General features: G+C 38.1%; 1 protein-coding gene across 5 annotated transcripts; it reads left to right on the forward strand.

The window, feature by feature from the left end:
• The first annotated feature begins 30390 nt into the window (after positions 1-30390).
• On the forward strand, positions 30391-57596 carry LOC121313245 (grainyhead-like protein 2 homolog). 5 transcript variants are annotated; one of them, XM_041245579.1, is made up of 16 exons: positions 30392-30802; positions 33422-33611; positions 34129-34196; positions 35336-35708; positions 36380-36435; positions 36884-37040; positions 37233-37344; positions 41149-41243; positions 50337-50495; positions 51050-51134; positions 51772-51911; positions 52075-52112; positions 52601-52692; positions 54756-54862; positions 55186-55250; positions 55834-57596. In XM_041245579.1, exons 1-16 carry the CDS (start codon positions 30783-30785, stop codon positions 55946-55948), a joined length of 1872 nt encoding a protein of 623 aa, XP_041101513.1. In that variant the 5' UTR covers positions 30392-30782; the 3' UTR covers positions 55949-57596. The 5 variants fall into 5 exon arrangements, with proteins under 5 accessions (XP_041101516.1, XP_041101513.1, XP_041101515.1 ...); XM_041245581.1 differs by having other exon boundaries at positions 54777-54862; XM_041245580.1 differs by having other exon boundaries at positions 35339-35708.
• Positions 57597-60948: the final 3352 nt, after the last annotated feature.

Genomic DNA, 60948 nt, shown 5'->3' on the forward strand with positions numbered 1-60948 from the left:
ATACAAAATGAAATGTACTGGTTGCATAAGTATTCAACCCCTTAAGTCAGTACTTGGTAGAAGCACCTTTTGCAGGAATTACTGCTATGAGTCTTTTTGGAAAGGTCTCTACTAGCTTTGTACAGAAGGATGTTGACATTTTTGCCCATTCTTCATGGGAAAATTGCTCCAGTTCTGATAAGTTTGTTGGGGATTGTCGATGGACTGCAATCTCAAGTCTCTCCATAAATCTTCGATTGGATTCAAGTAAGGACTTTGACTGGGACACTCAAGAACATTAATTCTCTTCTTGTTCAACCACTCCAGTGTGGCTCTCACTTTGTGCATTGGGTCACTGTCCTGCTGAAATGTGAATTTTCTCCCCAGTTTCAGAGTCTTGGCTGACTCAAACAGGTTTTCCTCCAGGATTCGTCTGTACTTTGCACCATCCATTCTCCCCTCTATCCTGACATGCTTCCCAGTCCCTGCTGAAGTGAAGCATCCCCATAACATGATGCTGCCACCACCATGCTTGACAGTTGGGATGGTGGATGATATATGCATTTTGTAACTTTATAAATGATAACTGTTATTTTTATATAACGCCTTTCATAGTGGACCACCATCACAAACCGCTTTACAAAATATGAGACTAAGTTAAATGAACTATGCATTATAGTTATATTATATTATGGTTATAATTCTGTTTCTTTAACCACTGGACCACACAGCCTCCTCAAGTTTGTGTAGATTCTGCATGTAAGATCTAATTTGAAAGCGTTGTGGGGTACGCTCAGGTGCCAACAAAATGTGAAAACTGCAGGGAGGTGAATACTTCTGCAAACCACTGTGTGTGTGTGTGTGTGTGGTGTGTGTGTGTGTGTGTGTGTGTGTGTGTATACAGTACTGCAGGGAGGTGAATACTTCTGCAAACCACTGTGTGTGTGTGTGTGTGTGTGTGTGTGTGTGTGTGTGTGTATACAGTACTGTGCAAAAGTTTTAGGCAATCTATTAAGATGTCTATTTTTGAAAGCATTCTTACTTTACAACATTTTTTCACACCTGTCTAAAAATTTTGCACAGTACTGTGTGTGTGTGTGTGTGTGTGTGTGTGTGTGTATATATATATATATATTATATATATATATATATATGAACATAATTTAGATCTTTTATTTAGCATCTTGTAATCAAAGAAAAAATAAAATGATATCGCAAAAGTCTACTGGAAACCATAATAGTACAGTATTTCGTGCTAGAGTTTGAAATGTCACATTTTTCAATTTTTGTCCATTTTGTATATGGAAAGCTACAAAGCGGTATGTAATTTGATATGTTAACGTAACATTATTCAGCAGGTTTTATTCGGCATACATATTTTGTGCGATAGCATCAATTAAACAAAATACATAGTAAATATTTCTTATATAGAACATTAGTACATAAAATTTGAATATATAGAATGGAACTGTTATCAATTATTTATGTTTTAAACAGCGCTTGTATATTGTACACGATATCTAAATCAATTAGAAGAAGGAGATAATCACATCACTAACTGGCTTACTAACTAATAAACTACATATCTTGTATCTACACACTGCAAAGTATTACTTTTTTCAAATTACATGTAATAACAATGTATGTGTATATATATATATATATATATATATATATATATATATATATATATATATATATTTTTTTTTATGCATCCACACGAGTACCTTAATCCATAAATTCATGCAGGTACTCATAAAAGTGAATTAATTCCAGAACCCACCTCATTTATTAATAACATGCCAGTACACTCCCATGCTGATATGGGTTCTAAACTGCATACATCCTATGATAACTATAAGTAGCTAAATAAGGATCTTTCACTATTTCTGCTTGTATAAGAGAAACATGAACGTTCAGTGTTGTGTGTGTTTGGTTTCAGAGTCAGTTCTGTCTATATAACAATAAGAGGATTTGTTTACACTAATCCTGGTGTGAACAGGTTTTTGGCGGTTTGTTTTGTGTTGATATGTTTTTGTTATGTGTTACACATGCAGCTTGTTAGTTCCACTGTAGCCTGCTATGTAGGTTTGTTTTCAGTAGAAATGCAATGATGATGGCAGACTAGTGTTCAGTGAACAAATAAGCACTTCTTCCGTTTGTGTTTTGTGTTTTGTGCTTTTTGGATACTGTACACTCCAGAAACTGTTATTGTGGTTTCACAGGATTATATTGTAAAGCTACATATAGTTAACAATGGTAAAGTCATGGTAAACTCTGGCACAAATAGAATAAAGCATTGTAAACCGATAAAATACAGCAAATTGCCATGAGGGTAATCACAGCGAGTGTTTCCAGGGACAGACACAGACAGAGAGTAGTCTGAATGTTGAGCTAGTCACAAGGGCAGAGTCTACTGTGTAATAAAAATGCTATATTTCAAAGATCCCAAACTGATGCCATGCCCATATGTATACTATAGTTTATTTTAAGTGGGCAAGGCTTACAATGGCTCTCAAAAGTATTCACCCCCCCTTGGACTTTTCCACACATTATTGTGTTACAACATGGAATCAAAATGGATTTAATTAGGAGTTTTTGCCACTGATCAACACAAAAAAGTCCATAATGTCAAAGCAAAAAATAAAATCTATAGATTGTTCTAAATTAATTACAAACATAAAACAGAAAATAATTGATTGCATAAGTATTCACCCCCTTTGCTATGACACACCTAAATAAACTCTGGTGTAACCAATTGTCTTTAGAAGTCACATAATTAGTTGAATGGAGTCCACCTGTGTGCAATTAAGGTGTTTCACATGATTTCAGGTTAAATACACCTGTCTCTGGGAGGTCCCACAGTTGGTTATTACATTTCCTAACAAAATCTACATAATGAAGACGAATGAATCGGGTAGGATATAAGAACATTTCCAAGGCATTGAAAATCCCAAGGAGCACAGTAAAGTCCATTATTAGGAAATTAATCTGTCTAGAACAGGCCGTCCTCAAAATCTGAGTATCCAGGCAAGAAGGGCACTAATCAGGGAGGCCATCAAGAGGCCTATGGCAATTCTAAAGAAGCCTTCCACGACTGAGCTTGGAGATACTGTGCATACGACAACAATAGCCCAGGTGCTTCACAAAACTGGCCTTTATGGGAGAGTGGCAAAAAGAAAGCCATTTTGAAAATAACTCACATCAAATCTCAGCTAGAGTTTGCCAGAAGGCATATGGGAGACTCTGAGTTCAAGTGGAAGAAGATTCTATGGTCTGATAAGATCAAAATAGAGCTTTTTGGCCTCAATGCTAAGCGCTATGTTTGGCGCAAGCCTAACACCGCACATCATCGTCAGAACACCATCCCTACCGTGAAGCATGGTGATGGCAGGATGATGCTATGGGGATGCTTCTTTGAGTCAGGGCCTGTAAAGCTTGTGAAGATAGAGGGCAAAGTGGATGCAGCAAAGTACAGAGAAATCCTGGAGGAAAACCTGCTGAAGTCTGCAAGAGACCTGGGACTTGGGAGAAGATTCAGCTTCCAGCAGGACAATGACCCCAAACATACAGCCAAAGCCACACCGGAGTGGCTTAAAAACAAAAAGGTCAATATCCTGGAGTGGACCAGTCAAAACCCAGACCTCAATCCAATTCAGAATATGTGGAAAGAGTTGAAAATTGCCCCATCCAACTTGACGGAGCTTGAGCAATTTTGCAAAGAATGGACAAAAATTGCAGTGTTCAAATGTGCAAAGCCGGTAGAGACTTATCCAAATAGACTCATGGCTATAAAGGTACCTCTACCAAATATTGACTCAAGGGGGTGAATACTTATGCAATCAATTATTTTCTGTTTTGTATTTGTAATTAATTTAGAACAATTTGTAGATTTTATTTTTCACTTTGACGTTATAGACTTTTTTTGTGTTGATCAGTTGCAAAAACTCTTAATTAAATCCATTTCGATTCCATGTTGTAACACAATAGAATATGGAAAAGTCCAAGGGGGTGAATACTTTTGAGAGCCACTATATATGCAGCAGTACATTGACACAGTGTACTGCAGGTTGCCAGCATTGTAGTGTACGTCTAAAACAAATTCCCAGAGAGAAAACATTGTGTTGTGTGTGCTCTATAGAGTTAATGCACTAAATAAAGCTGTCTGGCGGACAACACAGGTGTTCCTCCGCTCTGAAGTTTGCCCAGCATCATCCAGTGAATACACACAGCTGACATCTTTAACAGAGTGGCTGGCTGCCGCCATTCAGGACGTTTGTTATGCCAACGGGCCACACCTGGTTTTGTTAGTCTCCTGATGAATCAGACATTGAAAGGGAGAAAGACAAACAAAAGACATTTACTTTAGGAGCTTGGCTTAGATTGAACAGAGGATGTTTGCAAGGCATTCAATCCTATTCAGGATACAGAGATTTCACTACTATACTACAAGCCACAAACCTTGGCCTTAGTTTTGGGGCATCCATTTTCTTATTCTGCAGTTCCCAAACCCTGAAAGGTTTGCCATCTTCATTATACAGTATATACAGATAGCACTGGGCAGGAGGGCTGACTCCAATTGTGCATGGAAAGTTTACAACAATCAAAAACCAGCCTAAAGAATATCTTAAATTCAAGATTTCAGAGTTACCATTTCATTAATATTTCTTGAGCCAAATTCAGTATTAACAGATTGCATGTGACTGGACCTGTCATTGGGTCACGAATGAGAAATCAACCAATCACTGTTAAGAAATATCTGTATAGTGTACCTTATGTTGTGTGTAGATATCATACTGCACATAGAACATAATATAATTGAAGAAAAAAATGTATTTAAGACTTTAGTCTGTTTTTTTTTCCAGTAAACTTCAAAAAACCTGCTTACCTTAGATAAGTTTACTAAAATAAACCTGACTAAAGTCTCTAAGAAATTGAAAACACATTAAACAAAATTAAACAACAAAGCTGCATTTTGACAGTATCTGCTTTCACAAAAAATCTAGATTGTTCTAGTTAATATCTGTGCTAGCGGTTCACGTGAACAGCACCTGTTGACCCCCCGTGTAGACTTTCTGATCCAGCAAGTCTCAGCAGTCTTCTGCAGAGTGCAAGCAATTCAGTCCCGCAAGTTAACAGTCTGGCATGTTCAAGCACACAGCTGAAAGTGCTGGACTGTGATACAGCCACAGACAGAGCTGGTCTGCCTGCACCCGCCGCTACAATATCTTTACCAGTAGCTTCCAGTTACATTAAGTATAAGCGTTTCTCACTGTGCCCCTGCCATGTTTAAAATCCTTCCGTATATCGGAGTGGTTCTTTATGCAGCTGCTCAAGTAATGTGATTTTGTGACATGTCTGTGCTGAGGTGTTCTCACCTGAGCTGAGGAGCTTCAGTTCCGATTGCCAGCCTAACACTAGATCAGCCAAAGCATCTTGAAGCATGCATCTTCACAGTCTTCCTTGTTTATAAGGTACTTTGCTAATGAGTCGAGGGTTAAGGTCCTCTGTCCCAGCAAGCTGGGAAAGCCCATAGGCAAAAGTATTTTCAAAGACTTTTTTAAACATGCCATATAACATGAATTATATTTCTAATGTATTTCTATATAAGTAACAGGATCAAGTGCCACTAAAAATGATGTACCAAGTGTATAGGCTAATGCTATGTTTACAATATAGTTTCAATGTATGTACACACTGGTTTCATTTATGTATAGCGCTTTACAAGATACAAGACTAGGGTGTGTGAACTATGCATCAGTTATATATATATATATATATATATATATATATAATATATAGATAATATATATATAATAACTATATACTGCCATTTTTTAATATCACAAACAAGGTACAAGGAAGTCTGTTGTAGCTAACATTATGGTCCTTTGTTCCGAAGTTGACATTGTGGTACAGGGAATATCACAGGAATCCGAAAATTAAATAAAAAATTGTGATTACAAAAAATAGCACCAAGAATAGATATTGCTTACTAAGTGCTGGCAAACTATCAAAATAATAAAGTTTTTTTTTTCACTTTGTTTCTGTATCACAAGTTAATGGCTTTCATATGAGAATTTGTTAGAGTACAAGGTCAAGACAGCAAATTATTGATTTATTAAAATAAATTCAAATTACTTTAGCTACATCTTAATAGAGCAATATAATCTACATTTAATTGTCATATTTGCTTTTTGTTTAGTTTAATTAACCCCAACACTGGCTGGCACAAGGCATATTCCAATGAACACTAACAGTTCTCTAAATTGCAAATGTCTTACAGAATGATTATTGTTCCTTTCTTAAGGAAACTCAACCTATTCAAGGCGTTTTTAACCAGGAAAGAATTCCTTTACAACTCTTACAGTCACATTTATTTATAAAATTTGACTAGAAATAATGGACGACTTTTCGTGTAAGTATGTATTGTAATATATATTATATATATATATTATATATATATATATAATATATATATCCCGTGCACACACACACACATATAATATATATATATTATATCATATATAATATATATATATATAATATCTATATATATACCGTATATATATACTGATATACGTGGCACATACACGAAATACGACATAAAATTACGTAAAGTTCAGATCTAGGATATAGGCTATGTGAATGGTGAACATTTTGAAAGGGGGTGTAGACTTTCTATAGGCACTGTATATGAGCAGTGTGTCAATTTCCTGAGGTCTTCAAAAAGAAAATAAATTACCTCCAGTAAGTAATCTACTGAAATAAAAAGTGTTAGAAATTTTTTTTTAAAAATCCATAAAAAAAGGTATGCAAAAGAGCCTCCTACTGCTTCTTCAGCTTCTGATTGTTCCTCATGAAGATGTTTTAAGTAACTGTATGAGGTTTCGAATCAATATGATTAGATAGGGTGGATCCCTAATGTGTAGTTAAAAAAAAAAAAAAAGTTCACAAATGTTTTGAATCATCCGTGCAGCTAAATATCATATTCAATCTTAAGACTTTTCAGATTAAATAAATAAAAAGGCACAAGTTTACTTTAAAAAGTACTGTTATATATTTTTAATTGTAAAACATGATTATTGTTCCTTTCTTATGAGATTATAGAGATTATAGAGTGTATATATGAGATTATAGAGTGCTAAAATATTCAACTGAATAAACTCTTGGAATAAATACTGGAATAAATACTGTTTTTATTTTAGAGATTCCCACTCTTTTGAGCAGGATGCACAAGGTTATCCAGAAAGTCACTGTTACAGCTGTACTAAGTCAGAGATCACCAAAGCCAAGCTTTCTTTCAGCCCAAGTTCACAGTCTTCAGATTCAGGACAAGAAACAGCAGGCCAGATATTATATTCATGTTCTGAAATATATTATATTGGCAATATTTTTTGCAACAATAGATAATATAATATTTTAAATACATTTTAAATAAAACTAAACTTAGATCTCACATTTGCATAATTTTAACAGATATTGCTTTAATCACAATTACAATATAACTTGTACCTGGAACTAGAATCAAAATGACTGTGTATTAAAATAATACTTTTATTAAAAATAAAAAATAATAAGTTTTTATATATATATATATATATATATATATATATATATATATATATATATATATATATATATATATATATATATATATTTATTTTTTTTTTTTTTTATAAAAATATATACATTTTTTTTGTTATTTTCTCCCAATTTGAAATGCCCAATTATTCTTTAGGCTCAGCAGACCTCTACCACCCTTGCACTGACTCGGGAGCGGCAAAGACAAACACATGCTGTCCTCTGAAGAGTGTGCCGTCAGCCGACACTGCAGATTCACCATGCAGCCACCCAGGAGATACAGCGTCAGAGGACAACGCAGCTCCTGGGCAGCTAACAGGCAAGCCAGCAGGCACCCGGCCAAACTACAGGGGTTGCTGGTACGCTGTGAGCCAACCTAGACCCCCCCCCGGCGACACTCAGCCAATTGAGCGCCGCCTCCTGGGAACTCCCATCCACGGTCGGCTGTAGAATAGCCCAGACTCAAACCGGCAACGTCCAGGCTATAGGGCGCATCCTGCACTCACGCAGAGCGCCTTTACTGGATGCGCCACTCGGGAGCCCAAAAATTGTAACGATATGATTATCACGAATATTCGTAATCATGATATATCGTACTATCAAAAAATTTCATCCCTAGCGTGCAACATGTTTTGGTCTTTTCTTGAACAGGTTTTAGCTGTTCAAGTTGTGAATTTAATTAATTAAAACTACCTTTTCACAGCTCATGTATGTCGTTAATGACTTATGTGTATCTTGTTTACTTTTAGTGCATTTACACTTACAACTTGGACCTGAGTTGTCTTCAGGTCAATCAGAATACAAGATTCTTATCATTTGAGCCACTCTGTTTACACCTGAGCACAAAACCCTTGGTCTCGTATATGTGGGCATAGCCCCTGAACTGTCCTGCGTGGCCAATGACCTTATATTGACCACCCCTTGCATGAAGACATTTCCTCTACCCAAAACACAGAGATGGAAGTGTTTAAATCAACAGCAAGTCTGTCATTTGTGTCACATGTGTGTCTCTACTTCAAGGTGGTCGTTCCATGCTAATTAAGATTTAAATTTGCCAATCCGAAATGGAGCAAAGCATCAAAAACTTGGATATCGGTAATGTCTACTTGCCAAATTCCTGTGATATGTAAATAACACCTGTTTCTTTAAATTTCCACTTCCAAAGTCTCTTCTTCAGGGGTATGTGGACATTTAAGAAACAGTTGCCAAACAGTTGTATACATTTACACATCAGTCTGACAACTTATCTTATATATAAATGTAAATAGTACTTTAATACATCTGCAACTTTTAATTGTGTACGTTCTCCTCCCAGAACTCAAGTGTATTCACCATATACCAACGCATCATAGTTCTATCAATGATACAATTTCAAAGCAAAAGCCTTTTATTTCCTTCTAGGGGAAAAAAGAAAGTGCTTTTGGACCTGATGCTCATGCTTATTCACATCACAGCACTTACTATGATACACGCTGAAAAATAAAGCCTCTACATTTAAACTGATTAAACTTCCATAAGTTTGCGGCTTTATTTTTCAAATTGTTTTATTGTTAGAGACGTGATACAGTAAATGTAATTAAACAAGTGCTATAGTCAGGTCTAAAACATTTTATGGTATTTTTTAATCCTTTTTGGAATCCTCTGTATTTTTGGTTCAGTTGTCAGAGTAACAATCCCAACTTCCTATTGTTGTTGTCTGTGCCTGTTTGATGCTAACAATGGGGTATTTGCCCATGAATGTACGTCTCCGTCTCAGGGACCTCTGCATTTACAGTAGAGCAATAAACAGACCACAGCTTTTAGGATGGCTGCGTTTACACCTTAAAAAAAAAGACCTAAACCGCTGTAAAGACGGTTTAAAAAGTGGCTAGTGTAAATGGGGTTTTACGATAATAAAATGATTGTTGCTAACTGAAGCACACTACTGATATTTAATTACAAAATTCTGTACAGAAGGACAGAACCTGTTGTCTTTTGAGTGGCCCATTTGAATAGATAACACATGTAAATATTTCCAGCAGGTAGCAAGAAAATTAGCTGTATGTAAAACTCGAGGAATTAGGTGAGCAAGAACTGGTATAGTATCAGCAACATCACGTTACAGCAAGCTCAAATTTCATGTGTGGTGTGTTTGCTTTTTTATTTAGTTAGGGATAATCCTACTGTGGCTAGTTTGGCAACCTACAGTATGTACCTGTAAACTGTTAGTTAGTTTATTAATTGCAAACTGACTCAGTACTGTAAATATAACACAGCTTTATTTAACTAGGAATGGGACCTACTACACAGTGCTGCCAATGTCATAGTAACGTCTGCCTGACTGCACTTTACCTAGCACTGATGTGGCAATCCACTGACCCAACCCATGACCCCCTCAGCCGTTAGCGCTCTTAAAGCTATCAAGTTACAATCTCAACCTTAACCCAAAGTGCAAATTAACGAATTTAGGGACTATCTGTCAGTATACTACATCCCTCCAACTTAGTTCAAACTAACTTGTTGCTTTTACTTTAGCACTATTTTTTAAACACCCATATTACTACAGGTCCAGTCTCTGAGGAATCCTGCGTACCCTTAATGATTGGTGCAGCTCTGGTGCAAGAGCTATGGCTGGTTCTGACTCTTCGTCTAGTGGTAGAACCTCTGCTTGAGCTTCGGGGTGTACTGGTGCAACAATCTAGTCATCCTCCCATTGGACCTGGTCCTCCTCAGGCCTTTCCAACGGTGAAACATCCTGTACATGACACTTTAAGTGGTCGTGGCGATAGCAGATCACTCTTCCATCTACGAGCTTCACTATGTAAGAGACTGGTCCCACTTTCTTCAGTATGGTTCCTTGTGTCCACTTATCTTCAGCTCTAAAGACACTTGCATAGTGTGTCCTACACACAATAAGCGAACTTTGGCGTTTTGAACATGCAGAAACTTGTGTTGAGCTTACGCAGCTCTCCCTCTCCCTCCCACTTCAGGTCAAAGCAAATCTAGGCATGAGCATAGTCTACGACTCATTAGTAATTCTGCTGGTGACAATCCCATTGTTGTTTGGGGTCAATTGTCCCCTCCATCTTCTTTAATCCCTCCTTCATCATCGGAACTGCTCTCTCCACCAGTTCATTCGATGCAGGGTGGTAAGGCGATGTTCTGACATGCTTAATACCATTTTTCTTGCAAAACTGTTGGAACTCTTCCCTAGTGAATGCTGTACTGTTGTCTGTCATTAGCACCAAATGCAGTCCATGCGTTGCAAACGTGTGCCTTAACTGGTTGATGGTTGCTGGTTGAAGACATGATATGGAATGGGAATCAATGAAGATCAGGAACATCTTCCCCATGGACGGACCTGCATAATCCACATGCAGTCCTGCCCACAGTCAGTCTGGCCACTCTCACGGATGTAGTGGTGCAGGTCGAGGTGCATGATGTATGCTCTGACAAGTGGCACTCTCTTTTACCTTGTTCTCCAGAGCTAGGACACCAAACATACTTCTGGCTAGGCTCTTCATGCAGAAGATACATGGATGTGCTTCATGAAGCTCTTCAGTGACTTTCTCCCTGCCTAACTATGGTATGATGATTCTGCTTCCCCAACGCAGACAGTCATCCTGGATATTTTTTTTACTTAATTTTAAGTTTTCCTTCAAAATCAGGGCTTCAGCTGTTCCAAAATCCACTGCTTCAGGCCAACCACATCTCACATACGTCAGGACCTGCTACAATATAAGGTCCCTTCTGGTCTCTGACTGTATTTATCCTACATTGACAGGAAATGTGGTGGTTTTCCAACAACATTACCATCTCTCCAGATATTGACACATCTGTTGGCGTGTCTTTCAATGGCAACCTGCTCAGTTCATCAGCATTGCTGTGCATTTCTCATACTCATAAGCCACAAGCAGCAATACCCACCTTTGAATACTCCCGGAAGCCATTGGTGGAATCAACTTGTTTTCACTGAACAGGCTCATCAAGGGCTTGTGATCTGAACAGATTGTGAAATGATGTCCAAACAGCTACTGATGGAACGTTTTCACACAAAGACAATGGCCAGGGCTTCTTTACCCAGCTGAGAATAGTTCTTTTCAGCAGTAGCTAACCTGTGGGATGCAAAACTTATGGGTATTTTACCTCCATCAGGCTTGGTGTGAGATAATACTGCTCTAACTCCACAGGGTGATGCATCACATGCCAAGATCAGTGGTTTCTTGGAGTCAAAATGCACCAGCAACTGTAATGCTAGGAGTAGCTTCTTTGCTAACTTGAATGTTTTCTCTTGCTCTGGTGTCCAATGCCAGGACACCTACTTCTGCAGCAAATAATGTAATGGTACCAGTAGAGTAGACAGGTCTGGTAAGAAACTATGGTAGTAGTTAACCATTTCTAGGAAAGACTTGGTGAACCTTGTCTTCTGAAGGGTATATGCCATGTGCATCAATCTTGTGTCCCAAGTATTGCAGTGCTGGAGCTAGGAAGGTGCACTTCCATTTTTCAAAAATGACCAATTCCATTTGTTCCCACTTTTTATCAATGTATTAATAATTAAATATGTTATTTGAACATAAATATAATGTTGGTAGTTAAAATAAGTTTTTTTTCAATCACACTCTTGTTGCTGTGAATTAAAATAAGCAGGAAAACCTAAGAATTATATTACAACAGTTCAGAAAACAAAATTTCCAACACAGTAGTTCAGTCTACAAATAAAGGTGTTTTGAAAAGACCTGTTTAGCTTGTTACTGGCAGGTCCAATAACAATAAAAAATATGAAACAGTTTAGTATCAGTCCAGCAATGTCATGTGAGAGTAATCCTATGTACAGTACACCATAAATTAAGTTTATCGTGTTACTGGCATTATAATAATAACCAGGATAAAATATAAAACACTGATAAAGGCGTGTTGACTGACTCGTTGCTCTAAAACAGGTTCACTGCTATGTACTTACGCAATTGGAATTTAAATAGCGCCCTGTGGAAGGGTTGTGGGTAATTCACTGACCAGGAGACAGACAGGTGTACTTGAAAACACCACACAGGTGCCCAGTTTTATTTTGAAGGGTGCCTTAATTCTTTTTAGCCCGCAGATGGTGCTGTGGGTCCGTGGTCTGATTTACCAACGATGGTAAACAGAACCACGGGCATACCAAGCGAGGGTACACAATACCGGCGCCCTTGCAGGTGCTTCGAAACAATAATTCAAAACAGAAGGCACAAAGAAACAGGGAAAATAAAACAGTAACAAAAATATAAAGAAAAGGTGCTGCACTCTGCAGCAATATCCCAGTCATCGCTGCCCGTGCAAGCCGGATCACCGTCCTACGCTGCCGGCTAACTAGCCTGCTCTGATATACTACTCAGGGGTCTGCCCAAGGGTTCCCCGCCCTCACTGTCTCGCTCTGAACCTCTGTTCCGTTCTCTCCGACTGGTTCTCCGTCGTGGACCAGCGCTTCCCCACTCTCGGCGCATTTAAAAGGGCAGTCCCGAGGAAACAGCAGAGCATTTTTTTATAGGGCTAGCAATCTCCCAAGACTTGCCTCTCAGCCATTCAAAGAGGGGGAAAGTCCACACACCCACTTTCCCACCTCCCCATGTCACTGCCATGACTCACAGGCAGTTGTTGGACGACTGCCGCCCTCTTCCTGCAGTACTGTGAACACGCCAGCAGAGTCAGCACAGATCTCCCCCTGCTACATGCCCCTTTTAATGTAAACACATAATTAATCCTCTCAATTGTTTCTTTCCTAATTCTGCAGTGTTATTTGCAAGATTTAAAGAGGCGTGTTTCCAGACTGAATGACTTTATGAAACCAACGGTGTGTAGTGTAGTGACTACATCCTTTACGCAGTAAAGTGATCAATTTCCTTTAAGGATTGTATAGCTAGAAAAATAGTGCTGAACTCATTTCTTCGTCGTCAGAAAATATAATTCAATTAAGAAATGTCCATGGTTTAAAATTGCTAATTATAGCTTCATTAAAGGCAGGTAGCGTGGAAAGAAATAAACCAAACAATAATGAAATATGCAATTATTTTAGCTTACTTAGTGAAAGCTCCGTCTTGAATGCAGTACCTTAGGTCTTAGTTTTTCAGCATAGAAAAATGCAGTGCTTTGCCATTGTTGTCATCTTATTTGCTTTATTATTCTCTAAATGTTTACGACTGGCATTATGATATTTAATGGTATTGACTCTTACATGATCACACTGTTTACAGCAAAACTTTAAGAATACTATCGCACCATCCTCATATAGATAATCAGATTTCTTTTAGCTCTGTATTACTGAAACAGTGCTTTTTTTATTTCGTTGGTGCAGGCACCACATTGAGTTTAGGCAGAGACATGGAATGAAGTCACATGATGAATAAACTCGCAAATAAATAAAATAATGGGCATGATATGTCTTCTTCAATTCTTACTATTTTTGATTAATGAGCTGATTACATTTTTATCAGTTTCAAAACCCTTGAGATGATTTCTGAAATTGTTTTTTAAAGGGGAAATAAAACAAAAACCGTCAAAGTGTGTTTACAGTATTTATATTTCTAAATAATGCTTAAGTTAATGCTTTGTTAGAATTGTCTCAAAATAATAGGTTTACCCGAGAGGCTGGAGTCTTGATTGAGGTTGATATTTATGATAATAGCTTGTGAAAGTTAGTAAACTGAGTGCGAAGGTTGTTGCCAGTTACTGTGAAAAATGTGCATATTTTAGCCTTAGAGAGAACGCTGCAGACTACCAACTTTACACAGCACCCTTTCTGGGAGGGAGGGAGACTTAAGTTTCTGCTAACCTGGCTTGTGTTTTTCAGACACAATAAAAGCAGATGATCGAACTTGCATCAAAAACACAAACCAAGTTAGTAGAAGCAATTGGGGTAACCTTGACCCCCACTGCTTTGACAGTTGTGCCTATTTGCTTGCTGCTGGCCAAGGTTGCCCCAATTGTTTCTTCTAACTTAGCTTGTGTTTTTGATACAAGTTAGAAGAAACAATTGGCAGCACCTTGATGTGTTCCCATTTACAGTCAGTCAAATAGTCCTGAAGTCACTACAACAACACTAGCAGACAGTATACAAAGATGGCAGTGGCAGGAATATAAATCACCCTGCTATGAATTTGTAAAATAAAACAACTAAAATAATGTCAACTGCTGGAAAGTTTATGGGAGGGAGAGGATGCAATTTAAATGTTGTCCTTATTTGATAGATGCGTCTATCTGAGAATTCCTTAAAATGTGCGGCTCTGTGATGCTGTTGTCTCAAACTCAGGTGGATTGGATAAGCTGTCATTGGAGTATTTGCTTTATAAGAGAGTAGGGAAACCCACACTGGCAGAAACAATCAGCTTTTATTTCAAAGACCACTTTCCGCAATAAAACCTTTCCCTCTGAAGCACGCCTTTGTGCTGACCACTGCAAACAGTATGATTGTGTGGTTAGATAGCATTGTTTGCCAGCTATAAATCTGACAAATCAAACAAAGTTAATCGGCGCCTGTGGTTTAAAATGAATAGGACCCCTCACCTGTTTTGTGAACATACAAGTTGCATTGTTATTTGTACATACCAATTGCATGGAATTATTTATCAGACTTTAAAAAACATATATAACTGGAGACAGCTATAGTTAAACCATTATTGGATCTTAGTGTTTAGTGTGACTTATCTGGTAATGCTTACGTATAAACTTTTTAAGCTGTTTTGGGGGCCATAGGTATTTCTTAAATTACTTTAGCATAAAAAAATAAAATAATCAAATGTACAGTTAATACAAAAAATGATATGCTTCTCAAATTACAAGCTTTAAAAGGGGATGCAACATGTACACACAGTATACACAGTTTTTTTTACTGTAATTAAAATGCAATTACTGTATGTCTAAACTAGGACATGGTTCCTTATTAATTTAAAGTAATTTGTGAATCCTTAAAAAAAAAAAAATATGAAAGAGTGTATTTCAGTTTTAAGTATTTTATTTACCAGTATGTTAAAGTAACAGAAATGAAGCAAACATGAATGATTGAAGTCGATCTGGTTATTTTCAGTGGGCAGACTTTATCTTGTTCTCATAGAAATGCATATTTTTAGTCTCACTTGCTTTATGAAGTGTAAACCTTTAGGTTGAGTTTCAGGGGGTGCTGGTGAGTCACAGCTATCCTTCCCCTATCTCTAATCTCCCTGTCAATCACTCTCCCTCTTCTATATAAGTCCCCTGTTTCCTCTTCCGCCCTCTCTAGCATTTGTTTGTTTTTTCGTACAAGCCAGCTACTAGTCGATTCATAGTCTGTGCGTCTACTTTAAAAAAAAAATAGAACTCTCCTAGCCAAAGCTATTAAAAAAAAGGGTGAAGGAGAAATACCACCTACTTGGTATCCCACTAGCAGCTACTTTGCTTGAATCAAACATGGCTATTCTGCCCAGTACCTCTCCTCCACTGGATTTTGGAGACAACCTGAGTTATTCATCATTTCCAGATGTCTCTTCTGCTCCAGTTCCAGCAGCAGCTGCCGCCATTCCTCAACCCCACTGTGGTAAGAGATCTGTTCCTTCTAATCCATCACCAAACTGCCTCTTCTTCATAGACTGGCCAACCAACAAGTTACTTAAATCATTGTTCGATCTTGGAATATCCATACCAGCACGTACCGACAGAAAAGCAATGTTCCTCCTCCTGTGCGAGTTCCAGTTAGTTAATCCACTTTCCTACCCAGGCAGCGTTAACAGCCCGTCCCTCCTCTTCCAAGGCGCAGCCCCACACAGCACAGCTCAGCCCTGCAGTCCCACTCCGCTGCGCAGTCCGCTGCATCCGCAGCAGCTCTAGCCACTGCAGCTGCACCAGCTTTTCAGCTTCATGCCCAGCTCTTTCAATCTCAGCGCCAGGCTCCAGTTACTTTCTCGATGCAATCCAGCTCAACGCTCTCTCTCCCCTAACCTTCTCATGGATCAGCCTGCAGACCAGCCTGCAGCAGCAGATGAGCACAAGCCTGCAGTAGAAGACAAATATGCAGCAAGCATATCCATGCTCCACAGAGATTTTTTCAGACATCAAAGGCCTTCGGCAGTCCATTTCATCTCTCTCCTCTCTTTTCCAAACCATCGAGGTACGCTCGGACATGGACCCACACTAGCCCTTCCCACCTTGGCCTCAGCCTCCATTTCAGCTTCAGCCCCACCTCAGGCCCCATTCTCCCAGCAACCTCAGGCTCTGTAGTACAACTTGGCCACAGCTGCCTCCACTTCCTTGTCTCACCAGCCTTCTACTTCCTTCAGACGCCACTCCATCTCCTCACATCTTCACCACCTAATCATCCAGGGTAAGGATGTCAACCTTGCATCAATCATCATTGCAGCCTCCGAGTACTTTGACCATCGGATAGTAGATTGAGGCAACCTCTCCGTCACTCTTAAGTCCCGCGATCCACGGCTTCTAAAAAGTCTCACTAAATTCGTCATCACTTTTTCAGCTTATCGGGACATCCTCTGCACAGCCTACCCTCACAGTCGCCGGGAGCTGGATCAATATCTACTGTATATTTCTGAGCTGTCTGTTAGATACGGGGGTACCATATTTTATGATTTCCATAAAGCTTTCTCCGCCAATGCAGCGGCAATCCTGGAAGCAGACAACATCATTATCAACTGGGCCACTCCGGATATGGATTTATTCATTTGGATTTTCAGTGGGCTGCGAGCCCACGGCTGCAGAATCTGTGCTTCGACAGCCCATTATTCATCTCTGTGCCCCAAAGCAGTTTCCCACAGCTCTCGCACCCCTTCTTCTTCACCCTCCACCCGTCACATCTCTTTCGTCAATCCTATTCACGGCTCAGCACCCCCATCAGCATCTCGCTCCCAGGATAAATACGGCCACTCTTTTAAATTCTCAGGGGCCAGGCAGATCTGCAATAATTTCAATACTGGAACCTGCCTGGCCAAAGGCTGCCGCTATCTCCACGTATGCAGCTTTTGCGGTGACGCCCATTCCAAATCCATCTGTTCCATGTGCCACAAATGTCTAGCCGCCCTCCGTTCAGTTTCCACACCCATAAACATCATCGCCTTAGCCGAAGCTCTAAAACCCCACCATGACCAACAGTTCATCAAACACCTAATCGACGGGCTCAAATACAGATTCTCCATCGATCTCACCTGCCTTCATCATCATTTATTTGCATAAACCTTCACTCAGCTACTGCTGAGCCCCAGGTCGTATCCTCCCTTATTCAAGTAGAAGTTGATAAGGGTTTCTTGGTGGGACTATCCCTCCACAAAAAGACTCCAGAAAGGATATAAAAATGTGGTCCAAATGTGGTATTTCGGGGGCATCTACAGAAAGCAATGGTTCAGCAGTGAATGGCCCACCTCTACCTAATCGTCACAGCCGCTCACCTCTGAGGCCAGAAAATCTATTCTATTCTTTAGCGATAACAAAGCAACATTCCATATTATCAATAAAAGCAGAATCTCAGTCCCCCTAGTCATGCAAATTCTGTGCCGCCTCGTCTGGCTATCAGTTTCAAATAATTTCATCATTCAAGCTCACTATATTCCTGGATCTCTTAATAACTCTGCCGATGCTCTTTCTCGCCTGCAGGTAGCCCGATTCCACCAATTGACACCCTCCGCCGCTCCCTTCCCTCTCCAAGTCCCAGAGTTCCATCAACTAATCCTGGGCTGAATTCCTCCTTGTCCATTCTGCTCGGCTCAGCCCGGCAGTACATGTCAGTCGCTCTCGCTCCATCCACAAACTATTCTACAGCCTGGTTAGCCTTCTCTCAGTTTTGCACCCAAAACCAAATCTCTCCCACTTCATTCAACCAGAATTGGTTCCTAGCTTTTATCATCTATCTCAGGGACATCCTTAACCCCTCTTCTTCAACCAAGTCCTATATCTCTGGTATCCAACACTTCTACCGGATTATCTCTATTCCAGCTCCTACCCCCCTCTCAATCTCAGCCATCTGTCTTAAATTGCGTGGGATCGAGAGAAGTATCCCTCCTTCCTTTCCAACCAGACTGCCCATCACCTTGGATATCCTCCTTAATCTGATCTCCAGCCTTCACCACAGCTGTTTTGATCTCGTCGATGATCTTGTTATGTAGTCCATGTGCCTGACCGCCTTCTTCGGCTTCCTGAAATGTGGAGAATTTTTTTTTTTCAAAGTTAGCTGTAATCCTTTGGATGAGATGTAAAACCGAGGTCCTATTGTAAGTGACACTGCAGCAGTAGTTCTGATGCATAGTTCAGCCCCTAGTCTCTGTAAGTCGCTTTGGATAAAAGCGTCTGCTAAATGATTATTATTATTATTATTATTATTATTATTATTATTATTATTATTATTATTATTATAATAACTCAACTGGCTTTTGTTCTCAAGCAGTGCTTTATTTTCTTCTCTGGGGATGAAATCTCCTGCAAAGAGGATACACAGCTGTGGAAGTGGTTCTGCATATGTCATACTACACATTTTTTGGAGAACCGCAAACCTGCTCAGTTTGCAAAACACCTATTATTAAGTTCTGGAAATAGGATATATGTCACACTGAGTAGTATTACAATACTCATATTGTTATACCAAAAACAGACCATAATACATCATCTTAGCAGCGGTAAGCCACTGGCATTGAAATTGCCGGAATACTGTACATGCAACTAACCTTTGTTGGATTATCACTTGCTTTCTTAAATATTTTCTAAAGTTTGGGCACAAAAATGTGGTCAAATAAACATTTGTAATGATTTTTAGCCTACTAATTTAGCAACATTCACTAGGGTTATTCCTGCATGTGATGATTGTATTTCACGTTTTAGTGTGGCCCACTGACATTAAGCGTCTGCCACTGGAAATTCTTCATTTAACTTACATGAATATATGAAACTAAACCTAAACAATTCACCAACCACACCAAATGGTTTAAATAATTTGATCTATGTATCTATCTATCTATCTATCTATCTAAAAGATTATATATACATACATACCAAAAACCTGTACAACCAGCTCTGCCCAGCTTAAAAGCAGCATTTCTATAACTGCTAAATAGAGCTTTATGTCCAGAATGCTTATAAATACGCTGGTTAACAAAGATTAACAATGACAAATCTAAAGCAATCAGTGCATTTGAAGTTCATTATTTGTTCTATTCTATACCAATTAAGTAATAATAATAATAATAATAATAATAATAATAATAATAATAATAATGCATATCAACATAGAAACTTTTAAATTATTCACATGAACTATCACGACCAGAAACTAGAAAGCATTTGCGGTGCATCATAAGATGAATATAAGAAAGTTTACAAATGAGAGGAGGCCATTCAGCCCATCTTGCTCATTTGGTTGTTAGTAGCTTATTGATCCCAGAATCTCATCAAGCAGCTTCTTGAAGGATCCCAGGATGTCGGCTTCAACAAGGTTTACTGCACTAGGTATGTCAAAAATATATTGATAATTTAGGTAGACAATACTAAAATAAAGTCTACAATTTCATTTATTTCAGCTCTGGATTGAGTAGATTACATTTGATCAAATTGCTATGTAACTGACACAAGTATATCCCAGCATATCCCAGTTTTTCAATATAACATAGTAAAAAATACACCTTATCACGCCACAGTCCAAGTGATTCTATTGTTTTGCATTTGAAAAAATAAAACAATAGCCTGCTGTTCCTGTTACAAAAGACAACATCTGTTTTTTTTTGTTTTTTAAATAACATATTTCTGTGTGCCACTGAATCTGTGTAAAATACCAATTCAGTTGCATGAATTCTTACTATAATATTCACTGAATAAGAAACACCTCATTGTTGTCAGTTACCATAGTGCTGTGCTTTTTCATATCAAGGAAATGTTATCATCGTGAGAGAATGGCTCCAGTGACTGAAGGTATTATGCTTTCCTTGTTAACCTCATAAAAAGGAAGGACAATTCCTTCAAGCGCTTTGTTAAGGTGCATTTCTCTTGCCAGAGTGGTTCTCAGTCACCTCTGAGAAAGCTTGTATCAGCACCTACACCTTTTGTGAATTACAAAACAAATCACAAAATGATTCCACTACCCCTGGATTCCTGTCTTGAAACATCAGGTAGACTGATTCTTTTCTTATGCAAATTGCCTCCCTCCTGTGCATTTATTCTGTAATATATTTCAAAACTGCAGATTTTGATTGTGTACCTGTAGCTAGTTGGCAGGAGCGTCTGTATTCAGGGATACTGTAATATGACGTTTCAGGAGGATATTTTAGGGTCTAAAAGACTCTCTGGCCCATTCTATAAAACAGCCTTCCATTCAGATTGCCAAGATCATGCATCCTTCTAAAACAATATTTGGCTTTATAACTGTTGACGGGGTTGTGGGTGTTTTTATCCAAATCCTGCACTTAGTCACTATTGTATTTAGAGTTAATGCCTTTTCAATTCTGAATTCTGTACATTACTAGATCCACTAATAGATAACCACATTTTTGTGTGAGCGTAAGAGCTGCTATACCTTTGAAGAGTGGGTTAAGCGATTGTATGCAGCTAACTCTATAGCATTTAACCTCCATAGAAACAATTATGAGCCTGAGGGTTTCCTGAAGAAAATCTCACACAAGATAATGATGCAGTAGAAATTGTGCATTATTCTATACAGCTTCTTTTTTGTTATTGCAAGGGCAGGACTAGCCAAAGATAGCCTGAGATGCTTCTATGTAAGTTATGTTAATCCGTCACGATAACAATGGCTTTTTTTTCTATTTTCCAAGGGTAAACCAATACCCTTTATACAGATACTTAAGCCATTTTATACCATTAAAAGTTTTCAGAGGCCTGAGGCATTAGTGGCAACGAAGATGGCTCAGTGCTTCCAATGAAAGGATATTTGAAAATACTTGTATTGAATGGATTATCTGAATGCATATAACCTAAACTCTGCCTGTCCATCTGTATTAAACAATATACCTCCTCCATCCATAATTACCAATTGCAAAAATAGTGAGAGGCATTGGGATGCCAATGGAGCAAAATTACTTATTTGTTTATTTATATTCGCACAACTGGTCAACTAGAGAGTGATTTTCTGTGTTGTGTTAGTCTGTCCTCTCGAACCTAAGTTTCAACGAGAGAACAGGAGACAGCACCAGCACCTAGCTGGGAGACTAATTCAGACGCTCCTACACACAGCAGGCAAACCATTTGCAGTCCTAATTGTACTTTTAACCAAGCAGTTACGGTCCAAGTTAAATCTTCAATCAAGCACCAATGATGAAGCATTGCAAACCACAAGTGATCTTTCAAACAGACAGTACCACTTCTTGCAAGATCAATATTAAATTGTAAATAAAAAACGACATTCTGGGACTCCTGAGTGTTGCATCCAGTAAAGGCGTTCTGTGTGAGTGCAGGATGTGCCCTATAGCCTGGACGTCGCTGGTTCAAGTCTGGGCTATTCCACAGCCGACCATGGACGGGAGTTCCCAGGAGGTGGCGCTCAATTTGCTGAGCGTTGCCGGTGGGGTCTAGGTCCGCTAGGGTGTCCTCGGCTCACCGCGCACCAGTGACCCCTGCGGGCTTGCCTGTTAGCTGCCCAGGAGCTGCGTTGTCCTCCTACGCTGTAGCTCCTGGGCGGCTGCATGGTGAATCCGCAGCGTGTAAAGAAGCGGTCGGCTGACGGCACACTCTTCAGAGGACAGCGTGTGTTTGTCTTTACCGCTCCCGAGTCAGCGCAGGGGTGGTAACGGTGAGCTGAGCCTAAAGAATAATTGGCCATTTCAAATTGGGAGAAAAATAAAAAATAATTGTCACCAACTAAATAAAAAAAAAACAAACAAAAAAAAAAAACGACATTCTAATTAATAAAGTTATTATAAATTAATTAAATATAATACTATTCTGAATTCCATGCTTGGTATTGTCATTTACGCTTTACAAAACAAGACAGCAGCAAGTATGAACCCGGATATATATATATATATATGGTTGCCACCAAGAAAAAGACTCCGAGTCAAGAAGCTGCAGTTAAAATGTGGAGGCACACATTTAGTAACAAATAAACATGAAAACCCAAGAACAAATAAACAAGGTACAATGACCAAAAAAAATATTGAACAAAACATAACAATTCAAAGGACACCCAAGCAATGCTATAACAGTGTATTACATATCTTTGTGCAGGCTGGGCATTAGCCTTCCTAAAACTCCTCTCCCCAAACAAAGGAGTTAGTTCTCTTTTTATACCATGTGGCTGGGACTTGATTGATGACCAATTATTCAATCAAGACCCAGCCACATTCCACACTTGTATTTTAGCATTAACCCCATCCTTGCCAAATTCTGAATAATGAAATCTTTGTTTAAACACTGCACACTATTTACACGTAGGGCTTTCACACTGACTGACACACACACACACACACACATATATATATATATATATATATATATATATATATATATATATATATATATATATATATATATATATATATATATAGAGAGAGAGAGAGAGAGAGAGAGAGAGAGAGAGAGAGAGAGAGAGAGAGAGAATAATAATAGATGGGCTTCAGTGAGTTACAGAACAATAATTCCATCTCGAGTTTATGTCATGTCATAAGCACAAGGCCATTAGGTTGAATAGTTTATAAACTAACCCCCCGCCGTACAAGTATTACAGAACATGTTGTCTTTACAACAAACACACTGCTAACCATTGCTATCTCCTGTGCTAAAAATATTGCTTTTACTACTGGCCTTCTCGCCCGGATACTCAGTTTTTGAGGACGGTCTTATCAGAAATGTTCTTATGTCCTTCCCCTGATTGGTGCTTTTGAAGAACCTTATTCCAGATTTGCTTTGAATGTTCCTTTGTCTTCATGAAGTCGTTTTTGTTAGGAAATGTACTAACTAACCAAGGGACCTCCCAGAGCCAGGTGTATTTAACCTGAAATCATGTGAAGCACCTTAATTGCACACAGGTGGACTCCATTCAACTAATTATGTGACTTCTAAAGACAATTGATTGCACCAGAGCTTATTTAGGTGTGTCATAGCAAAGGGGGTGAATACACTGTGTCTGTGTGTCTATATATATATATATATATATATATATATATACACACAGTGCCTATACAAAGTCCACACCGCCTTTCAAAATGTTCACCTTTTGCTGCCTTATAGCATGGAATAAAAATGCTTTTTTTTTTCCATTTATCTACACATCCTACCCCACAACTTCCAAGGGAAAAACATATTCTAGAAATTTGTTGAAAATTAATTAAAAATGCAAACTGAAATAGCATGGTTGGATAAGTGTCCACCCCCCTTGTAATAGCAATCCCAAATTAGCTCAAGAGTAACCAATCGCCTTCAAAATCACACACCAAGTGGCCTCCACCTGTGTTAATTGTAGCGATTCACATGATTTCAGAATAAATTCAGTTCCTGTAGGTTCGTTTCTGCTGGGTAGTGCATTTCAAAGCAAAGACTCAACCATGAGCACCAAGGCGCTTTCAGAAGAACTCCAGGACAAAGTTGTTGAAAGGCACAGATCAGGGGATGGGTATAAAAAAATATCAAAAGCCTTGAATATTCCTATATTCCTTGGAGCACAGTCAAGATGATTATTAAGAAGTGGAAGGTATATGGATGGCACCACCAAGACCCTGCCTAGATCAGACTGTCCCTCCAAAATGGATGACCAAGCAGAAGGAGACTGATCAGAGAGGCTACCAAGAGATAAATACAGAATAATCGTAAATCTCGAAAAACTACTCACTTCTAAATCTTTTGTAGTCATTTTTGTATTACTTTAGTATAAATACATGTTAATTTGGATTCATATGTTGTTTTTTTATATATATAAATACATGTTAATTTGGATTCATATGTTTTTTTCTGACTTTATGTGAACGAAAAGACACACATTTGCCCATTTTACCATTGGAAATAGTGATATTTTGAAATATCATTGTCCTGGTCACAAAAGCAAAGTTTGTGGGGAATAATAGCCATTTTCTATACTTTTGAGGCATAAGCAATTAGGAAATAACACTTACTACCCAGGAACAAAAATTGTGTTACATAGTGTAATTTAGCTGTGCAGCCATTTCATTTTAAATTGAACCTTCTGAAATGGTTGAAAAAAAATATGTTGAAAATGATATTTGAGCAGTACATTTAGCACAGCTGACAACAATGGTCATGACGTTTCCACGGAAACTAGAAACTATTTCAATGAAGTAGCCACACTATACATAATTCACACAACAGTTAGCATTTTCATGTTGCCTTCCCTATTTATCAAAACAACTCCTTGGAGGATAACCATTAATTTGCATCTTACAGAAAATAAGGCTTTTAAACTGACACTAAATTATGCTATAATTGCCATCCCCTGGCTTCAATGACATCGATCAAGCAGGACAGGTGAGACCATGCCCCAGCATGCTTGCTTGCCTGGGAGTCATCGCCAACCATGCAACTGTAAAGTGGCTGCACCTTTAAGAGTAAATTGACACTGTGGAATGCAGTGTGTGTGCATACCTCTCAGTGCTGCACAGCCCACACCTGCATAACAGGTAAACCAGATCCTCCAACGCAGGGCCTCCACCAGCTACATTCCAGTCTGGCTGCAGAGCTCAACGAAGAACTTGCTGGGCCAAGCCCAAACAAGCACCCTTTCCCATGAAGAATACAGAGTATACCAATGACCTCTTTCCAGGCCTCAGGTTATTTGAATCTTGAAAAAAAAGAGATTTATGATCTCTTGATGATGCTTCAACTTGGAAAGGGTTTTTTCTATTTATTTATTTTTTTTTTTTTATTCATATAAAAGTGACTTTAAGCACAATGTGTGGAGGTATGTGAAACGTTGCCATTGTATGGTTTTCTAAGGCTACCGAAGATCATAAGAATCGACTGAAATAGAGAATTAATCTTGTTGAACAAGATAGGACTTTAGGAGAAAATAGGAGGCACTTTTTTTACCAACTCCCCAGTAATGTTGTTGAAGCTGACACGCTTCAAGAAGCTGCTTGATGAGATTCTGGGATCAATGAGACAACCAAACGAGCAAGATGGGCCAAATGGCCCCCTCTCGTTTGTAAACTTTTTTTTATGTTCTTATGTTCTTATTTATTTTCTTGGCAAGCACTAGAATGTCAGTCTTTAAATATTGTAATTTCAAAATTGTACATTATTTATGTATGTATGCAGTTACTTATTTGAACCTTAAGAAATACGTTCATATCATGATCTGAGCGTATTTCATTGCAGTGTACCTGAAATATGATTCCCTAATTACCTAATGTGTCTTGTACATGTATTATTTTACATATTTATATTAATTTTAATGTATATTTTATGTGTATCGTACCAGGAACAACAACAAAGGGAAGGAAGTACAATCCTTACTGAAGTATAGGTATAATATTTGGGAAGAAATACAAACTCACTACATTGTGACGCAAAATGGACTTCCTTCTTAGCTTGCTTGAAGCTTTTACTGAATCTTTATTCCAGTCAATTACCTATTTTGTTATTTGTTAATTCGACATAAAATTCTATCATTGTGTGTGATTTGTTTATTAATTATTTAGCCAATTTTAGATTCACAATCTCACTTTCAAATTCAATACAGGGAGAGAAGATGGTGGTGTACGTGCTGTTTTTTTAAAAAAAAAAATCTTAACTTGCTTCCTGCCATTTTCTCTGCCCTCCCAGTCAATATGCTGTTTTTTGTTTTGCTTTAATTTCTCAAGTTAACATAACATTTCACTTTAGTCAGCTTCTCTGTTTTGACTCACTTTAATGGTTCTCCATACCTCAAAGAAGATATGTACACAACAGCTTTTTAAAACTCACAGCAGTAAGGTGTAACAGTGAAAGCATGGTAAAGCATAAGCAAGTACTTAGGAAAAGGGAGGTAAACGGACCATATACTGTAAACAATGCAAAAGCAATGGAGTTGACTGTGGGCTGCTGAGAGGTAGTTTATTGTGAACAAGCTTTGGGAGACTTTCCTCAGCACCCAGTATAACGTTTTTATGTAGGAAAAAGTTGAAGGGTTGATGAGAAAAATATTTTTGTCGAGTTATCTTAAAAAAGCTTCTGTACTTTCACAGGTAAATTCACTGGCGTAAAGCGCAGATGCAGTCTGGTATATTTGAATGACAAAAGGCTGCTCCGTCGATGTTGGTGTTTCTGTTGATGTTCCCATGACTGGAGAGTGCACTGAAAGCAGAATGAGCTCATTGCAGTGGTGGGACTTCCTGTTCACAGTTCTTGTTCAGACCTGCTCCTTAACACAAAACAAGATCTGCTGGTTGGCACGGAGAGAGCTGTATTATAAAAGCAAGCCCTTTCACCAGCAAACAGCAAACTCTTGTGTGGTTTTTCACCTGCATTAGCTGTAATTGATCTGCACAGGATAAAAGGTAGGCCTCTATAGCCATTAGAAAGAGCTCCCCACCTATTTAGTTAAATAAAGACTGCAGTGCATGAGTGCGTTTTCAAACAAATGTGGCGTATTAAAACAGCAGAATAAATAATAACAAAAAAAAAGAAGGCGCTGAATTCATCGCTATATTAAGCTTCTAATAGAACAATAAAACCAACCAAAAAATAATAATAATCCCCTGAACAGAGAAACGCAGTGCTGAGCGTTTTTTTAATGCATTTTTTTTTACCTCCTCCTTGTTTTTCTATGCTGTTTGCAATGTTTCAATAATTCCTTTAAAGCTAGATGTTCAATCACCCCAAACATACAAAGTTAACTTTATTTAAATTGAGTTTTATTACAAACACAACACCGAACAAGAACTTAATGACGTTCAAATCCTGTGGAGCAGGTAGGTATAAGGACCCCACAGAATCCCACAATACGAGGGTGAGACTAATTCGGAGTCCTAATGACTAACACACAGGTATATGAGTGGCCACTTAGTAAATTTGTCTTTGGTAGGCCATGGTAAAAACATAAGAGTAATGAAATGTTAAATGCACAGATAAGCATGGTAAATCAGTGTGGTAAAACTTTGTAAAAATCCTGCTTAACAAAAAACATAGTAAACTGCCAAATTAACAGGCAAGAGCACTGTGATATTTTTTTTTTTTTTTTTTTTTATATAAGTGAGGCTTTACAAAATCATAGTATAAGATTTAGCACAACTTGTAAGAATGCAGTTAAACTAGTCAAATTGATTTTTCCACTAGCTATACTGCTAACTACTTATATGTAGTGGTTTAGGGATGTGTAATAATGTCCATAAGGGGCTAAGCTTAGACTGAGAAATATACAACTTTTAGCCATCTGTAGCACTCTCAGAAACAAGTTCACAGAAACGTTATCATGTGACAAGAATCACATGTTTGCATGCTCAGTGTTATGAATGGTCAAACAGTAACCCAAAACAACATAAAACTGATGTTTCTGTCAGACCCACAGACACATGGATAGACAGAAATGATCAGGGCATGGAAGCTGAAAATAGCAATAGAATGTTTATAGTATCTTATGGTTTGCCCCACCTGCGCCTGAACCAGCCCTATTATAAAAAAAGGTGAGTTCATGCAGGGATCTTGGTGAGAAAGTGAGTGTTTTTCTTATTATTTAACCTGATGCTTGTGCCATTTGTGGAAGTGTATTTGCTCTAATTTTGCACAAAGTATTGTTACTACAGTATGCAGTGCTGATCCAGGAAGATCTGACACAGGCTGACAGGGCTGGGAATTATTCCAATAGATGGGAATGTGCTTGGAGTGGGTTTTAACTTGAAATGAATGTGAGGCATCAAAGTGCTTCACTGATGTAATTAACCCAGGTTTGCATGCACAGACAGTCTCCCCTAGTTGGAATTCCACTTAACACATGCTCTGCCATCCTGGTTCTCTGAAACCGTGGAACCAGTGGATGTAAGGGAGATTGCCCAGCACAGAGAGTTTCACAAGGGACTTTAACACCTGCTCTTCACCACAGTATATTTGCAGACAACATCATTATCAGCAATGGTGCAATGGCTATTCAACTGTATTTTGTAACCCTTCTTTGGTGTTTCATTTTATATTTAATTGATTTGCATTCTGTGAAGACTCTATGAAATGCAATAGGAACATCCTGTGAGGAATTCCTGCAGTGGCCAGGTGGGCAGAGCTGGTTATGCAAGTTCTTTACCTGGTCAAGCTGGTTCAGGAGGCTGGTAATTCTCAAGAACTGGTTTATATAACAGAACAGTGCTGCTCTAGTGTAAACTCCCTTCCACTGTACAAATTGAACAGAGCTGAATGACTCCAGTCTCTTCCTGAAACAAAGCTTAGCATGGTTTTCCCTTGGAGATACTATACATTTACTTTACCATAGTTAGCCATGGTTTTCACAATGGTTTACCATCTGGTTTTTACAGTGTTAGCTATATGCTTATACAGGCATATTCATAAACAAAGGTGTGTCTTGGTGATTATCACCTAGTTTTCATTTATCAAGTCGTTTTTGTTGTCCAGTAGCAAATGTTCCCTCAGAATAAGTGAATCACAAAATAACTTTTAAATCAAAAAGGTAATTTGCTTAAACATTTTACTGCAACATAATAAAAAATCATGGTATTAATCTATTTCTAACACATTCTAATTTAATTTTACTATATTTGTGTACACCAATAATAGTGTTACGATAGATCCCTTCATTATTATTTGCAACTATTATACATCAAGGAAGCTTTCTTTAAAAAAAAACACTGTTCAATTACTTCTTAGCAGGAATGCTGTTGATGTATTAAATCCTTCATTCCTTCTGTCATACTGCATTGTAATAAATATATCCCTGGGTGGTTATGTTTTGTTTTTATGACTGTAGTTGCAGATGGAGTCATACATGTCTTCTCTAGACAGGTAATGTGTACACTACATCTTGAAAGACACAGAACACACCCTAATTCAAAATATATTTTAACATGGGGTCTCTACTAGCCCTTGAGTCTTACCTTCTTTTCACTTTGAAAGACAGTGACTGATTACTGAATCATTACGCCAAGTGCTTAAACTATTAAAGCAAACGCATGCTGTGCCGTTCCAATTAGTTTAATATTATCTCCTCCCTTCAGCACTAACCTTTCATTAACAATGTGTGAGCTTACACAGGGTTAATTTGGATGACAATACCATTGAGTGAACACTGCTGTTTTCTAATGGATTCAATTCAATTCAGCCCTCCCTCGGACGAAAGCTGGTGTGGTTCACAAAGTGGTGGTTGAAATTTTGTAAAAGCTGTAGGTTGCACACTTAATTATCAATGTATTATTGTATTTTAAATTAATTTAAAAAAATTGGATCACAGATTCCAGTGATGATGCGATAATGATTTGGTAGCTGATATTATTATTATTATTATTATTATTATTTATTATTATTATTATTATTATTATTATTATTATTAGCAATAGTAGTATTATATAGTACAGGGTCATTCCAGGACCTCGGCCAGATGTACCACTGTACTCACAATTCTCCAGGATGTATTTTTTCTTTAAAATGTTATATTATTCTTAGTTGCACAAATATGGGGCATTTAATAAAATAATATGCAGACAATGACATGGATTTGACAAAGTCGGTATCTGTATTATTATTACTATTTTTATGCATGTGAAGAACACATCCACATTTCCAATCTTATACTTCTAAAATCCAATGTAAAGAAACAGCAGCCCACTGAAATTGGGACACATCAGGGCACTGCAGACATCAGCTTATATGAGAAGGTAGGTGGTGAGCAGTTTCAGCAAAGGCGGGTCTTACCTGGCAGGTTACAGCCTATCAACGTAGGCCTCTGACAGTTCTGTTGCCAAATTCGGCTCTAAGCTCGTCCCTCCTGGAACCCTGCGCTGCTCGCTACTAGTGAAACAATTCAACTAAAAGGAAAGTTCACCTGCAGCCATCTGCAAGCAGCATAAAGTTCGAGTTTAGATTAAAAACTTGCAGACAGGTCGCACGGTGGTAGATCGGACCAAAACAAAAAGCGTTTGCCGGTATTCATTGGGCTTTTTGGTGACCTTGTTTGTGCGCGCAGTGATCTTACCGGTGGTTGGCTGTGAAGAAGCGGCAAACAAAAAAAGAAGAATTACCTGTAGCTCGGGTTCTGCCTTATCCCCCAGTTCGTCCATACACCTTTACCTGCACAGACTTGAAAGTCCAGTTTCACAAGCGACAGAACAAGAGAGAGGGAAAAGGGGGAGTTTGTGGGATCAAGTATGTCACAGGATACGGACAAGTAAGTGATCATACTTGTTTGGGCTCGGCTGCACCAGGCATTAGGATTGCTTTTGGACCATGTTTTAGATTTTCTTCTCTTACTTAATGACTATAAAACATAAACATGCGATATTTGTTTTTTAATATATATATATATAATGTATATGACACACACACGCATGTATTATGTGGAGTGTGAATTGTGACAGATGTTTACCTGTTTCTATTTATTCGATCCACGTTTTGATAAGAACTTTTTAGCTGAAAATTAAAATTGCTGAATTGATAGGTCAATGTCAGTAGTTTTTTTTTTATTTTTATTTTTTTTAATTAATTTGATTTCATATTGTTTCTGTTAACTTTTCTACACAGTGGAGGCTATAATATAATTTATAACGATTAGAAAATTATATATATATTAATATATATATATATATATATATATAATGGGTATATATGTTTATAATAATAATACCCACATTGTTTATGTAAAATAAAATAAATCGAAATATTTAACACGTGCATTTAGTAGGCTAATGCTAACACAAAATGTGAGTCGGGGAGTCCAACCGTCAACACCGACTGCTTTTATTGGAGTGTCCTTTTCATGGGTTCCATAAGAAGAGGGAAACATGGGTAAACTTTAAAGCCAACCGTGACCAGCAGCATACTACCCAGACCGGGCACTTAATTAATGACAAATGTCATGGGCCAATGAAATACTTAAAAAATAATTGCCTCCCATAATTTAAAAAAAAAAAAAAAAAAAATGATCATCTGTATTTGTAAATTTATTTATTTTTTTAAATTGCTGGACTAGCCCTGAAGGATTCATTAATTTCAACTTAAATGACACATATCATATGTTATTGGGTTCGTCTTGCTGTCTTCTACAAAAAAAGTAAGTTTTAAGACAATTGGGCACTTGATCTGGTTTTTACCCACTCCTTTTAAAATCCCTTGCCTGCCTGACATTTAATTTCAAAATACAATTTAAGATGCACAACATTTACACACTGTAGTGCTTGTTGAAACTGTGTTGGTTCCAGCCTTAACTTGTTTTAGCAATTGGGGACGTCTTTATCTGATTTAAAAACGAAACAAAAAAACAGTCTATGGTACTATGAGGTAGGCTAGGTATAAATGATCATCTGCGTGGTGGAAATTAGGGAAATCCCGACAATTGTCAAATCAAAAACTGAGGAGAATTTTGTGAATTCAGTTCACATCATACAGGCAGTGTGTTAATTGCACAGTAATTATGTATTTTCAAATTTCAGTTTTTTTTTTTTTGTGGGAAAATAAAAACACAAAGCTTATGGTGACTTTCACCAAAATGTGCATTTTTTTAATTATAAATGAAAACACATAAAAATACATATTTTCATTTCTTCAATTTCAGAAAACATTCCAAAAATGTAATTCATAAGCATTATGTGTACCTGTATGAACCTGCGTTTCTTCATGCTTTAAGAAATATCCATTTATTTCTTTAATTGTAAATGACTCATTAAACTTACTTGGAAGTATGATCGTTAATCTAATCAAGATTCTGCTGGTGAAGTTAAAGGGAATAGAATCTTTACCTGACATTAAACTCAAATACAGTACAAAGGTAGGTGCGATCAGATTTAAAACATGTGTAACACTGAATGCAGTGGAAAAATTTTAAAGGGAAGTCAAAATCTCCCTAAAATGAACACACAGTTTGAGGTCGGATGTGTGACATGTGAGGACCATTTTGTCCTGACCCATGCCAAATGATCTTCAAATACAACACAGTGACACTGTACTTAGGAAACGGGACAGCTGCAATTAAGAATATATATATATATATATATATAATATATATATATATATATATATATATATATATAAATCATATTTTTGACATAAAGTGGAAGTAAGGCTTACATTGCATAGCAATCAGATCCATTCCTGGTTTTACTGTGAGTTTAATAAGGCACATCTGAGCTTGTTACCTGTACACCGTGGCTACTCAAGCACATATTAACACCTGAAATGGGGGAAAGTGCTTTGTTGGTAAAGGTGGGGTCTGCTACTGGTTTGGCTTAGGGTGAGGCACTGATATTGTTACGATATCCCTATTGTATTGTCCATTCAGTTTTTGTAAGGGTAGTATTCTATCATCTTTTGATACAGCCTTGATTGCAAGGGACCTCACCATGGTTCTCTGTGAGGCTTGTCTAATCTGGCTTCAACATGACAGGTTGTGTCAGACTCAATCTCTGTAAGTAAACAACAGACGAGGAACGTTCTGAAAAGACGAGGCTTGTAGCTAGTAGAGGTTTGAGGTACAGGGTTATGAGGTGTATATCATCCATAACTTTAATAGCTCAGTGATACATTCTGATGTAAAACTAAGCCATCTGATGGTAAACTAAGTCAAGGTGTTTTTGTTACCAGAGAACAGAGAAACCTTAACACAGGGTGAATGACAGTACTATATATATATATATATATATATATATATATATATATATATATTATATATATATATATATATATATATATATATATATATATATATATATATATTTTCAATTGGTTGTTTTCTGGTTTAATAAAGAAAGAAACAGGCAAGCTAACATGCAGAAACTGCTCTTCCTCTGTGCAGCAGCAAGAGGCTGGTGGTGGTGGTACCAAACGAGACCTCATTCCACTCCCGGCGGGCCTACACGAGCGAGGATGAAGCCTGGAAATCTTATCTGGAAAACCCCCTGACGGCAGCCACCAAGGCCATGATGAGCATCAACGGAGACGAGGACAGCGCGGCAGCTCTGGGGCTCCTCTACGATTACTACAAGGTAGGCTTCAGCACTTTAGTACTGGGTGTTTATTTAGACAGGGCTCTGTATTTGTTCTGCCTGACAGTTTCCTCACATTGTACTTTGATTTGCTATGAAAATAAAACTATGTGTAATATTTTTGCTCTTTTGTTTTGGGGGGAGGTGGGTGCGTGGCTGGGTGATGAATTGAGGAAATAAATGTGTAACTACATTATTCAAATTACCTTCCCCTATTTCACTTCCCCCAACCCCTTAACTTCCTTAGTTGCCCGGCAAGAACCTGGCAAAAATGATAGCAAGTAATCCGTGCAAAGCCTCCAACATATAACCAGACCAAGATTTATATAGATTAATGATGTTTGTTCCGGTGTTTGTAAGGGAATATTTTGCATTATTGCAAATGGGTGACTTGGGGGTCATGCATTGGATACATCTGAAGTGAATGATTCCAGAGGCAAGTTGACTAGTGTTCTTCCCTCTGTCGCTTCACTGTGTAAACCAAATAAATAATGTGATTCAGTGTTGGTTTTTTTAGGTTCCCAAAGAAAAGAGACTTTTGCCTTTAAACAAAGTGACTGAAATTCAAGATGACCATGAGAAAAGGTAAGCTTGTTGACTATACAGTATATTATCGTGCTGCCTGGACAGAAAGCGACTGAGTAATTCAATTATTACAATTATTCCTTTTCTTTTAAATAGATTCACAGTACTAACTTGGGAGCTTAACCACAGTCTTCACTGCAACACCGTTACACATTATTATTCTTCAAAATATCCCCCTATATCTGCAGTGCCTTGGTATGTTGCACTTAATATAGGAAAGCATCTCCTAATCTTCATTGCGTCACCTCATCATCACTAAAACATATTGTGGTACTGTGGCAGGGCAGAGCCCTGTCTGTAAATATTGTTGTGTGGTGATTTGGTGGTGGTTGGCAGGGATGGGGTTAATTTCCTATCCCTGCCAAAATACATGTGAGAATGTGGCTGGAGCTAATTGAGTAATTGATAATTAGGCTCCAGCCACATGCTATAAAAAAGGGGGAAAATATGTTTGTTTGTTGGAGGTGAGTTTTTCTGTGTTGCTAAATTTGTTTTGTGTGTCAAAGTTCAATGAAGGCTCTGCCCAGCCTGAACAGTTTTTGTTTGACCTTTTATTTTTGGCTGTGTGAGCAGTGTTTTGTTTGACTTTTTGATTTATTTTTGTTGATTAAAACAGCGCAGCAGCGCTTTAACTGCAGTTATACTGTCTCCAAGTCTCTAGGGGGCGCTATCCCACTCACACTGCATGTGACAGGATAGCCGGGAGGACAGAGACTCGGAGACAGTAAAACTGCAGTTAAAGCGCTGCTGCGCTGTTTTAATCAACAAAAATAAAAGGTCAAACAAAAACTGTTCAGGCTGGGCAGAGCCTTCACTGAACTTTGTAACACAAAACAAATTTAGCAACAGAAACACTCACCCCAAAACACCTCCACCAAACAAAATAATTTCCCCCTTTTTTATAGCATGTGGCTGGAGCCTAATTATCAATTATTCAATTAGCTCCAGCCACATTCTCACATGTATTGATTTCATCCCATCCCTGCCAACCACCACCAAATCACCACACAACAATATTTACAGGCAGGGCCCTGCTACACACAATATAAACTTCTAGAACACTTTTTCAAGAAGCTCACAGCACTGAGAAAATGCTCAAAAATCCTACAAAACAGATACAAATTTGTAAGTTTTTTTAGTAGGAGCTGTCTGGGTGAAAACGATGGGCAGAATGACATGGCTGCAATTGACAACCGAGTCCAAGTGCTGAAGTCCCTCCCGGTGAACCTGTCCCTGAACTCTGAGCACATAGAGTCTTCCAAAAGGGAGCACTACAGCACGCACCCCCAGGAGGGCACCCCTTCGGCCGCGGGCAAGGAGGGGGTCTACACCCCTGTGTTCATGGTCCCCGGTGTGCACTACAGCCGCGGGGACAGTGAGGAGCAGCCTAGGGTCATCTTCGAGCCCAGCCCCTACGAGGTGCCCTCCATCCATCACTCCAGCTACCTAAAGGATGACCAGCGCAGTACGCCAGACAGCACTTATGACGAGTCCTTCAAAGAAGAGCCAGAGGTACGTTATATGGAATAAACCGTGGATTAAGTGTCACCATTGAAATTGTCAGGTGTGTGTGTAACATATCAGCATGCTACTGTCAGTGCTTTACACTTCACTGCCGTGTAAACCGTTCCAATAATTAACTGACTGTGCGTTGTGTGTTTTTTTTTTATTTTTTTTTATTTCTACAGAAGTTTATTATTTAATTTATATTTTCATAAGAAGTTTGCACACGCTAATCACCTACCTCATGTTGAAAGTGGTTCTTTGGAACTTCTTTAAACAGACCTAGTGTATTCTTTAATATAGTGTGCTTAAGGGCTCCCGAGTATAGCTTGGACGTTGCAGGTTTGAGTCCAGACTATTCCATTACCGACCATGGATGGGAGCTCCCAGGGGACGGCACACAAATGGGGGGGGGGGGGGGGTGGGCACCTGCGGGCTTACCTATAAGCTGGTCAGAGCTGTGTTGTTCTCGGACAGCACACACTTTGGAGGACAGCGTGTGTTTTTCTTCGCCCCCTCCCGAGTCAGCGCCGGGGTGGTAATGGTGAACTGAGCCTAAAAATAATTGGACATTCTAAATTGGGAGAAAATAATTAAAGTAATTGGTGACGACTACATTAAAATAAAATAATAAATCAGAAATACAGTATGCTTATAAAAAATGTTTTCCTTGTGAACAGAAATACCGCCCGTCATCTTTGGGGCCTGACGAATTCCTCTATGACCCACCAGGAGCGTAAGTAACTTATATCGCCGGCATTCCACAGAAACACTGCTAGCACAGCCTTTTCTAAACTTGGGTTTCCATCTTTTACCAACTATAAATGAACACAAAGCAGCCTGGAACAGATAGACCAATTAAATTTGATCGCGGGTTGGATAATGGAAAATAAATTATTTTGCACATAACATGGAAAGTGTCTAGTGTGTCTAGCCTGGAAAGTGTCTAGTGCTTAGCAAACATTTTCTGGTGGGATAATGACCACTGAACTTGCAATTTCTTTGTCTGGGGTGATCCCTAATTATATATATATATATATATATATATATATATATATATATATATATATATGTGTTGTGTGTGTGTGTGTGTGTGTGTGTGTGTGTGTGTGTATGTGTATATATATATATATATATATATATATATATATATATTTTTTTTTTTTTAATATTTATTTCCTCAGAGAAACTTTCCAGTACATGTTAGAAGCCACCAAATCTCTAAAACAGAAGCAAGGGGAGGGGCCGATGACCTATTTAAACAAAGGACAGTTCTACGCCGTGACGCTGAGCGAGACGGGCGCCAATAAATGCCTTCGACATCCCATCAGCAAAGTCAGGGTAAGTTACCTCGGGAATGGGGGTGGATCTAAAAGTCGGTACTCTCGAATTTCTAAACCTGATATACTGAGTGGTGTTTTTATGCAAATACATTTTGATGTGTATAAAAATGAATATTGTTACATGCAGCCAAATTACCTGTAAAAGAGAGGATTTGAGGAGCAGTAATATAACTGAGTAACCTCTTCACAGAGTGTCATCATGGTGGTATTCAGTGAAGATAAGAACCGAGATGAACAGCTGAAGTACTGGAAATACTGGCACTCACGGCAGCACACAGCAAAGCAGAGGGTCCTTGATATCGGTAAGTATCTGCTGCTCAGCTATGTCACGAGTTTGACAGGTCTTTTAAAGTGAAAAAAGTATTCATGTCACCGTGTCAGATGCTTGACTCAACCAAGTGCCATTTTTTTGTTTTGCATTGAGAATGCTTTGCTAACAATGGAGAAAATCTGAATGTGCCTGAATGAATGTAGTTAATATTGCATGCAAACCACTCCTTAAACTATCACTGTGCGAGTAATACATTAAATCACTTTTTTATTGATATTGCGTAATGCAAGTTTTATTTACATTTATAGTGATTGTCATTATATTCTGCGTTAATATAATGTGATATTGAGGAATCTAGGAACTTGCAGATGAGAGTTGAAAATGTCAAGTTGTTAACAAGATATCATTTTGATGTGTCCCTGTGTCTTCAAAACTGTCACTGTTCTTATATTTTTACCAACTGGTTTTCGCAGTGAAAGTTTTTGGATTAGTACAGGGTTCCCATGTCAATTTACAGCTACTGTCATTGAACCAGAGAGTGGTTTCTTGATGAACACATTTTTTCTGTATAAATTCTAAAACAAGTTGCAGCACATGTTTGTGTGTAACACAACCAGTATAGGTGAATCCAAATGTAAAAAATATGCAACTTGTACAGACACAAGCAAGGAATGCACCTATTGTCCACCCCTTCACAGTGGCTTGTGATGCAATTTTCAGGTGTCTGTGAAAAGAAATCTTGTAATTCTGTAAGGATTTCTAAAACACGCAATGAAATGCAAGCAGAGGTTCCCATGACTAGATACAGCTCCTTCACACAGGTTAGGACAAACCAAAAAAAAAAAAAACTTAAAAAAAAAAAAAAAAAAAAAAAAGAAAAGCCAGCATATACTGAAACGTGAGCATGCTGTAGTCCCCATGCTGTAGTCAACGTGCCTGGGATATTTAACATACAATAAATAATACAAATAACATGTTTTTTTAATCTTACTTCAAGAAATCACCACTTGAGCAGGGTTCAACATTATATTTACAGTTCTTTTTTTTTTTTTTTTTTAAATAATAATTATTTTTACTATTTATTTATTTAATCATGTAACTTTGAGCCAGATGTAAACATGGAAGTTTTTAATGTATTAGAAGAAGAAGCCAACATCTTTGCTGTAAACTGGTGTAAAATCAGACCAATTATATTGCCTTTAAGAAATGCCAAACTATATTTGTCATAAAAGGGACAAGCACTTTTATATGCTCTCTAGTGCTTTATTTTTGTGCATAATTAATAATAAATCTTTATCATGTGAGTGATTGACAAATTGCTTTTTTGTAAGTACCTCATTTTTGTTTCTCACCAAGTCTACTGTCTGTGCCTTGAGCTATTCCAGGTGCATTGTTCTACATGCCCAGGCACAGCGCTACCTTTCAGAACACAGGCAACTATACCTTTGTGTTGAGCCACAGCCAGGCATCAAAACACAGCAGATACATGCTGGACATTCCTGATAGGTGTTGTTCCATCCTTTTGTGTACCGTTTGTCATTTCCACCCCATCTTTCTTCAACTTTCAATACTGTAGACCTGTGTAAAGGTAACTATTAAAAAAGGACACCAATGTTATTGCATTGGAGTGAAGGAGCATTGTATAGTTCTAGCTCTCTGTGATCGCCTGTCAGTAGCAAGCATAAACCTATAAAGCTGTGTTACGAAGACACAGGGCTCACTTGTTAACTAAACAACTCAATTATTTAATTTATATTTTATTAGTTGATACTAGATGGGTAGTTTTCCTTATCTGAATGAATAGTTCTGCAGAATGAGGCATGCATGTTTGCAGAACCAGATAAGCTTTATCTTGAGATAAAACTTGTCTGTTGATTACTGTTATCCAAAACAGTTTTGCTTCCAGTTTTAAAAGCATGTGTCACTTGGACAGGGATTAAACTTGATGACTACAGCCCTTTTTACGCTGGCATGATTTACCTGGGTCAGAACTTGGTGTCATGTGGGTCAGGCATGTCATTTCACACTACTTTTGATAAAGCAGGCTTGACCTGGGTGACAGACACAAGTGCTCAATACGCATATCAGTGCCCCGGAAGCAGCTTGTTATGGACACTTCCATCCAAGCTTCTCTGGATTGAACCGCTAGCCCAAATTTTGATTAGATCGAACGTCATTCCTGCTGCCGTTTGGATAATGGTGTGTCCATCTCAAGCAACAAAAATATGGCTAAACGGAATATGGCTAAACGGAAATCAAAGCGTGTAGACCCACATCCTGAGGTGGGTCGCTGGGACCTGGGTCAACCCGGGTACGACCCATGTATGTGGTTTCACTCTATGCAGGATTGTGACCCGGGTAGCAGTGCCAATGTGAAAGGAGCGTACAATGACCCTTTAACAGGGATTGTGAATGCACCTGATACACAAACCACAGTAAATCCCCCCCACCCCCCCCCCCCCCCCCCCCCCCCCCATAAAAAAAAGTTTGATTCACAATAATGCATTTAACAAATAGCAATGATGAAAGTTTTGTTTTGTTGTTGTTGTTGAGATGTTTTCATGCACACATTTAAAGTTTGTTTTAAAAGAAAGACTACCTTTTGGTATGAAGAGCCCCTTCTTTGTAAAATGGGCATGTGTTTTGCCAGTGCAAATAGGTATCTGTTTGTCTCAATTGGGGAGGATTAATCAGCATTGACTGAAGTTGACTGTGGTGTTCCACAGGGTTCTATTTTTGGTCCCTTGCTACTTTCAATATATATGCTACCATTGGGTGACATTATCCAAAGACATGGAGTGAACTTCCACTGCTGTGCGGATGATACCCAGCTGTACCTGTCTTTAAAGCCAGGAAATAATTCTGCTGGGGTGTTACTTGCTGCTTGCCTCGCAGATATTAAATGCTAGATGTCTCAGAATTTTTTAATGTTAAGTTCAAATAAAATGGAGGTTATGCTTGTGGGCACTCGGAATCAACTAAATAATGTGGGATAGCATGAGTTTGACCCTAGCAGTCTCTTATTAAATATTTCCTTATCCGATGCTGAGAGACTAATGCATGCCTTTGTTTCATCTAGAATTGATTACTGTAATGCACTCCTCTCTGACATCCTAAAAAGTGTGGTGTCCCGCCTACAGCTCATTCAGAGTACCGCCGCTAGAATTCTGACTAGGAAAGATCAACATATTACCCCTGTTCTAGCCTCCTTACACTGGCTCCCTCTACAACATAGAATTGATTTTAAGATTTTACGATTAATCTGTAAAGCCCTGCATGGATTAGCACCTAGCTATTTACAGTAGCTACTGACTGCGTATCATCCGAATCGCACTCTTAGAGGAAGCTGGACTGCTGGTTATTCCTAGCGTCAATAAAACTAACACAGGAGGTAGGGATTTTTCTTTTAAAATTCCTAAACTATGGAATTCTCTCCCTTTGTTCGTCAGGGAAGCTGGGACAGTTACAATATTTAAGTCAAGACTGAAAACATACATTTACAAAATGGCATTTTTATCTTGGTGGGTTTTAATGCACTGTACCTTATTTGCTACTTTTTAAATCGAGAGACTAAAATGTAAAACTGATTTCCTGCTTAAATTGATTTTGATTTTAAGGTCTGCACTGAAACATTAAGTATTCTCGCCTAGTGTTCTTAATACCACCAGCTAAGGTGTTCCCAGCTGCCTCAGGAATTGGTGCTTTTTTAAAAACATTTTTTACCGTTTTTAAAATGTCCTTTTTGTCATACAATATGCAGTCTCAGGCAGTTTTAGAATGTAAATCATAACTTCACAATATAACTGCAACTGTGTTTTCCATCTTCTCTCTGCAGCTGATTACAAAGAAAGTTTTAACACCATTGGGAATATTGAAGAAATCGCTTACAATGCAGTCTCCTTCACCTGGGATGTGAATGAGGAAGCAAAGGTAAGGCTAACGTCAATTATAAACGGATTCTGTTCTTAGAATTTTATTTTAAACCTTAAAAAAATTAGTTTGTACTAGTGACCCGAGTAGATATCCAGACTACCACTAAACTATGAACTTTCTTCCTCTCTTTGCTTAGAACTTAGCTGTCACACATCACCACAATAGCCTGCAGTGTTGAGTTAAAGCTACAAATGCTGGGCTGTACTTAAGCCCTGATGGATTGGTTGGTGTTCAGTCTCAATGTTTAATGATGGTTCTGCAACTACACCCTGGAGAGTAATTCAGTTCCATCTCTTAGATAAATATTTGTATGTTGGATTTGCTACCTGACTTAATGGTGGCCATTTGCAAAGTCATGGAACACAGGATAGAACAGAAAACGGAATTGGCAGAAATGTAGCATGATGACAGTTGACTTTTAAGTACTTGCACTGGAGACAATAGCTTTACCGGATCTACACACCTTTAAGAAACTACTTTAAATTACATATGTTGACATAGCCTTTTTGAATATGGTGGTGTGGTAAGGATGGCTTGTGGGTGACGTCAGACCAGGAAATACAGACACACACACAGTACTAAGGGTGAAGCGCTGATGCGCATGTTTAATAATTAAATAAATAAAAGGTTTGAACTAAACACAAACAAAATGGCACGGTGGCCAAAACAAACTGAGACAAAAACCAAACAAGTGTCATGCTAGCGTAAAACCAGCACAGGTAGCAATTGTTATTTATCTTATTATTCATCCTAACACACTCAACCCCGTTCAGCCAATGCTGCAGGTTTTTATATAGATGTGGCTGTCCTCAAACTGGCAATCAATTAGCCACTGTGAAGACAGCCACATTCTACACAAGTATTTCTGGCAGAGAAGGTTTTTAACTCCTTCCCTGCCAAACAAAACATCAATAAATAATAACTTGTTTTATTAACACACATACATTTAAATAATAACAATAAAACAGTGTTTAAAATAAACGCAAAATAGTACATTTTAAATTATAATAATATAAATAAACACACCCCTGGGTTACCCTGTCACAGGTGGTTTACATTTTTTTAATATTAGGAATGGGTAGCTTGTTATTAAGTGGGCACGGCAGCTATGGTTGGTACAATGACCATCTGAAAGCATTGCTATCACCACAACACTTGGGTATTGACAATGTTATCAGCAGTTTTTGTGATAATGATTAAAGCCACCACGAGCATTGAATGGTTCCTGCCAACTCTTTTTTTAATTACAGAGCAGAAACAACTGCAGGTATGTTAATATAGTAATCACTGCTCAGTCGTTTTTGTCTGTCTAGTAAGTGGACAAATATGCAAAGTTTATGTGAATCTAGATCCTCTGTAGGGTACACAAACACCATTTTCTATGGGTTTTAAGGTTATTGCCGTTTTCAATGGCACCAGTATTTTTAAATCTCACGAAGTAAAAGTATATGCAGAGTACAACCACAACTAAACATTGTGTGCTGTACAGATGCTTTTTCCCCACAGTGCGCGTTTCTTTTCTCAAAGTGAGGGGGTATGCCACCCACCCCCCACCCCACACACTTTTTTTAAAAGTGGTGTTGGGGGTGGGAATATGCCCCCTGGCTCCAGACCCCCTGGCCCTGTTTACCCACAACCTTTATTGTCCATTTTGGCTGGTTGGCTTAACACTTATTAAAGATGTTTAGTTGTTTCAGTCTCCATTAACTACTGCGACATATGTCTTCAGAAAGCATGACTAAATGGTATTGCTACATATTTACATCAGTGTCTGTACTGTCTTGGAGGCAGGTATTAAATAATGGGGGTCAAAGGTTACATGAAAACATGTTCTGACAGCACCTATTGCTAGGTGACGGTTCCAGCTGAATTGACTTCATTGGTAACGGAGGATGGATATTTTACTTAGGCTGGCTTGTGTTAACAGTCCCAGTTCTTTTAAAGACTTTTCAAAGCACAGCACTGTTTAACACTTGATCTGTCCTTTGTCTACTGCCATGGTTGCTGGTTAAAAAGCCAATATGAACTAAGAGCAAAGAACATAGACACTGTTTTGTATGCACTGTGCAAGTGAAGGTTCCTCTACGTGTGCCTGAAAAATGACACCAACTTTATGGATCTGATGAATATCATGAATGTCAGTGTTTTATGATGCTTTACTAGAGAAGCCCTCCAGTTTATAGAGTGTTTAAAAGGGACCAAGAACAAAGTACACAGAAAGAGTACTTGGAACTGCAAATACAGGTCAAAAAAGAAGTTAGAAAGGTCAAGAGAACGTTAGAAATGAACATTGCCAAGGAGGGCTAAAACCAATTCCAAAAAGTTTTTCCAATATTATGAAAGCAATAGAACATTCAAGGAGGAAGTAAAATGCCTAAGATACAAATGGCAAAATCACAGATGAATGATTACTTTTCACAAGTTTTTACAAAGGAGGATACGGACACCATGCCTCACATGTCAACCTGTTCCTATCCAGTTTTAAATAACTTTAGCATAACCGAGGCAGAAGTGTTAAAGGGACTAGGAGCTCTTAAAATAAACAAATCCCCTGGGTGGGATGCGATCTTCCCAATAGTACTCAAAGAAATTAAAGAAGTTATTTACAAACCGCTAACCAAGATCATGCAACAGTTTCTTTAGACGGGTTGTACTGACAAAACAAACCAGGTAACTGCAAACCAATAAGCCTGACTGCTATTATATGTGAACTTATGGAAACTTTAATAAGATCTAAAATGGAAAATTACCCATATGGTAACAGTATCCTGGAAGACAACCAGCATGGTTTTAGAAAAGTTAGATCATGTCCAACTAACCTGCTTGATTTTTTTTTTTTTTTTTTTTTTTTTTTGAGGATGCAATATCGACAATGGATAATTGCAAAGCATATGACATGGTTTATATAGATTTCCAGAAAGCTTTTGACAAAGTCTCGCATAAAAGATTACTTCTCAAAACTGAACGGGAGTGGTTAACATGTAAAACACAGAAAGTACTGATTAGAGGAGAAACCTCAAAATGAAGCGAGGTAACCAGTGGAGTACCACAGAGATCAGTACTAGGTCCTCTGCTCTTCCTAATCTACATTAATGACTTATATTCTGGTGTAGTAAGCAAACTTGTTAAATTTGCAGACGACACAAAAATAGGAGGAGTGGCAAACACTGTTGCAGCAGCAAAGGTCATTCAAAATGATCGAGACAGCATTCAGAACTGGGCAGACGCATGGCAAATTACATTTAATATAGAAAAGTTTAAGGTACTGCATGAAGGCAATAAAAATGTCCATTGTAAATACCATATGGGAGATACTGAAATTGAAGAAGGAACCTATGAAAAAGATCAAGGAGTTTACGTTGACTCAGAAATGTCTTCATCTAGACAATGTGGGGAAGCTATAAAAAAGGCCAACACAATGCTTGGATATATAGTAAAAAATGTTGAATTTAAATCAAGGGAAGTAATGTTCAAAATGTACAATGCATTAGTAAGACAACATCTAGAATATTGTGTTCAGTTCTGGTCACCTCGCTACAAAAAGGATATTGCTGCTCTAGAAACAGTGCGAAGAAAAACGACCAGAATTATTCCAGGTTATAAAGGCATCTCATGCAGACAGGCTAAAATAATTTTATCTATTCAGTCTTGAAAAAAGAAGACTTTGTGGCTATCTGATTCAGGCATTCAAAATTCTAAAAGGTATTGACAATGTGGACCCAGGGGACTTTTTCGACCTGAAAAAAGAAACAAGAATCAAGGGTCACAAATGGAAATTAGGTAAAGGGGCATTCAGAACAGAAAGTAGGAGGCCCTTTTTTATACAGAGAATTGTGAGCGTTAGGAATCAACTCCCCAATAATGTTGTTGAAGCCGACACCCTGGGGTTTAATATACCCCGGGGTATATTAAAAATACAAAACCGAAAGATCATAATTGGATATACCCCCCTGAGTTAATACTTGGTGGAGGCACCTTTGGCAGCAATTACAGCTGTGAGTCTGTTGGGATAGGTCACTACCAACTTTGCACACCTAGATTTGACAATATTTGACCATTCTTCTTTACAAAACTGTTCAAGCACTCTCAAGTTCCTTGGGGAGCGTTTATGGACAGCAATCTTCATGCCACAAATTTTCGATTGGATTTAGGTTGGGGCTCTGACTGGGCCACTCAAGGACATTTACCGTTTTGTTCCTTAGCCACTCCAGTTTAGCTTTGGCTGTGAGCTTTGGGTCATTGTCATGCTGAAAAGTGAACTTCTGTCCCAGTTTCAGCTTTCTTGCAGTGGGCAGCAGGTTTTCCTCAAGGACTTCTCTGTACTTTGCTCCATTCACTTTCCCTTCTACCTTGACAAGTGCTTCAGTCCCTGCCGATGAGAAACATCCCCATAACATGATTCTGCCACCACCATGCTTCACAGTAGGTATGGCGTTCTTTGGGTGATGCCCTCTGTTGGGTTTGTGCCAAACATAACGCTTTGCATTTAGGCCAAAAAGTTTGATTTTAGTTTCGTCAGACCGCATAAAATTTTGCCACATGGCTACAGAATCTCCTGAGTGTTTTTTTGCATACTTCAAACAAGATTCAAGGTGGGTTTTCTTGAGTAATGGCTTCCTTCAATACCACCCTATTGTTGTCACATGCACACTTTGACCAGTCTTGGCCATAAAAGCCTGTAGCTCTTGCAAAGTTGCCATTGGCCTCTTGGTAGCCTCTCAGATCAGTCTCCTTCTTGCGCGATCATCCAGTTTAGAGGGACGGCGTGATCTAGGCAGGGTCTTGGTGGTGCCATACACCTTCCACTTCTTAATAATAGTCTTGACCGTGCTCCAAGGGGTATTCCAGGCCTTTGATATTTTTTTATACCTGCCCCCTGATCTGTGCCTTTCAACAACTATGTCCCAGAGTTCTTTTGAAAGCGCCTTGGTGCTCATGGTTGAGTCTTTGCAATGCACTACCAGCAGAGAGAACCTACAAGAACTGCTGAATTTATCCTGAAATCATGTGAATCACTACAATTTAGCACAAGCGGAGGCCACTTAACTTGGTGTGTGGTTTTGAAGGTGATTGGTTACACCTGAGCTAATTTAGGATTGCTATTACAAGGGGGTGGACACTTATCCAACCAAGCTATTTCAGTTTTTATTTTTAATTCATTTTCTACTTCGAAGTTGTGGGGTAGGATGTGTAGATATATGAAAAAAAACAGGCTATAAGGCAACAAAAGGTGAACATTTTGAAAGGTGTAGACTTTCTGTAGGCACTGTATGTAGCAGGTAGAAGTAACAAGTACTTATTTGAACAAGGCTCTCTGGTCAGGTCGGTCTTAAAAGGAAAAATGGTGCTGATATGTGTGAGCGCAGTCCTCTTGTACCCTCAGGGGAGGGGCAGGACTGCACCACAGGCTTGCTGAGCAGCTTATCTTATTCAGGTTTCGGGTCTCTACAAGGTAAATACCCATATGGTAATGGGTACATTTCGTACTTTAAAGGGAAGACCATGTTTTTAGTTAGAGTGGCTTGCGAAAGTATTGACCCCCCTTGGCATTTTTCCTATTTTGTTGCCTTACAACCTGGAATTAAAATTGATTTTTTGGGGGTTTGTATCATTTGATTTACACAACATGCCTACCACTTTGAAGATGCAAAATATTTTTTATTGTGAAACAAACAAGAAATAAGACAAAAAAAAACAGAAAACTTGAGCGTGCATAAGTATTCACCCCCCAAAGTCAATAGTTTGTAGAGCCACCTTTTGCAGCAATTACAGCTGCAAGTCTCTTGGGGTATGTATCTATAAGCTTGGCACATCTAGCCACTGGGATTTTTGCCCATTCTTCAAGGCAAAACTGCTCTAGCTCCTTCAAGTTGGATGGGTTCCGCTGGTGAACAGCAATCTTTAAGTCATACCACAGATTCTCAATTGGATTGAGGTCTGGGTTTTGACTAGGCCATTCCAAGACATTTAAATGTTTCCCCTTAAACCACTCGAGTGTTGCTTTAGCATTATGCTTAGGGTCATTGTCCTGCTGGAAGGTGAACCTCCGTCCCAGTCTCAAATCTCTGGAAGACTGAAACAGGTTTCCCTCAAGAATTTCCCTGTATTTAGCGCCATCCATCATTCCTTCAATTCTGACCAGTTTCCCAGTCCCTGCCGATGAAAAACATCCCCACAGCATGATGCTGCCACCACCATGCTTCACTGTGGGGATGGTGTTCTCGGGGTGATGAGAGGTGTTGGGTTTGCGCCAGACATAGCATTTTCCTTGATGACCAAAAAGCTCAATTTTAGTCTCATCTGACCAGAGTACCTGCCCACATGCCTTTTGGCGAACACCAAACATGTTTGCTTATTTTTTTCTTTAAGCAATGGCTTTTTTCTGGCCACTCTTCCGTAAAGCCCAGCTCTGTGGAGTGTACGGCTTAAAGTGGTCCTATGGACAGATACTCCAATCTCCGCTGTGGAGCTTTGCAGCTCCTTCAGGGTTATCTTTGGTCTCTTTGTTGCCTCTCTGATTAATGCCCTCCTTGCCTGGTCCGTGAGTTTTGGTGGGCGGCCCTCTCTTGCCAGGTTTGTTGTGGTGCCATATTCTTTCCATTTTTTAATAATGGCTTTAATGGTGCTCCGTGGGATGTTCAAAGTTACGGATATTTTTTTATAACCCAACCCTGATCTGTACTTCTCCACAACTTTGTCCCTGACCTGTTTGGAGAGCTCCTTGGTCTTAATGGTGCCGCTTGCTTGGTGGTGCCCCTTGCTTAGTGGTGTTGCAGACTCTGGGGCCTTTCAGAACAGGTGTATATATACTGAGATCATGTGACACTTAGATTGCACACAGGTGGACTTTATTTAACTAATTATGTGACTTCTGAAGGTAATTGGTTGCACCAGATTTATTTAGAGGCTTAATAGCAAAGGGGGTCAATACATATGCACGCACCACTTTTCCGTTATTTATTTTTTAGAATTTTTTTAAACCAGTTATTTTTTCCATTTCACTTCACCAATTTGGACTATTTTGTGTATCTCCATTACATAAAATCCAAATAAAAAATCCATTTTAATTCCAGGTTGTAAGGCAACAAAATAGGAAAAATGCCAAAGGAGGGGTCTGTACTTTCGCAAGCCACTGTAAATGCAGTGGTGACTGTCAAGCTAGATTTCTGACACTGGTGTGAAAGCAGCTGGTTTCTGTTTAATGGGAATATGTTTCCCGGCCAGACTCACACACAACAAATCAAATGGGAAGGGCTGTATAGTAAAGGTATTTCATAGATGCTTGGAGATTTCAAAGAAGTGCAGTGAAATTATTATGAATATGATATTGTCTATTCTAGAGATTGGTGGCTTATTTAAAAATAACTGGATTTCACAACACTTGGGGGCGTGGAGGACTGTAGTACAAATAAAGGTCGTAAGCCAGAGGTTTTATACAGTATTGGTTGCTTGATGCATGTGTTCACTGGCTTGTCCTGACAAGTCCTGTTGTAACCTAAAGGTGCGTGACACAAGACAAAAGAATGCCACACCATGGCCCTGTCTCTTTTCTCAGGAAGCAGCCTTGGGACGTAATGCTGAATTCAAATCTAGTAGACAAGGCAAAAGCATATAATCTGTAGGGTTTAAACGAAGACACCAGACCATGGGTGGGGGAGGGGGGAGTGGCAGCAAATCAGATATGTGTTGAGGCTGCTAATGTATTTTATAATATATATATTAAAAAAAACCAACAAGATTTAAAAAGAAGAAAAGCAGCATATGTTCACACGTGCACGCCATACAGTTACAGCACATGCAAATGCAGGTAAATGTTTACAAGGGACTTGGAAGGATTCTGAACTTGCACAAAGTAAAGAAGCAGGAAAATGTCATGTTTGGTCTCTGCTCACCTGGGCAGGAGTGCACAATGTTGAAAATAACTCCCCTAAGAGACTTGTTGAAACGGCAGCCCAGTGTAAAGTGAAACATGTACAATTTTGTTCTTAAAAGTGCCACCTCCTGTCTCAACCAGATTTTCTGCCAGTCCTTTCCCAGTGAGGCCATTTGAAATTAGAGTAAAGGGGCATCAGGGGGGAATACTGTTGAAAAGGTGTCAAGTGTCTTTTTGACCAACATTTGCTTTGAAAGCTGAGCATTCAGGTGCCATTTTGATCATTTTAATTAAACCACTCCCTTTGTTTAATTTGTCTGCAGAGCCTAAGTCAGCCTATTGATATAGCCGTGAGATTGTGCATCAATGTGGACCAAATTTGCCCTGGATTATGCTGATTTAAACATAGTGCAACCACTTTTTGTGACTCCTCTCTCTCTCTCTCTGTCATAATGTTTGCTTCAGTGATCCAAGAAATCCTGTATTTTGTATTGAGGTATATATAGTTTTAAGAAAAGCAAACCAACCTTTATATCAGCAGTGAACCACAAATGTAATACTTCAAAGCTACATGCACATTGTTGTAAACTAAGGTTTGTGAAGCTTTACCTTGTTAACTGTTTTAAGTTTAGCAGTAAAAGGGAGTCGCCTGGAACTACCCTAGATGGGATTGTGCAGTTAACGCACTTGAATAACCCTGAGTGTTTACTAAATAAAGTGTCCTTCTGCTTTCACACCCATTTCCTTGTTGAAACTCCTGGAAATGCCCTCAAGTAATGTTTGATACTCTGGCACAGTCAGCAAGGAATAACCAATATCCTCAGCTCTCCAAATGTTTAATAAGTTCTGTCATTTACCTTTTTAAAGGAAACAACAGAGGAGCACTTTTACCTGAACTAGAACGGTGTGAAAGATTCTTTTTTTAGTATCTTTTTACAATGGCTTCCTTTTTTTAAATTACAGATTGTCAAGTCATTTTGTGTACATAATTTAAGTAACAGAGCTTTTGGCAGTTGGTACGAGACTGACCCCTGGTGGTGTTTCCACCTAGTTGCCTTGCTCTGTCACCTTTCCATTTGAGCTTGTGTGGAAATGACGTCTTTCCTATGTGTATTTACTCTTTATGAATTTATTGGTGAGACCAAATGGGCTCTGATTTTTATTTCCTTCGTGTTATGTTTTTATTTATTTATTTATTTATTTATTAAATCTTCCAGATCTTCATCACAGCAAACTGCCTGAGCACGGATTTCTCCTCTCAGAAGGGCGTCAAGGGCCTGCCGCTGATGATCCAGATCGATACTTACAGCTACAACAACCGCAGCAACAAACCCATCCACAGGGCCTACTCCCAGATCAAAGTGTTCTGTGACAAGGTGGGGCTCAGGCAGGGGGGGGGACACCAAGCCTAGTAGTGTCAGACTTTGCACAGCATAGTCCCATTGCCTAAAGACAACCCACGCCTCAGTAAAATAAATCTGGTCATAGTGTTGCTTTGTGTTGACAAGAAAGTTGACTATATGTGTTTTAATATTACCAAGTGCAGCTTCAAATTCCATTGTATGATGTTTGTATTCATTGTATTATTGAATGTAATTACTCAAATACTCAGAAGCTGTATTTGTTTGTTTTTTGTAATAAGTTAATACTGTTTGAATAATTGCAATACAAATCACTCTGAATTATTGCAGTATTTTTTTTATTTTTTTATTTTAAGTGTAAATGCATTATGTAATGTGATCTTGGGTAATTGCATATCGGTATTGGTTCATTTGAAAGTAAACCATTGAAAACATCCTCATCCCTGTGTCCTAGATTAGATTCGGTAATAGCTTGTTTGGGTCCCGGGTATGTGCCCATGTGATGTGTGAGCTGGGTGTAAATCGGAATGTAGACAGCCCCTCAATTTCCTCTTTGAATTAACTCCTAGGGAGCAGAGAGGAAAATCAGAGATGAAGAAAGGAAACAGAACCGTAAAAAGACAAAAGGCCAGAGTGCTTCTTCCCAGTCCAGCTGTGAGTGTCACTATTCTTACTTTTTTATGATTTTATTGATACAAACTAATTTTCTTTACAATTAAAACCACATTTTTTGTATCTCCCTTTTTAATTTCTGTTTTCAAAATATTATTAATAATGATGTTGGCAGTTTTGTGTATTTGACACACTTTGGGATCCTTATACAAATGCATTTTATTGTCACTTTTTTGCTTTGAATTGTACCGTGCTTTGAGATACTTTTTATATGAAAGGCGCTATACAACTAGAATTGTATTTTATTAGAATGCATATCTGTATCGGGTCGTGATGCCTGCCAGCCCTGCACCACTTTGAGTTTCCAGTAACCTCTTTGTATCGTTGTACTTCCACGAACATACAATGGAGGATGTAGAACGACTTTCCACGGGATGAATTACAGTACTTTTAAACTGAAGCAGTTAGATGGTGTTGAGGCAGCTGCTTTCTTTTTTGATAAGGTTCTGTAATTTAATTCCATTTCTGAACAACCCTTTGACCTGCAACATAACGATAAGATGACTTTGTGGCAAAATAAAAAAAAATGACAAAAAACTCCAGAGCATTAAAGATGCTATAATGTATCTAATAACATGGCTTTGTTTGTTTGCTTGTTTTCTTCTTTGTCTTCTGTTAGCAAAAGACGCAAACTTGCCTGCATTACCGGCCCAGAAGAGAGGGGATACCGCCTACTTCAAAACCATGACGGATCTCGATTCGCAGCCTGTTCTCTTTATACCTGATGTGCACTTTGGGAATTTGCAGAGAACAGGACAGGTAAGAGTAATAGTGTATTAGGGTAATGTAGAAATTATACCAAGCCAGCAAAAAGGCAAAGATAAAACTGATTTGAGCCAGACTGTAGGTCTGTTTATATAGTGGGAAGAAGTTCTCATGATTGATCATGTCAAATTCTAATGATCTTGTTTTCTCATTTTAGGTGTTTGCTTTCAACACAGAAGGGATGGAGAGAGACGGGTATGTTTTAATCGGATCATTTTCAGCCACACACATTAGAATGTACCAAACACTACGTGCTAAATCCAGTTCTATGGAACAGTGGGGTGGGTTGGGGAGAGAAGTTTCAGAAATTCTTTTTTTTAATTGCAGTGCACATCTTAACCTAAATATATGAACTTAAATTAAATCTTACTGCTGACACCTCCTGGCATGTCAGGAACATGATTTCAGGATAAATGGCGCTATGTTTCTGACTGGTGCCTTTTAAGCTTGCATATTAGTAGATGAAGTATGCTGCATGTGGTGATATACAGTATGTTGCTTGCTATGTGGTGTGCACAAATGCAGGAGAAAGATATACAAGAATATATTATCCAATTACAAATAATAATCACTCACATTGCCTTGCTTTGACTTGTTTTTTTTGAGGGAGGATGGAAAAAAAGTAAAAAAAAAAAAAAAAAAAAAAAAATATTCACAAGAAATTTGTTTTTTCTTATTTACAGCAGCGTACTGGTGAAAAGAATGTTCCGGCCTTCTGAAGAGGACTACAGCCCCTCACCACCTAAACAGATAAAAGAAGAAGTAAACAAACGAGGTAGCTGCTCATGCTATAACTTATTTTATTACTGTTCTGAACTCTGCTGTGTGGTTGTTATTCAGGAATGCATTCCTGGAACCTCTAAACAAGGTTATTGGTAAATTGTAGACAACAGTTTTAAAGTACTATTTGCCATAATTAGAGACTCCCTCGTGCCCCCTACAGGTGTTCACATTACAAACTCTCTGTCAGTGACATCTGTGTTGTAAGACTATTAGAGAGGACCAATGATTGTATGCTATGCAGAGTTAGAAAATTAACATGCGAAACACTGAATACCAAAACAAAAAAAAGGGAGTTGGCTTATACAAATAGTACTACAATTACAATTACTACTACAACAATGCACTACAATTGTCCTTACAGTGAGTAAAACAAGCACACAATGTGTTGTACTTGCAATCAATTGTAAAGTACACAAGTTTAAAGTAAGAAATTGTCCAACGTTGTCTGCTTTTTACGATGTACCACCTCCCGCTTTAAATCTATCTCAATTTTGCGTACAGCTTCGAAGCCAGTTTCAAAGACACGATTCAGGCATATTGTGCAGAAAATGTCCACAGCACGTAACTGTTCTTGGAGTGAAGACTGTGGCTATTCAACCTGTGGGTGCTTCGCAGCTACGACTGCCTCAGGAAGTGCATCAGTGAGCTCACCTGCTGTCTCCACCTGACTGTCAAACCCTAAAATGGCCTCAATTTACTGATTGCTGTCAGGTTGTCAGGAACAGCAATGTCAGTGTGTTGTAAAAGCTGCATGAAATCATGCAAGTGCACTCTGTAGCACTTGCAACTAGTAATAAAGTTGTCAGTAAACGGTGTGCAGTTGCTAATATCAGAATTCCCATAACATTAAAGTCTATGGGACAGGATTGCTTCCTTGGAAAATGGTGTTAATAACTGAAAGTTGTCTTCATCAGGGTTGCTAATAACCAGCATCTACTGTATGTGTGTGTCCTATATATATATATATATATATATATATATATATATATATATATATATATATATATATATATATATATATATATATATATATATATATACGTACAGTGCCTTGCAAAAGTATTCAGACCCCTGACCAATTCTCTCATATTACTGAATTACAAATGGTACATCGAAATTTCGTTCTGTTTAATATTTTACTTTTAAACACTGAAACTCAAAATCAATTATTGTAAGGTGACATTGGTTTTATGTTGGGAAATATTTTTTAAGAAAAATAAAAAACTGAAATATCTTGCTTGCAAAGTATTCAACCCCTGTGCTGTGGAAGCTCCCAGTTTGCACCGATGAAAGAAATTGCCCTAACGAGGACACAGTTACCTTACCATTCACCTTTCAGCAGGACAATGATCCCAAGCACAAGGCCAAAGCAACATTGGAGTGGCTCAAGAACAAAAAGGTGAATGTCCTACAGTAGCCCAGTCAAAGTCCTGATCTCAATCCCATGGAGAATCTGTGGCACTATTTAAAAATTGTGGTCCACAAGCGTCGTCCAACCAACCTGAACAACCTGGAGCAAATCTGCCAAGAAGAATGGGCCAAAATCACTTTGACACTGTGCAAATATGGTACATTCTTACCCCAAAAGACTTATAGCTGTTATTGCAGCGAAAGGTGGCTCTACCAAATATTAATGTGTGGGGGTTGAATACTTATGCAAGCAAGATGTTTCAGTTTTTTATTTTTCTTACAAATATTTCCCAACATAAAACCAATGTCCCCTTACAATAATTGATTTTGAGTTTCAGTGTTTTAAAAAAAAAATATCGAACTGAACTAAATTTCGATGTACCATTTGTAATTCAGTAATATGAGAGAATTGGTCAGGGGTCTGAATACTTTTGCAAGGCACTGTATGTATATATACAGTTCGATTTTTTTATACAGTTCATTTTTTTTTTTTTTTTAAAACACTGAAACTCAAAATCAATTTTATATATATAAAAAAAAATAACATTCTTACCTTACTGCAGTTAAAGCAGCGTGAATAGGGCCTGTGATGTATAAATGCCAAGATACAATAACCCTTTGAGCCTAATAACCACGTTTTTTAAGGCCTGGCTTCTGTCCCTCCAGTGCTTCTCTATGTACGCAAGGAATCGGATGAAGTGTTTGACGCTCTGATGCTCAAATCACCGACTGTGAAGGGGCTGATGGATGCGGTAAGTGCATTGTCGTCTTCGCGTTGTTCAATATGCTGAGGGATCTTAAATGGTGCTTTCCAAAATTGTCTGGCCTGATGAAACAATTAACTTCAAGAACATGAACATTTCAGTTAATTTGATCGCTGTGGGCCCTGTTGACAAAGCAGCAACCTATATGTTATTTTAGTCTGCTTTGATGGATTAAGCACATTTTGATGTCATCAAATATTTACTGTTAAAGAATCCATCAACTATATAGAATAGAACTTCAAAACTTTGTGAATAGGGCCGCTTGGCTCAGAACGAGGGGATTTTTTTACCAAGCTGCTTTGTTACTGCAGGTGTCTGAAAAGTATGGAGTTCCCATTGAGAAGATGATAAAAATGTACAAGAAAAGCAAAAAAGGGTAAGAATCCTACAACATATACTTGAGGTAAAAAATGTAAAGGAAGTGTATGGTGCCTGATGATAGTGTTAATCTTTCATGTGAACTCAAACTCATTTCAGCATTAGAGACACTGAGAAAGACCACTGTGTTTTTATAGTTATGGATGTTCCTGATACAACACAAGTTCCACTGTTGGTGGCAGGCAGCCAGGTTGAATAGCCTTTATGACAGGGGCCTCCCACCCTGGTCCTGGAGAGCTCCAATCCTGCAGGTTTTCTAGGTGTCTTTATGTCATCAATGGCTAAAGATCTGGAACACCTGTTAATCGTGACTAATTAAGCCAATAATTGGTGCAATTAACTAACCAAGAACTCTGTTGAAACGAAAAGCAGCAGTCCCAGTACCTCTCCAGGACTGGGGTTGAAGACCCCTGCTTTATGAGAACAACTGGTTATCAGAAAGTACTTATGTGAATTGTGTTTGCCAGTTAATGATGGAATGGCTTTGGTCTTCTACTTACAGATTAGTTTAGATGATGATGTTTGTTTTCCTCAAAGTTATTCATAATGTTTTCATCTTCTATTTCTTTTTTTATGTAAAGTATTTTGGTAAACATGGATGACAACATCATTGAGCACTACTCCAACGAAGACACTTTTGTAATGCATATTGAGAACATTGGCGATGCCTACAAAATCACGTTGACAGAAATCTAATGAGACTCCGGGTTTGCTGACTGAAAACCTGAAGCTATCCGATTCTCACAAGATAATATGAGGGAGGGAGAAGAAGATGCCTGCAGATTAAGCGACTGGGAAAGACCTGTTATTGATGCACTGAGACTGAGTTGGTTTGTCAAGTGGACAGATTTTGTAAATAAACTTTGCGTGACCAGTGTGGTGTTACTGCATTGTCTATCATCCATATTGTGCATGAAGAAGGAATGATATTGTAAAATATAGACAATGGTTCAAATTTTTAATAAGTGGATAAACACTGTTTCAATCTTCCTAGAAGGTGGTACTTCATTTCTGACTGTCTCATTGGTACAAATTCTAGTATGCTGTTAATGCTAGTGCAGACTTCTTTTTTTGTACCACTGGACAGTAATTATATAAAACCCTGTGGACTAAAGTAGGTTTGGCTCCTGTTACACAGTCACCATTCTTCTGTTGAGCCTAGTGGTAGCAGAACATTACTGAGAGAGACACATTTGGCCTGCTGCTCTTGCCAAGAAGTGACATAGTTAAAATAGGTTTTGTTGAAATATTGTTTCACCCACATGTGATTCAGCATGATTCTTAAGTGAGACACCCAAATCTTTTCCCAAGTTTTGCAGTTTGGACAGAGATTAGTGATGTGGTGCCTTCTCCATGCAAGCCTGAGGTTGGAGGAGAGGTGGGCTGTTGTCTTTTGTATGTAATTGCCTTCCTGTCTCCATCTTTGTGAATCTGAATTGTGGGGGAGATCTAGTAACTTCTTTCCAGTATGGGTTACCGCTGTCTGGTATAAGCACCAGCTCTGCTTACCGTCCCAGATTATCATTCACCTTACCAGTAATCAGCACAATGGGCGAGATTTTCTTAGCCATTTACTCTAAATTGTCATTTGTGCGATTTCTTTCTACTAGTAGAAATGCACCTAATACCGTTACCAACCCACAAATAAATAAGACATGTCGTTTAAGGGCTTGTTATGAGTCTAAAATAGTTTATTATTTAAGAAATGCAATTTATGGTTTTTTTTTTTCTTTCGCACAAAAAATGTGCTGTTGTCGTTTTGGAGTAATTCGCTTTTGAGAGTTTTGCCCAAGCATTTCTTTTGTCAATCCTGTGGGACTCTTTGTTTGGAATCTTGTTAAATACCTCTTAAGACTTCCCAGTGTAGCACGATAAGGACTATTTTTTATTATTTTTATTTTTTATTAAAATATATTTCTTACGTAACTATAGTGTTTTGTTATATAAATTTTAATAATGTGCAATAATATATTTGATATATTTGGCATATTTACTGCCATTATACATTCCCTGGGATGAGTTTTTTTCCTAAAACATTATTTTTACGTAGTGTCTTCAACACATAAAATACCTTTTGTATCTTTTTTTATTACAATTTTTATTATTTTGTTCTTTTTTTTTGTAAACAAAAAAAAAAAAACACAGGTTGTAAACCTGTGATGTCTGCAAGTCATACTTATGGATCCTCAGCCTGTTGCAGCTACAATTAAGAACCTACTGAGCAGCATAATTCATGTTTCAATATTTTAATTTAAAACTGCCATATCCAGAATATGACAAATCTTTATCAGTCAGTTTGGCAAAGTGTCTAGATATAAGAATACATTTGGAGGATGGATCTCTCTCTTCTTAGAAAAGAGATCTCTATCTCTTTATAAATTATATATATGATATATATATATATATATATATATATATATATATATATATATATATATATATATATATATGTGATTTTTCATATGTTACGAAAACATTATGGAAAGCTTACATAAAAAATCGCATATGTTAATATCTGTACAGTCTTGGGGGTGGGTTCTGTCTAGTTTTTTAATAAAACTGGTATTTTGTTTTTTGTAAAAAAAAATGTTTTTAAGTGGAAATAAATATGCAAGTTAAAACCCAAGACAGTTAGCTGTGATTTAGTCATTGGTAACTCAAGTTGGATTCTGTTTTAGTAGATATATTTATAAAGTGATAACGTCATTCTTTTTATATACCAATTATAAACACTTTGTGTATCTACTAAAGAACATAAGAAAAGTTTGGGAATGAGAAAAGGCCCAAGGCTTGTCCTGCACATCTTTCTTCCACACTTTCTCCCCTATTTAAAAGCACATAATCTTTTTTTTAAATGTTCCCAGTGTTTTAGATCCTACTACTTCACCTGGTATAATATTCCATGCATTTATAAAGGTATAAAAAAAAGTACTTCCTACCTTCTGTTCAAAACATATCTTTTACTGAGCTTCCACTTGTGCCCACTTGTTGTTCTTTCTGTGCTAAATCAGACTAAACAAGATCCCGATTGTAGTGTACCAAATCAGATTTGTGATGATCCTGTTCAAGTGGATTAACTTAGTACTGTGAAGGATAAGACTAACTAGTATGCTTGCTTGTCCTAAGCATTTACTGCTTTTAACTTTATTCTGTACATTTCTTATGTCCGTCACATTCGGGCAGCGAGATCCGTGAGAATAAAGTCTCCGCAATATATATATATATATATATATATATATATATATATATATATATATATATATATATATATCTATATATAATATATATATATATATATATATATATCCGGGCCCTACATTTTAATCAAAACTTTTGATTCTGTTTTTCTATGGAAGTGTCCTAGTGCCATTTAAAAAAAAAAAAAAAAAAAAAAAAGTTAAAAAAAAAAGTATTTCCTACGTACCTAATACAAGTTCAGTTAATATGCTTTAAGTATAAACAACTGTGCAGCAATGTCGGCAACTTAACTGCAAGTACAGTTAGATCCGCCAGTTTTAAATGTGCGGGGAAGACATGACCTTTATTTTTACTTAAGTGTTTGATGTAATAAAAATACATGTTTCTTTTTGTACAGGGATGCCTTTTATATATTTATCTGACACTGAATTCCACATATCAGATTAGTAAAGAAGGGTTTATACATCTGTAATTTTAGGATTGAGATAATTTAAAAAAAAAAAAAAAAAAAAAAAAAAGTTTATATATATATATATATATATATATATATATATATATATATATATAAAGCAAGCTCAAAGAGCCAGCTGCCCAGTGTTTCGATATGTTGTACATGTCTTTCTCAACGGAGCGATATACATATATGAACATAATTTAGATACTGTATTTTATTCAACATCATGTAGTCATTATATAGTCAAATAAACTGCAAAGTCTGCCGGAAACCTATAACAGCAGTACAGTGTTTCATGTTAGATTTCGAAATCTCACATTTTTCAATTTGGTCAGTTTTTTGTTAAGTATATAGGAAACTACACAGTGGTATGTCATTTAATATATTAACGAAACATTATTCAGCAGGTTTCATTCTTCCTTTATGAAGCAAAATCTGTTGATTCTATAGGTTGAACCAAAACTTTTGGTCATAGCAGTATAGGTTAATCCTCTTTAGCGGTCTAACATATTCCACTTGTTCTGATCAGTTAAACCAATTACCAGGATCATCTATTTGGTATTCTGCAATCTAGATTAGGAGTACAGATTTCAGGATTTTCTGGTCCTCATACTTGATGTGACTGAATCACTGGTACTCTGCAATTGACCCATAGTGTCTTGGGGTAACTGTCTATACCATTTATGATTATGAAGACTTCAATCAAGTCCCCTCTTTCCCTTCTTTTTTTCAAGGCTGAAGAGATTTCATATTTTTAACCTGTCCTCATTCAGTCCTGCGATCAGCCTAGTTGTCCTTCTCTGTACTTTCTCGAGTGCAATGATGTATTTAGTGATGTGACCAAAACTGCACACAGTGTTCTAGGTGGGGTCTAACTAGGGCATCAAATCTTGGCATAACCTCTCTAGAGCAAAATCAAGAAACGTTTGCAGGTTCTGGACTCTCCTTGTGTGCTGTTGAACTCTGTTATACACTATTCCCCCATTTCCTTTTCCCTCTAACTACTGTCCACTCACTGTCTGGTCCACCCCCCCTCCCTCAGTGTATTTAATGGGGCCACATGCAGCTCCACCTGGGAGTCTACAACCTCCTCCACCTTGCAAAGGAAGAAGCTTGGACATCTACTGGTGAACAGCCAATACGAAGGTTACTGCTTTTAAGCAAGTGCAAAGGCAGAAAAATAACACTATAAAAACAGTATAGGAACACTTGTTATCACTCTAAGTAGTTCCATTTGAAAATGTACCTTTGCCCTTTAAAAAAAAAAAAAATGTACGACCTAATATTATACTGATATTATTATTTTCAAAAGATCTGTCATTGAGTTAAATGATTTATTGGGTCCTTGAAATACAGTGCCGCTGTGCAAGTTTTCTTCAATGTTTATGCTAATGCAAGAACAACACTGGAATAAACTGGCAATGAGTTACCATTATGTAAATAAAGTATATTAAAAAGGGTCAATAAAAACACAAAAATGGCCAATTTTAAACAACTTGGCTTACCCACCTTCCTTTATGAAAACTTGTATACAGTATGAGCACTTATGAAGCTATCTGGTGTATGGTGCTTATTATCTCATGACTTACTGTAGGTCATCTGTTTCTTTAAATGTGATGTGAGTTTAAAGTGTGTGACCCAAAAAGCTCTTCGAATCCTCAGGAAACCATCCACAGCAAAGCCAAGGGTGCTGTGAATCATATCTAGCTGGCTTAAAAGAGCGCTGTACAATCTAAACAAGAACATCCTCTGAGACACTGTTAATTTAAGTTCAACATGAAACAGCTGCAGCTGGCGTCACTGTGAGTCAGTGTCCCCCTGTGCACTTCCTCATGTGCACCCCAAAGGAGCTTCCTTCCTTGCTCCAATCCTGAAGCTGCACGTTTACACCCAGCTGTCTCGGGTGCCACACAAGTATTAGCACAGGGGACAGTATCCAGCACAGGCCATTCACCGGCGCTGAATGTAAAAAAAGCATTGATAGAGGTATTGACCAGGGGTGCTAGTTTCCATGGTAAAAATCATACAGTATATAAAGAATAGC

The sequence above is a fragment of the Polyodon spathula genome, chromosome 3 (genome assembly GCF_017654505.1).
Source record: "Polyodon spathula isolate WHYD16114869_AA chromosome 3, ASM1765450v1, whole genome shotgun sequence".
Lineage (NCBI taxonomy): Eukaryota > Metazoa > Chordata > Actinopteri > Acipenseriformes > Polyodontidae > Polyodon > Polyodon spathula.

Bases quoted from the DNA above. Each gene is read 5' to 3' on its own strand.
- LOC121313245 (XM_041245579.1), top strand. From the start codon at position 30,783: ATGTCACAGGATACGGACAA. The intron at 35,709-36,379 runs GTACGTTATATG...CCTTGTGAACAG, and splicing joins CCTTCAAAGAAGAGCCAGAG to AAATACCGCCCGTCATCTTT. The intron at 54,863-55,185 runs GTAAGTGCATTG...TTGTTACTGCAG, and splicing joins TGAAGGGGCTGATGGATGCG to GTGTCTGAAAAGTATGGAGT.